Source organism: Podarcis erhardii (assembly GCF_964252035.2).
Source record: "Podarcis erhardii genome assembly, chromosome: 5".
Lineage (NCBI taxonomy): Eukaryota > Metazoa > Chordata > Lepidosauria > Squamata > Lacertidae > Podarcis > Podarcis erhardii.
Genome location: NC_138509.1, coordinates 75,292,805 through 75,364,893, shown reverse-complemented (window position 1 = coordinate 75,364,893; position 72,089 = coordinate 75,292,805). Strand labels below are relative to the sequence as shown.

The 72,089-nt window shown below is 41.6% G+C and overlaps 1 protein-coding gene across 2 annotated transcripts; it reads left to right on the top strand.

Annotated features, from left to right (window-relative positions):
- Nucleotides 1-50,269: 50,269 nt before the first annotated feature.
- On the top strand, nt 50,270-69,031 carry PLSCR5 (phospholipid scramblase family member 5). 2 transcript variants are annotated; one of them, XM_081864657.1, is made up of 10 exons: nt 50,270-50,298; nt 50,654-50,893; nt 55,916-55,947; nt 59,506-59,657; nt 63,189-63,231; nt 63,582-63,802; nt 64,767-64,928; nt 65,959-66,120; nt 68,728-68,810; nt 68,899-69,031. In XM_081864657.1, the coding sequence occupies exons 2-9, from the start codon at nt 50,691-50,693 to the stop codon at nt 68,764-68,766; spliced, it is 1,014 nt and encodes a 337-aa protein (XP_081720783.1). In that variant the 5' UTR covers nt 50,270-50,298; nt 50,654-50,690; the 3' UTR covers nt 68,767-68,810; nt 68,899-69,031. The 2 variants fall into 2 exon arrangements, with proteins under 2 accessions (XP_081720783.1, XP_081720784.1); XM_081864658.1 differs by lacking the exon at nt 50,270-50,298 and having other exon boundaries at nt 50,821-50,893; nt 55,881-55,947.
- Nucleotides 69,032-72,089: the final 3,058 nt, after the last annotated feature.

Sequence of the window (72,089 nt, the reverse complement as noted above, 5' to 3'; positions counted from 1 at the left end):
TCCCAGGAACCATCAGGCCAAATTTGGTTACATTATCATAAGAGGTGTCCAAATGCACAGTAGATGATAGGAGCCATAAAAATTAACTCTTAAGGCAGGGGTGCTTAATGCAGTCCCTAAGCAAATGCCCCTCCGCCAGCAAGAATGCACCGATTTTGGCAGCAGCGGCAAAAAGGGACGGCACTGAGGTAGCCAGAGCCCAGCACCAAAATGGGAGTGCAAATCACTTCTCCCCAGTTATCAGATCAATCATTGGATGAGTGAAAAGGGAACAATAACCACCCCCTTAGCTGGTTTACAGAGATCAAGTGAGGAGGGAAGCTGTGTAGCTGTGTGTGTCCTTTGTATGTGCGTGACACCATAAGATAGCCACCATAGCTGTCAAGTGTCCCTTATTCCAGGGCCATGTCCCGCTGCTGTCCCTTATTGATGGATGTCCCTTAAATGATGTCCCTTAAATTTCAAAGGAAGCAGCTCCTCTCCCTCCCTCCCTGCCGGCCAGGGAGGAGGGAGGCTCCAACTGTGTTGCTTGGCTGTGTTGCTCACCCAATAAGAAGTCTAAGAACGACTGGGGGGTGGAGCTTGCATTCCTTGTGCTGATCAAATCGGCCGTGTTGCCTGGGGACTCACCTTTGCTCAGCGCTTCCCAGCGGAGAGGCGACGGTGGTTTTCCTTGAGGCTTTGTTTGGCTGCTGGCTGGGCTTTCTGCCTTTGGCTCGGAAGGGCTCAGAAGTTGAACATACCTGTGCTGAGTGCTCGGATCGGAATCGGATGGATACGTCATCGACGGCCCACTCACCCTTGCCGGCGAAAACGTCTGTCTGGAGCAGGGGCACATGGTGGGGGGAAATGAAAGGAGATCTCGTGGCGATGGGGGGAGGCTGTGTGTGTGTGGCTAGTTAATGCAAGCTGAGGGAGTTTTTGAATGCTGGATGCCATTTTGTTGCACGTGCTGCTGCAAACTTTGCACTGCAAAGCCAGGCAGGGGAGCCATCTTAAGTTGAGGCTGCATAGGCCTTGTGGTGCATGTGATTCAGATTCTATTCAGTTGAACCTCTGGTTACAAAGTTGCTTGGACAGTGTTCTCGGAGCTACCAGCATGAGTTTGACCAGACTGCAAGAGGACAGGAAGACTGAAGTGCCTGGAACAGGTGAGGCTGCAGGTCCCTTATTTTGGCTGCTGGTCCCTTATTTTCAAATCTGTAAGTTGACAGCTATGATAGCCACACCCACTTGTGGCCACACCCACTGCTGGCATCACCCCACCACCACCACCAAGGGTTGGCCAAGGGTGAATCTGGCCCTCAGATCAAAAAGGTTTTGCCACCTCTGTGTTAAAGCTAATAAGAGTTGCACACCAATCCATCATAGCATTGATGGTGCTATGTGGGAGAGGGGAGTATTCTTACCTTTTAAAAAAATAAACCCTTAGATGCTGATTTCCATGTTTCTTTTAAAATATATCTATGATGCATGAAGGCTTATTGGCTGATGCCATGATTTCACATGTGGCTCTTTGGGGAAGAGGAATTCAAAGCACGATAGCCCTCCAATAATTCAGAGTGCCTGTGTATAGTTATCAGTATCGACAGAGCCCATAAGTTTCAATAACATCTAGGCTGGCATAACTGTGATAAGCACAAAAGTCCATTCATATTCTCTTTTGTAAAGTGTAACTTTTGGCTGTTTATATCACTTTTGACTTTTTTTTGTATTGACTTGCTGTTACATTATTTATCTTGCTCCTGGCATCTTATTTAACCATTGATTAGCTAATGTACCTTGTGTTTGAAGTCAGACAGGTGAGAGTCTGAAACGTAGCCAGCAGTGGTGGCTTTGAAATAAAGACACTCACCAGCAAGTAGCTCCTGAAAGACATTAAATATTTTACAACACAGTTGTTACTAACCAGCCACTGGTCTTCTCCAACCCTCAGAAGGAGCATAGAAGAGAACGCCATGGAATTAAAGCCTCATCCAAGCATCCGGGTTACTTCCTGATTGGCAGATGCTGTGATGTAAACATTACTACTACTACTACTACTACTAATAATAATAATAATAATAATAAAATAATTATTTTTTATGTATACCCCACCCACCTGGCTGGGTTTCCCCAGCCATTCTGGGTGGCTTCCAACAAAATTTTAAAATACAATAGTCTATTAAACATTCAAAGCTTCCCTAAACCGGGCTGCCTTCAGATGTCTTCTAATACAGTATGGGCACAGTTATCTAACCACTTTGTATCTCGTTCTGTACAGTGGTACCTCGGGTTAAGTACTTATTTTGTTCTGGAAGTCCGTTCTTAACCTGAAACTGTTCTTAACCTGAAGCACCACTTTAGCTAATGGGGCCTCCCGCTGCTGCTGCACTGCCACCAAACAATTTCTGTTCTCATCCTGAAGCAAAGTTCTTAACCTGAGGTACTATTTCTGGGTTAGCGGAGTCTGTAACCTGAAGCGTATGTAACCTGAGGTACCACTGTACTGTGGAAAATCTTTCCATGTCTATTTAATTACATCTACCACAGATAACCTTGAAAGCCTCCACAGATTTTTTTCACAGTCCAGAATATTGATAAGGGATGGTTTTCAGTGCAGCCATAGAGTGCAATATCCAAAAGCTGATACAAATATAGGATGTGCTGGTTGAAAGTTAACATGAACATTAGATTTAAAAATATATAACGTCCTCCTAGCATTGGAATCAGATAGTCTGGAAACTTTTTTTTCCTTTTCTTTTTTAAGGCCAGTGTGGTGTGGTGGCCAAAGTGTTGGATATTGGTGAGTTCAAATCCTCACTTAGGCCTGAAACTCAGTGGACACACCCTCCAAATGTCCCCATTTTCCAGGGACGGTCCTGATTTAGAGAAACCATCCAGGTTTCTGATTTGATCCCGGAATGTCCCACTTTTCCTTAGGATGTCCCTATTGGAGAAATGTTGGCGGGTATGGAGTTATCTGATCTCTAAAGGCAATCCTGTATAGGGAAGTTTTTAAATGTTTAATGTTTTATTATGTTCTTATATATATGTTGGAAGCTGCCCAGAGTGCCTGGGGCAACCCAGTAAGATGTGCGGGGTATAAATAGTAAAATTTTCCTGATGGGATGGAATGTCCCTATTTTTACTGGAGAAATGTTGGAGGGTATGCCATGTCATCTGTAAAAACTTTCTTTACAATAGTTTGCAGTGGCATAATGAAAAGCATTCAGCCCATGAGATGTGGTACTACAAACAAATGGTTCATCACATCAGTCATATGGCACTTTAAAAAATGTAACACTGTGGCCATACAAGTCTAAACCAGCTTTTACTATCTTAGAGCAGCATTTATAATAGAAAGAAAAAATTCCATGCATCTTCACTTGTTTTTGCACATGCCAGTCTGCAGAGTTATTTCTGTTTTGTTATGTTTTTGTATATGTTGGAAGCCGCCCAGAGTGGGTGGGGCAACCTGGTCAGATGGGTGGAGTATAAATAGTATAATAATAATAATAATAATAATAATAATAATAATAATAATGGAATAGGACATCCCTATTTTCATTGGAGAAATGTTGGAGGGTATAAGTGGATGACTTCTCGTAGCCTAGCCAACCTCATGGGTTGCACTGAGGATAAAATGGCAGTAGGGCAGAGAAAACAATTTCATTTTCCCTGAGCTAATTGGAGAAAGACAGAGAGAAAAATAGTAACAATAATAATTAAGTGTTCTGCAGGTTGGATGAGGGCAAATATTTGTTCTCTGCCGTTCCAGAGGGCAGGAGCAGGTTTAATACACTGAAGTTGCGTGAGAATAGATTTTGGTTAAACTTTAGGAGAAACTTAATAGAGCTGAGGACCGTAAGCAGAGGCTGGACATCAATCTGTTGCAAATGCTGTAGCTCTGGATTGCCAGCTCCAAGCAGGGAGTTAGATCAGATGGGCTACATAGCCCCTTCCATGCTATCTGATATTTCTGGGAAAGCCATGAAGGCAACAGCTCCCCTTCTCTCTGTCACACCTCATAATTAAGTCTCCTACTGCCTGTGAACATGGATGTTCCATACACCGTGACTAACAGCCATTGATAGTCTTTCCACCCATGAATGTGTTCAATGAAAGGTATGGTGACAGCCACCTCAGATAGCGGCTGTCACCATACCACGGAGCAGCGAATTCCCCAAAAAATGTAATTCTGCATTGTGCTAAATACTGATTGCTTTTGTCTGTTCTGATTTTTATTAATTAAAAAATTGTCCAGTAGCACCTTAGTGACCAACTAAGTTTATTCTGGGTATAAGCTTTCGTGTGAAACAGTGTTTCAGTGTATCTGAAGAAGTGTACATGTAAACGAAAGCTTATACCCAGAACAAACTTAGTTGGTCACTAAGGTGCTACTGGACAATCTTTTAATTTTTTTAATTTATTTTGACTGCGTCAGACCAACACGGCTTCCTACCTGAATCTGATTTTTATTGTCAATCTGTTTCATTTTTAGCTGATTATCACATATGCTTTTTTTTGGGGGGGGGGGGGAGGAATTCCCAAGAGCAGGTAAAGTGGACCTTAGTTCCCAGAATAAATAACTCAGCAATGCCATGCATTTGAGAAGCTTATATGGCTGAATCCGAGAGAGCTGCAGTATGCGTGTGTTCATTTTGTATTGTAATATGGATGCATAGCACCCTCTACTTTCTTTTGATCAAATAACACACCAAGGCTTGAGGCGAAGAAGAAGAAAGGGGGGGGGACCTGGATGCTGTTTCTTTGCAGATTTTTTTCACAGAAGCCAGAAGAAAGAATTTGTCTATAGGGTTCATTAACAGTTGGCCTCTGCTGGCAGTAACCCATGTTATATAGGCCACCATTGTGACATCCTCAAAAGAACTCCCTGGAGGAGGCAAAGTCTAGAAGGGGAATATCTACTCTGAAGTTTCCCACCTTCCCTGAACTATATCTGCAGAGCCACCCCAGGAGGGGAGAATGGAGCTTTGAAAAATAACACCTTTGTTATTCCAAGTGTTAGAGATGAAGCAGAGTTTTCAGATGGCCCCAAGGTCCCCCCCCCTTTCCCCCCCTTTTTGCACCCTTCACCAAACACAGATGGAAACTGGACTCTTTGAACTGCTTTGAAAATCTGTTACCATGCATTGCTGTGGGGCCTGTGAAGCAGCCATTGCTAACTTCTGTCTGCCTGCAATTTTTATGGCTATGTGATGACAAGGGATTAAATAGCTCATTTTAGACACAGACAGCTCCAAATGGGAGGGTGAGGGTAACAAAAACCAAACAATAATAAAAAAAAAACACCCAAGGCTGCATATTTACTTGGGAGCAAGTCTCAGTGAATCTGGTCGAATTTACTGCCAAGTAAATACATAAAAGATTGTGCTGTGGAATGCTTAATAACTCTAAGCTCAAGGCAAAGCAGTAAAAGATGCCAAAGTAATGCCTCAATTAATTCAATTAATTTCTAAATAATAATGATCTGGATAGTGTTAGGAAAGCTGTGTTCCATCACACACAGAGACAGAGAGAGAAAGAGAGAAGAAGAAGAAGAAGAAGAAGAAGAAGACGAAGAAGAAGAAGAAGAAGAAGAAGAAGAAGAAGAAGAAGAAGAAGAAGAAGAAGAAGAAGAAGGGGGGGGGGACAGGTGATCTTAGCTTGCTCCTGAATTTTTGCTATCCTTTATGCCATCTTTTTGTTCCCATTTTAAATTAGGTATATAGATCTTTTTGGCACAGTCTCTTGAGGGATCAGTGTAAGGGACTTACCACCAGGCATTTAAACACTCTTCCAGATTCTCATGGCAGGGAATTTGTGCTTGATCTGATCCAGCATCAGCAATGGGATAGGACAACCAATCATTGCATAAGAAGTAGTGTTGCAATTGGAGGGACAGGTGGACAGGTGGGATAGGTTGACTGTGCCGTCCTGATTTGCATCAGAGAACAAAGTGCTGCATCATCCAGCTGGATGGGGCAACACAAACAAGAGCAGAAGACGGAAGGGTAATAGCTCAGTGGTAGAGCCTCTGTTTTGCATGCAGAAGGTCCCCGGCTCAATCTTCAGCATCTCCAGGTAGGCCTGGGAGAGGTGCCTCTCTGAAATGCTGGATAGCCACTGCCAATCACTGTAAACCAGTGTTTACACTGGTGTCCTTAGGTTCCCCAGATGTTGTTGAACTACAATTTCCATCATCTCCAACCAGCTTAGCTAATAGTCAGAGTCATACCAACATCTGGGCACCTAAGATTGAAGAACACTGCTGAAGACAATATATGGCAGCTTCCTATGTTCCTAAAGTATAATGAAATGGCAGGACCATCTTGTATGGAAATTCCTCCTTTGGCTGGCATTCACCAGCTTTTAGAAGGATTCAGTGGGCTAGATGAGCACTCTGCTCTAGAATTGGCGTGGTCATTCATCATCTTTTCTGCATTGTCCCATCAAGTTTCATCCTGCATACCATCTAGATCAACGCACGTTCATATAGTTTTTGGTTTATTCCTGTCATGTGCCAGTCACCTTGTTTCACTCTTAGGGTTCTATGAAAGAGATTTGGTTGTGCTCAGCTTTATGGATCTAGCAAATGGAATGTGTACCTACCTACCACAAATACCTGAAGATCAAGGCATATTGTCCTCCCTGTCAGAGCCATACATCAGTGGAACAGATTGGAATTCCTTTCCTTGATGGTCTTCAGTGAAAGCTTAGAGGAATGCATCAATAGATTTTGTGATGGCAGTGCAACATCTGCTGCTAGGGAAATTGTACTGCTTTAAAAGAAGGAAACTATGCAGCCTGACAGGGATCCTCAGGACTGAAAAGTGGAAAATGGAATGGCAAGATGTTCTAGGAGGCACTGTGAAGTTTAGTGGCAGGATGGCTAAAGGGAGGTGGCACAACCCTATACATATACTTCCTAGATGCAGTGTTTGGAGAGGCCCTCAGTGTGTTATGATAAAGTTGTCAGACATTCCTGTGAAGAATTATAATGCAAAGAACATAATGTGCCAACTTGATGCACATATAAAATTTGCTTTTCTGCAGCCATCTTTAATTTATGGTAGATTTGTACCTGTCAAAACTAGAGTTATAATAAATTGTCTGATGCTCTGAGTGCTTAAAATATGCCACTGCATCAAGCAAAACATTTCTGTCTGAGATAGGGATGGAGGAAAAAATTGATTCAGTTTTCATTTAAACGTGAACCTTCCTAAACCACATTTTCCAAAGCAGTACACAAACTGAAACAAAGCCATGCTTTCCAAACTGACTTCTCAGAATTTTGCAATACCAATCCCTACCCAAGCAATGTGAGCAAAAATGGACACACACACACACACACACACACACACACACACACATATATATATATATTTGCTTTCGTAGATTTTCACGGGTACAGGAATGCAGGTTTTGGTGTCCTCGGGTGTCTTCCCGTGTAAAAGTTGGGGTGTCTAGGCGACGTTTCGACGAGGTCTCACTCGTCATCTTCAGGCTGGTGCTTTCGGCTTCTTGTTACTGGAACAGTACTCTGTTACTCTGTTCCAGTAACAAGAAGCCGAAAGCACCAGCCTGAAGATGACGAGTGAGACCTCGTCGAAACGTCGCCTAGACACCCCAACTTTTACACGGGAAGACACCCGAGGACACCAAAACCTGCATATATATATATATATATATATATATATATATATATATATATATGAATGAGAGATAACATACACAAATGTGTTATGCTTGGGAAAATTGCATTGCAAAAATATGTAAATTAAGCACCCAGTGACCTTCTATGGCTGACTGGCATTTGAAGCCTGGTCTCTCAGGTCTTAGTCCAACACTTTAACCACTACTCCACATTTTCTCTCTGCTGTTTCAAGGAGAGAAAGAGACTGCTCTCTACATGTTCCTGTTCATCAAAGCACATAATTAATTTATTAGATATTATATAGAGATCTAGCAGAATACTGGGTTTTCCTTAGAAGCCATTCCACTAGAGGGGGTAAGTGGAAATGTGTAGAACTGAACTTATGGTTGGAAAATTGAGAATCCGACAAGTTTGTCCATCCTAAGTCTAAGGTCACCTATGTTGGCAAGATCTGTTTCTACTTAAAGCTGCAATACATAGGAAAGTGGACATTTGCCAGCTACATATCCAACAGGCACCTCCAGTTTCTCAGCTCCTTAAAATCAATTACTATCCTAAGGAACATTTTCCCCCTTTGATGTTAACACACACACAGTAAAGCTGACTAAAATATAGAAAGTAAATGGCAACATCACTTATCATTACTTTTTCTCTCTTTTTACACTACTGTGGTACCTCAGGTTACAGAGGCTTCAGGTTACAGACTCCGCTAACCCAAAAATAGTACCTCGGGTTAAGAACTTTGCTTCAGGATGAGAACAGAAATTGCGCGGTGGCAGCGGGAGGCCCCATTAGCTAAAGTGGTACCTCAGGTTAAGAACAGTTTCAGGTTAAGAATGGACTTCCAGAATGAATTAAGTTCTTAACCCGAGGTACCACTGTAGTAATAAAAGAAAGACCTGGTGATATATCTTTTATTAGGCAATGTCATCCAATCTAGCTTTAGTCAAATAGACTAGGAAAGTTTTCAAATCATGAATCACAGAGAGGAAGACTTGCAAAATTCTAGGGTTGCACATATTTTGTTGTTGTTGTTTAGTCATTTAGTCGGGTCCAACTCTTTGTGACCCCATGAACCAGAGCACGCCAGGCACTCCTGTCTTCCACTGCCTCCCGCAGTTTGGTCAAACTCATGTTAGTAGCTTCAAGAACACTGTCCAACCATCTTGTCCTCTGTCGTCACCTTCTCCTTGTGCCCTCAATCTTTCCCAACATCAGGGTCTTTTCCAGTGAGTGCTCTCTTCTCATGAGGTGGCCAAAGTATTGGAGCCTCAGCTTCAGGGCCTGTCCTTCCAGTGAGGACTCAGGGCTGATTTCATTCAGAATGGATAGGTTTGATCTTCTTGCAGTCCATGGGACGCTCAAAAGTCTCCTCCAGCACCATAATTTAAAAGCATCAATTCTTCGGCGATCAGCCTTCTTTATGGTCCAGCTCTCACTTCCATACATCACTACTGGGAAGACCATAGATTTAACTATACAGACCTTTGTCGGCAAGGTGATGTCTCTGCTTTAGCTTTCAAGAACAATAGTATATTCCAAATATTGCTCTTCACTGTATCCCCAGCAAAGCAGTTTCTGGGACTCAAATTCCCCTTAAGGATCACCCAAAGTGTTACTTTCTCTTTGGCATCTCCCTGAACAGAACCATTTTCCAGGTCTCTGCTCTTCTTATCTGTGACTCCTTCAGGCTGCTCTGGACAACAGTCTCTATGATAGTTCTAAATGCCGGTTGATCACCCCATAACCTTCTGAAGCTCCTTGAGAGTGTAACAAACATAGAGACAGAGGTGAACCAGGTCACATTGGATTCTTAGACTTTCAAAACGTTTCAGCTAACGTACCACACCAAAGATCTTATGGATCTGGAATGTTACCATCTGTCTATCAGCTGGTCTTTGCCACCAGAAGGAGACTCCAGCAAGGCCTCTCTTTTTTGCCAGCCCGACAAGTTTCTTGTGGTATGAGAAGAAGAGCAAGGGTGGGATCCTTTAATTAATGCCTTTAATTTCTCTCTCTTGATATCCTGTATTTGATGCATCACAGACCTTAAAGGCAGGGAGGCACAATACCAAAATGGTCCCCCTGCCTCCATTTTATATGAGTAAGCTGTCTGGAATGAAACCTTGTCTATTAAACAGGTTTCTCTTTTGTCAGTTCCTAGAAGCAGGGCTCTTTGGGTAAGCAGCAGCAAACAGTTGGCCATATGAAGTCACACAGGTGCTTGGTTCATCTGATGTACTTGTCTGTTGTTAAAGAAGAAGCAGGAAATTCAAATACAATATAGCTGTCATTATAATAAATGCTGTGGTAAAACGCTATTGAGTAGCAGAGGACACTAGGTGTTATTATGGCCTATTGTTGCTATGAATAGAATCACCCAGACACCAATTAATGTCTTACTGCTATGATTATTGCTGGCTTATCTGCTCCGCTGATCATGCTTGCACCTTTTGAGTCCACATTTTGATTTTTAAAAGTTATAGACAAGAGATTACGTTTAGCTCAAATGGAAATTAATGTGAAGCTTAGGAAGCTAATTAAGTTTTTAAGCCACCGGGAATAACATTTAAAAAGAAAATTGAATTGCTTAGTTTGGAGGAAAATATTTAAGGAAGCATTTGTAGAATATGCATAAAAGATGTGGGATTTCCCCCCCTAATGGTCTCAGAAGTAAATAACACTCTGTTTATATTTTTCTATGTATGCCCATCATGCATACTTTTTTAGTATAATGTCTTGTACAAGGGAGATGCATTTCATAAGCAAAGCTTTAGGAAGAAAGCAAACAGCACTGCTCAGGTTATTTATACAGAACTGATGTGGTATGGGTGACTTGTAGCACAATCCTATACTGAGAAGTGAGTCATTTGCTGTTAAATGGGGTTTGATGGAGCCGCATGACCACTGGTGCCCCAGTGCTCACAATGGTCAGGGCAGAAGATCGGGGCAGGCACCCAGTGAAAAGGCCTAGATCACATGATGGCAGCAGGCTCACCACAGGATCTAGTAGATCCTTTACTAGCCCAGTGTCTTCTCTCCCTGCCCTCAACCCCCAGGTAAGTCCTTTGGGGAGGGTTATTACAAGCATGGGTAACATCAGCAGCCCCCCACCTGGTCTTTGGGTGTATGGATTGGGTCACCTTGTCAGTGGGTTTTCCTCAATGATAGCAGAGCTCCCCAATCATGGAGGCGATCAGAGCAGAGTATTTCTTTAAAAGCATTTCTAAGCTGCTTAATATTTTAAAACTTTCCAAATGCTGTATGCTGTGTACAGTATTACAGTATTAAAAACATCATCGGTTAAAACAAAAAGACAACCTAAAGTCAATAAAACAATATAAAACATACAAAAGCTTGCAAAATAGACATTTGGGGGATTCATACATGTAAATAAGGGTCCAATCTTATGAGCCTGGGAAAACTTGGGCAAAAGAGATGCATCTTTTGAAAACATCTGAAGCATCTGATGGTTGCTGCTCCATGTATGGCAGAGGGAAGGCAGGGCATTCCACAAAACAGGAGCAACAGCAAAAATAAAAATATGCCCACTTTGGGGTCACAAACACAATCTAAGTCATATTACAGGTGAACCTTCAGGTAACCTGGCCCTGATTTGTTCAGCACTTTATATCTTAACAAGAAGACCATGAACATCGGCAGCTGGTGTGATTCTCTCAGCACAGGTGTAATATACACCTGGCCAGGTGTTCCAGTCAACAACCTGGCCAGGTTTCTGTACCAGTGGTAGCTTCCAGACCAATCATCAGGGAGCTGCTTATAGAGCATATTACTGTAGTCTGGTTGATGCATATATCACAGTGGCTAAGATAAACCTAGGATGATAACCTAAGCTCCTTATCACAGAGGTCACCTGAGAATCCAGTGACAGATATCACAGAAAACCAAATGAAATGTTGTGTGAAATCCCATGCCATGTGATTCTTCCTTTCCTGGAGTAATCCATTCCTGAATTAATCCATCCCGTGTTTCTGATATAGAACATATGGGCAAATCCTGTGGTCACTGGATCAGTAATGAAGATATACTTCCAGTTACAGATAGGTAGCCGTGTTGGTCTGCCATGGTCAAAACAAAATAAAAAAATTCCTTCCAGTAGCACCTTAAAGACCAACTGAGTTAGTTCTAGGTATGAGCTTTCGTGTGCATGCACACTTCTTCAGATACCTGAAGAATATCTGAAGGATATCTGAATATCTGAATATATCTGAATATCTGAATATCTGAATATCTGAATATCTGAAGAATATCTGAATACCTGAAGGTATCCGAAGAAGTGTGCATGCACACGAAAGCTCATACCTAGAACTAACTCAGTTGGTCTTTAAGGTGCTACTGGAAGGAATTTTTTTATTTTGTTTTGAAGATATACTTTACAATATGTTTATTGTCAGAAAGGGTACCCAACAACCGCTGTATGTCCTGGGAGATGCAGTGCTATTTTTCTAGAAAAAGAGGTGCCGGAACTCACCATGAATGCCTTCCTTGTTCTCTTATAATGGCAATGATGCCCACCTGAGAGGTGCCAAAACTCAGTTCCAGAGAGTTCCAGCTGAAAGAAAGCCCTGGGGAGATGTTTTGCTGATTTCAATGAAACGCCGATTTTTGCCCATTGTCTCTAATAAGTGCCCTTTGGTGTGACTAAATGTGGAAGATAAGGGATAGAATTAAACCCTGCACTCTTCCAGTTGTTTTGTCTGTGAAAGCTTGCCCCATGGAAAGTTATCTTCTGTCCATAGGCGCCGACTCCATGGGGCCTGAGGGGGCCCGAGCCCCCTCAAAAATTCGTTTGGGGGGGCTCAGCCCCCCCAATAATTTAAGAAAATTATTAGTTATATTATGCTTTGTAAAATCACAAAATTATGTTGGTATTTTTTATTTTCCTTGTTTGACGATAGTTACCCTTTAAAATACATTCAGTAATGAGTTAAAACAAAGCCACTCCCGATCTCGACCCATCAACAATCTCGCGGGGCTGGCGTCAGCCCCGCGAGAAGCGGGGATTCCCCCTAGCTCATTAATATTCACCGCCCACGGCGGCAGCCAATCGGCTGCCACAAAGGGCGGGCCCTCACAGGTTCACTTAAGGTCGGGGCAGCCCGGGGCTCGCCCCTTTCGTTCCCCCAGCAGCAGCGGTTTGGAGGTCTTGGGCCCCCCCAATATTTTTTATAAGTCGGTATGGGCCCCCGCCCCCCAATATTTTTTATAAGTCGGCGCCCCTGCTTCTGTCCTCCCCCTGAACACTGTCTTGGGGGTTCCTCTGCTTGATCTCTCCCCCCCCCCCAGCCAATGTGGGGAGGACATGCAAGACGAAGCCCAATTAAATAAGCAGAAATCCTTGTGCAAGGCTTCCACTCACAGAACTGATTAGGTGAATCCCACCCATGATTCTTGTTCCAAAAATTAGATTTGTAACAATTAAGCTCTTTGTGATATTGCAATTAATCCCCAGTGTTACTTCTTAAATACATACCTCTTACGTGAGGAAGAAAAGCACTTAACTTGGAGCTATGATATAGAAATAATCTTTGTATATAGAAGCTGACAGGTTTGCTGGATTAGTGTTTATAGCGCTTATTGATATCCCGTGATAGCTTTCCATAGCTGAACAGAGTTTTAGATTGACTCTGGAGTATTAGTACTTGATGAAGGTAATCTGTTTTCTTGGCTGAGGCTCACAAACAAAGCTGTTAAATCCCCATTACAAATGGCTAAACTGGGACCCATTAAACTTCTTATAGCCCTCTCCTCGTTTCTATAGCCCCTGCAACATTTATAAAGGGCAATGTTAAAAATTTACAGAACCTTGTAATAATTCTTTAAGCGGAGGCTGTGTGTGTGTGTGTGCGCGCGCAGAATCTAATCTTTCTTCAAAGTGTAAGGACATTTCCCAAGGTTTAAAATAAAATAAAATGTTAAAAATCTGGATAAAAATAATGGTCTAACATGGTTTTAGATGTACAGTTAATTGCTTTCATTTTGTGCAAGTTGCTTTAAAAGTGTTGTAGTATATTAACTAAGTGTGAGAGATCTTAATTTAGATTTCAGTGCTGGTACAAATGTGTTTGTTATTATAATCCACTTCATTCAAGAGATTATTTCTTCTTCCCCTTTGTTTACACAAGGAAATCACTTTGGAAATTGTTGGGGCTGAATTTGTGATGGAAATGTCGATATAGGATGTATCCCTTTAATAAGGCATTCATGACACATATTATTTTAATGATTGTGCTGGCATCAGACTATAGGAACCAGATAGTTATTATTTTAATGAGAAAAGCCTTATAGGCCTAAAATAATTTGGGGTGGGGGTGGGGAGAAATCATTAAGGCTCTCTCATTATAGCATAACACTTTCCAAATGCTAATGACAGATTTCAACTCCCCCCCCCCCCCGGAGTGTTGCAAGGATGAAAAAAAAATAATGGTCCCAATGAGTGGTTGAGAAGTCATCAATGTTGTTACATTGCTGAAGCCAAGTAATGTGGATCTTAGAGATACTTTACAGTGGTAGTTTGCTGTATCAGCTCTGAGGATTAGGAGTGTTTCAGTAGTTTGGCTCCTTCTTACTGATTCAAGAAACTGGCACTGGGAGACTGCCTTACAGTTATGCCATGGAGTGCCACAGAGTTCCAAATTGTCTCCAGTACTATTTATCATTGGGAGTGGCCACTGGGCTATCTGGAGTGAGATGTCACCAATAAGAGAAGGGCACTTGATTATATTTCACTGTAACATATGAGTCCAATGAAGCTGTGCAGGTCCTAAACTGGTGCTTAGATGCAGTATTGGGCAGGATGAGGGCAAACTGAAAATGAAGCCTAGTTAGATGGAGGACTTACGGCTGAGTGATTCCAGGTCTGGGAATCAGGCAGGGTGCCTGTTCTGGATGGGGTTGCCCTCCCTCTGAAGGAGTTATGTAGTCTGTGAGTTCTCCTGGATTCATCATTCTTACTGGTGGTGTGTGTGAGAGAGAGGGTTTCAATCTTGTCACACCTAGTTTGGCCCTTAGCTGGTGACCTGAGTGAGTTGCTTATTTTTTCTAAGTTTAAAGGGTTGTGTCTGACTGGCAAAGCAACCCAGACTGCTTCTACACTGAGAAGAAGAAGAAGAGTTTGGATTTGATATCCCGCCTTTCACTCCCCTTCAGGAGTCTCAAAGCGGCTAACATTCTCCTTTCCCTTCCTCCCCCACAACAAACACTCTGTGAGGTGAGTGGGGCTGAGAGACTTCAAAGAAGTGTGACTGGCCCAAGGTCACCCAGCAGCTGCATGTGGAGGAGCGGAGACGCGAACCCGGTTCCCCCGATTACGAGACTACCGCTCTTAACCACTACACCACACTGGCTCTCCTAGAGGGGCAGGGTGGATTGAGTAGAGGTGTCCCTCCACCAGCCCTATCTTCCTCTGTTGGCCTCCCATTGGCCGCCACCTGATGACCAGTGCCACTGTCATTCCACTGAAGTTCCCCCTTCTGCCCAACAAATGTGTAGATGGGAAGAAGTTGATGCCATCAGGCTTCTGCAGCTAAGCTGGCCTGGGATTTGTTGGCTCCCAAGCTGGCCTCACTGCCATCCCATCATGGCAGCAGGTTCCATTCAGCCATGATCATTGTGCCAGTTCCATGACTACCTGAAGTCCAGTTTTTCCCCCAATGGCTCTTTTCTATGTCTACTTTGAATACAGCCCAAAGTGCTTTTTAAAGCATATTTAATGTCAATATCTAAATACTGAAGCACCAGTTTCATGCGCATGTCTGTCAATCTCTTTCCATTCATCATTCCACTAAGAGGTTTGACACTGAGGAATTGTTTAAAATGGGAACGTTTTGCAAAGCGGAGGTGACTAATTGTATTGCTACGAAATACAAGGTGGCTGTTCTTAGACTATAATACCTATTTGCATGAGAATTATGGCTGCCTTTGGCAGACTTGCTAAATATTACAGCTGAAATCTATTACTGGGAAGCACAATTTTCTGTAATTTAATTTACTAAGCTTAATGAACCTAGTAAATTTGTTCTCATGTCTTCCCAAGTTAATATGTTAAATTCAATTTATTTGGCAAAAAAGGGACAAATTTACTCTTAATTGAATTAATCTAGAAATGAAAATACATGTATTGTTATAGAAATCAGTGATTTATAATTCACAGATGTGGAAGTCCTTCATTGTTGGTTTAACGTCAACTTCAAGGTAGCTGCCTGAATTGGTTTGCTTCCTAGCACCTTTGAAAAGTTTGTTAAAAGGTGTGGTGCTATGTTTTAAGTGTTTCATGCTTTTATGAAATCTTGTAACCCAAATGACTAATGTGATCTTTCCTTCTGATGATGATGCATCACATTCTATTACACGGTACAAATTTAATACAACTCTATAGCACAGGGCTTTCTGTTTACTCTTAACAGGCTATTGATCTGCCTCCCCCTCCCCTCTTGAAAACTGTATCAAGTGCAATAACAGTCTTAAAACCTCATCCATGGAGCTCAAAAATAGAGTTTATGACTGTTTCAAATGGAAACAAATGAAGTAAGATTCTATGATTCTAACCCAGTTAAAAAGATCATAGGTTAGAGGTCTGGAAAAGTTTACCAGCTCCATCTGGTACGCAGGCTGAGACCCTATCTGCCCTCAGACTGTCTTGCCAGAGTGGCGTATGCTCTGGTTATCTCTCGCTTGGACTACTGCAATGCACTCTATGTGGGGCTACCTTTGCAGGTGACCAGGAAACTACAACTAATCCAGAATGCGGCAGCTAGACTGGTGATTGGGAGCGGCCGCCGAGACCATATAACACTGGTCTTGAAAGACCTACATTGGCTCCCTGTATGTTTCCGAGCACAATTCAAAGTGCTGGTGCTGACCTTTAAAGCCCTAAACAGCCTCGGTCCAGTATACCTGAAGGAGCATCTCCACCCCCATCGTTCTGCCCAGACACTGAGGTCCAGTGCCGAGGTCCTTCTGGCAGTTCCCTCTCTGCGAGAAGCCAGGTTACAGGGAACCAAGCAGAGGGGCTTCTCAGTAGTGGCACCCGCCCCGTGGAACGCCCTCCCCCCAGATGTCAAAGAGAACAACAACTACCAGACTTTTAGAAGACATCTGAAGGCAGCCCTCTTTAGGGAAGCTTTTAATGTTTGACGGACTATTGTATTTTAATATTTTGTTGGAAGCCGCCCAGAGTGGCTGGGGAAATCCAGCCAGATGGGCGGGGTATAAATAAATTATTATTATTATTATTATTATTATTATTATTATTATTATTATTATTAGAGAGCTAGTGCTGAATCAGGCTGATAGCCCATCTAGTCCATCATCCTGTTCTCCCAGTGGCCAACCAGATGCCCAGGGGATGCCTGCAAGCAGGACCTGGTTGCAACCAGCACTGGATTTAGGGTGGTGGAGGTCGTTCCTCCCAACAGGGCACTGAGCAGAGGGGGCACAAAATTACAAAGCCCCATAATTGAGAAATTCCATTTGGAAGTGCCAAATTTTGGCCTCACAAGGCTGCCATATTGCTAAATATGCAATATTGCAAAAGATTACTAAAGTCCTCTCCTGGTGCAGTAGCAATTTCCCCTCCTGTGGTTTCCAGGAACTAGTGTTGAGTGGAGGTAGAACATAGCCATCGATCAGCTTATCTTCCATGAATATATCTAATCCTTTTTTAAAGCTGTCCAAGTTGGTGGCTGTCACTGCCTCTTGTTAGGGCAAATTCAATAGTTTGACTGTGCACTGTGTAAAGAAAGCCTTTCTTTTGTCTGTCCTGAATCTTCAAACATTCAGCTTCATTGGATAAACATGAGTTTTAGTTCTATAAGAGAAGGAGAAAAACTATTCTCTATTCACTTCATCCATGGCATGCATAATTTTATACTCTTCTATCATGTCTCCTCTTAGTCACCTTTTATCTGAACTAAAAAGTCCCCAAGTGCTGCAGCCTTTCCTCCCAGGGGAGGTTTTCCATTCCCTTGATCATTCTGGTTGCCCTTTTTCTCAACACTTTCCAACATCATAATATTCTTTTTGAGGTGAAGCAGCAAAGGTCCGTATAGTAAAAACTATGGTTTTCCCAGTAGTGATGTATGGAAGTGAGAGCTGGACCATAAAGAAGGCTGATCGCTGAAGAATTGATGCTTTTGAATTATGGTGCTCGAGGAGGCTCTTGAGAGCCCCATGGACTGCAAGAAGATCAAACCAATCCATTCTTAAGGAAATCAGCCCTGAGTGCTCACTGGAAGGACAGATCCTGAAGCTGAGACTCCAATACTTTGGCCACCTCATGAGAAGACTCCCTGGAAAAGACCCTGATGTTGGGAAAGATGGAGGGCACAAGGAGAAGGGGACGACAGAGGATGAGATGGTTGGATAATGTTCTTGAAGCTACCAGCATGAGTTTGACCAAACTGCAGGAGGCAGTGGAAGACAGGAGTGCCTGGCGTGCTCTGGTCCATGGGGTCACGAAGAGTTGGACACGACTAAATGACTAAACAACAACAAGAAGAACAATACACAGTATTAAAAGCGAGGTCATGCCATAAATTTGTACCATGACATTATTACATTGGAAGTTTTATTGTCAATTCCTTTCCTAATGGTCCCTAGCATGGAATTTGCCATTTCCACAACTGACACACACTGGGTTGACATCATCATCAAGCTATCTACTACAGTCCTATGGTCTTGCTCCTGGTTAGTCTCTGCTCATTCAGATCCCCCAAGCATATATTTGAAATTAAGATGTTTTTGCCCCAACACTTACTACTTGTTTACATTGAATTGATTTTGCCATTTTGCCACCTGATCCACTCATCCTGTAGAGGCCCTTTTGAAGCTCTTCACAATCATTTTTGTTTTAATGACCCTAAACAGTTTAGTATCAGCAGCAGACCCTAATTCATAAATGAGATCAAGCAATAAATAAATAAATAAATAAATAAATAAATAAATAAATAAATAAATAAATAAATAAAGTGCTATACAGACATGCCCTTTGGAAAAAAAGGACACAACCTTCTCCCATGTCACACTATTTGTACATTTAGCACAGTTCCACAGTTCTGGCTCATCTGACTGCAGTAGAGGCTGACTAGGGAAATTGAAAGTGTTGATGCTGACCTTTAAAGCCCTAATTATAGGTAGGTAGCCGTGTTGGTCTGCCGTAGTTGAAGCAAAATAAAAAAATTCCTTCCAGTAGCACCTTAGAGACCAACTAAGTTTGTCATTGGTATGAGCTTTCATGTGCATGCACACTTTTTCGATACCATCTGCACACTTCTTCAGATACCATCTGGAGAAGTGTGTATGCACACGGAAGCTCATACCAATAACAAACTTAGTTGGTCTCTAAGGTGCTACTGGAAGAATTTTTTTTTATTTTGTTTTGACTTTAAAGCCCTAAACGGCTTCAGCTCTGTATACCTGAAGGAGCATCTCCACCCCCATGGTTCAGCCTTGATAATGAAGTCCAGCTCCAAGAGCCTTCTGACACTTCCCTCACTGCTAGAAATGAAATTACAGGGAACCAGGAAAAGGGCCTTCTCAGTAGTGGCACCCACCCTGTGAAGGCCCTCCCATCAGATGTCAATGAGATAAAGAACTACACAACTTTTAGAACACATCTAAAGGCAGCCCTGTAGAGGTAGGTTTTTAGTGTTTTATGTTTTGGTGTATTCCTTTATACTTTGCTGGAAGCCGCCCAAAGTGGCTGGGGCAACCCAGTCAGATGGGTGGGGTACAACAAATGTTGTTATGGTGGTGGTGGTGGTTGTTGTGGTTGTTTTACTGCAGTGGAGGCTGGTCCATTAGGTGGATTCCCCTTCCTTGGAGGTTTTTAAATAGAGGTTGAATGGCCACCTGTCATGTATGATCTAACTGAGGTTCTACATTGCAGAGTTTGGCGTAGATGACTCTTCCAACTCTACAATTTTACAATTCTAAGATTCCATAACAAATGGGGTAGTTCCCCACCAGTGTCAGCTAAACCAGCCCCTGCCTTCCCACATTCTTACTTACAACCAGAGCAGAGGGTGGCCCTGGCTGTAGCTTGCTCCTTCTTGGTCTCACTGTTGCCCTTGTAGACCTCAGCAGGGAGGTTGATGGAAACAAAGGTAGAAGTTAGCTCCGCCTGTTACTGGCTTTAGTGCAATCTGCTGTTGGTCTCCTTGTCTTCTGCCCTACCAGCTGCAATAGGCAACAGCTGTCACTGTCTGACTGCCAATGGCTCTTTTGGGTTTCAGGCAGGGAAGTCTATTTCCCTTCACCTGCTATCCGATTCTTTTCACTGGCGATTGATTCACAACCATTCTGTTTGCAAAAGCATGTTTTCTCCCACTGCTCAATGATCCATCCCCTTAGACTGCAATCCTCAATTTTTCCCCTCCAGACATGCCTCAACAATTTCACTGGAACTCATTTGAAGAGACTACAGGCATTCTAAACTGAGCCAAAGAAAACCGAATCCTTGGTTCTTGTCCTTAAATCTCACATTCCCTCCCATACACCCATCATTCCTATCCAGCTATCCTTCCAGAAGAGTAGCTCTAGATCAAATTATTTTAAGAGGTAATCCAGAACCAATAAAATGAAACGAAAATGTCAGCTGGCTGTGGGCTGCAGCTCTGAGCTATAATTTGAAACCAGGATGGGACTATTTAACCTGCATGTCAATATAGAAACAAGATCTGAATATTTGGCACAGAAATTTTGTGGAAGTCGTGCATTTAAAAGGCTATCAGCAGCAATTCTTGAGATTATTTAGGAAGACACCAGGAGTTTCCCTCTTGCCAGTGCACACCTAGATTTCATATATTTTCAGGACAACAGCAATCAGAAGGAAACATGCAATATGAAGGTCAACAATTTTAGTATTAAAATCATTTTATGTTTACTTGATGTGTACATAAATTTAAAGATACACTATGTACAAACAGAATGGCTGATTCCACCAAGGCACTCCAATATAATTATAGCTATCCACCCTTGGTGACTCTCTCTCTCTGTGTCTTAAAGCTATATCTGTGCCTAGTGATGCAGCAGCAATGTATTTCTACATGTGCCCGCAATTGATTGTAAAATGTTAAACCTAGCAAACATGAAGAAAGATACATTGCTAACATATTTAAAAACTGTATAAATAAAATCAAATGGACTGTAGGGGGAAGCAGTGTTTTTCTTTTATATTTTGGCAGTAATACCATCTATCTCACAGTACCAAAACCCTGTCTGCCTTTTCTGGATTGGAAACCAATATCTCTCAAAGGTTGTGTTTCAAAATAGTAAATTACTAGTAGGCAATTACAGAAAATCATCAATCACATTTATTGCAAACACCTCATAAAACATTAAAACCATTTATATGGCATTGGAAGCCAAAAATATTGCCACATAATGTACCAATACAGGTGCATTGGGAACAGCAAGCACCAAAGGATTGTTCTTTCTTTGAAAAGAGATAGGTGTTTCCCATGTGAGATTACTATGTATATTGTTATGTTATGTTATGTTATGTTATGTTTTATGTTATGTTATGTTATGTTATGTTGTTATGTTTTATGATTAACAGGACATAAGCTTGGTCAAGCCATAGCCTACTGGAATTGGCTATAAATTATTGAAGTTTAGTTTAGTTTTCCATGCCATACCATATCATATCATATCATACCATGGAAAAGTCCTAACAGAGCTATTGGAACAAAGCTATGATTAACTCTATGGATTTTCAGGGGCAAGCATAGGTTCAAAATGAGGGAAGGACCTAATAACCCTCTTTCTAACCTTCTGCCTATGCAGAATAGCAGTAATGGGCTGCTACAATCCAACTAAGATATCGGGGTGGGAGTAAGATACAGAGAGCTGTGCTAATCTTTCAAAGTTGTCAAACTCACTTCCAGCAACTCTCAGGCAGGCACCATTGCCATTCTAAGAGATTGAGGGAGGTGTTCATGGTGAGTTCCAGCACCTCTTTTTCTAGAAAAATAGCACAGGTCAAATAAAAGCCAAAGTTTAGCTTCCTGGAAGGATTATGTGCACATTATCCACGGGGCCTTCTTATTATGCACATTAAGCAGTGAACCTACATTCCCCTGAGCTTATACAAGTGAAGCTTGCAACACAGCCAGTCAGCATAAAAGCTAGAAACTAGAAAAAGAAGTCACAACCAAGAGTATTGTAGAAGACCCAGACTCCAGGGACAAAAGCTGAGTTTGAAAGCAAAAAACCACACCATTGCTAATAGAACCTTTGGTGAGATGAAATTAGTTTTGTTGCAACATCAATTTATTACTTATATCCCGCCCATCTGTCCTGGCCTCCGCAGCCACTCTGGGTGGCTCCCAACAGAATATTAGAAACACAATAAAACATCAAACATTAAAAACTTTCCTAAACAGGGCTGCCTACAGATGTCTTCTAGAAGTCAGATAGTTCTTTATTTCCTTGCAATCTGATGGCAGGATGTTCCACAGGGTGGGTGCTACTACTGAGAAGTAGGGCAATATATTAGATTCAGTTAGATGTGTTTCCCATGTTGTTTTCATATCCTGCTAGCTCTTACAGTTAACTGCTAAAAGTGTTTTAAAACCTCCTTCCCCCTCTCACAACAATATCATTACAGTAGTGTTTTCTGCTTTGTTAAACCATTAGTAAAAACAACAACATTTGTTGCTGGTTTAATCTTGTGCTGATGCCTTAGGGCTCATCCAGCTTCCATTTATCTCATACCTTTTAGGCATGGGTCTGAGCAGTTTCCCCTTGCGCAGAGAAAATTCGCTCTTTGTTGATAAATCAGAACAAACAGCAATCCACATTTGCTCTGATTGAATGCTAAAGAGTGATTTTCTCCAGGGGAGAGGGAGGTGGCAGGACATGAGAAAGTTTGGAGCAGCCCTTAGTTTTCACTCTGTTCCTCACTGCACTACTGGCGTCTCCAGTGCAGTGCATTGGCTGGGACAGTGACAAAATGAGAGAGGATCAAAGGCTGTTTTAGTTGAAACAATGAGTAAAAGTGAAGATGCTCACTTGATGGCAGGGGCAAGGTGAAGGCCACAGGATATGAAAACAATCAGGGATCTAAGTTAGCTAGTTAACCAGCCCGTTCTTTCACTCAGGGTGCAGGATATATACCCTGTGTCATCACAACAACAAAACAGCAGGCAAAGAAGAGCCTCCAGCAATATGTGATAGTGGAGGGATGGAATTTTCAGGCAGAGAGTTCTAGTGGCAGACTAAAGAAGTGTTAGATGACACAAGACCGTCCCTCATTTTGCCTTTAGAAATTGGAGGTTATCTTGTACAACAGGGATGTGGAAGCTGTAGCCCTCCAGACTCTGTTGGAATACAAATCCTATTATCCCTGAACATTGGCCATACTGCCTGAGGCTGATGAGAAATATAACGAAACATCTACAGGGCTTCAGCTTAAAATACAAGTCAAGCTAGCTTCCTGTGTTCAGGAAATTGTCCAGAGAAGGGGTTCAGTTGAATGTCTATTTTGATTGCCTGCCCCCCTTTCTAATTCCAGAAATGAGTGCAGCACATAAAATTAAAAAATGGTATCCCCCCCATAGCTTCCTTAGTTGTTTTCCAGTGATGACGATTGTATGACAAAAGAACTGGAAATGTAACCTAATTCTGCAACGTTGGGGTTTTTTTTGCATTCATTCAGTAATAATACTTCTATTTTTATTTTTAATAATAAAATAATTATTATTTTATTTATACCCCATCCATCTGGAAATATATTGTGTTCTGGCAATTTTTATCTTCAACTTGTGATATATCCCAATCCTTCAGATGTTGCCGTAAATAAAGGATCAAGTTCTGTTCTGTGTTGATATCAGTGCAGGTTGGGAGTAAAATCACTGATATCTATAATGAAATGGAATATAAGGTTCAGTTCAATTTTTCACCTCTGAATTCCTTTCAGATTGTTGTTTGAACACAATTATGTGAGAGAAAGGTAAAGTGGAACAGCACACTTTCAAATTATATGTTTTTTATCCGTTTGTATCTTAGTATTAAAAAGGGGGGATGCTAAAGTCTGAAGTTCTCTTTGTATTTTTATGCCTTTTTTCTTTTTTACTCTGGTAGCCCCAATTTCTCATCTTAGTTGAAAGTGCACCATTATAGTGCTATTTGGAAAAATGTCTCATTTGCACAGGCATTGTGGACTTTTTAATCATTGCAAAACTGCATTTGAAATTTTGTCCCATTTCTGTGAGTTGGCAAGGGCTGGTTCAAACCTTTGCGTATAACACTGGATTGCTTAGCAGGAAGCTAAGAAATAAATAGGATCGTGAATTCTGTTGCACAACATTGTTGATGTGCATCCCAGTCCTATTCATGCTTAGGCCATGACAGAAGTCCCACAATGTCCTGTAGGGGTTGGATTGCAGGAGATGTGCTTAGGATTGCAGCTTCACTTTCTCAAACTACTCTTCTCTTTTCTTCTCCAGGAGAGGACCCAAAACAATATATGTAGGAAATGCTTTAGTAGCATCACTTCATCATATAGAAACTTTATTAATAGTGGGGGGTTTTCTTTTGAACTTGGGCGTGTGCATAACCAGGTACAGTACAACACTAAAGACATCCAGGATGATGGAAATACAGACCATTGACTCATCTAGCCCAGTGTTTCCTGGCGAGAGAAACCTTTCTCAGTCCTACATGGAGATACCATATATTGAACCTGGGACCTTTTCCGTGTGCAGACATCTGCTGTACGGCCAAGCTCCAGGCATCCAACAAGAATCTAAACCATATCTTCTTCTTTTTTATAGAAAGTGGAATATCACTGATATTGGATAACTGCCCCCAAGCATCCACTCCCTATGACTTTTGGTACAAAAACTAATGGAAATTTTCTGAAAATCTTGCTTTCAATCCTATCTGCATAGAATTATTTTCTAATTCCCATCCCCTGATCTTGATGAAAAATTAGCTCTTTTTTACCAGGTTTGCTAAAAGACAAACAATTTTCACATATTATATTTGTTATAGTATTCATTATCATACATATAATTTTTTATGCATATACACCCCAGCACATAAGCAGATATATGCAACAATGTATAATTAATATATATTCTGCAGAAATACAGTACTGCAGAATATAAATGCACAGCTGAACCGTAAACAGGCCCTCAATGCAAGAGACATTCTAAAGCTCAGTCAGGTGAAAACTACCAAATTGTGTATATAAATCCATTTACAAGTGATTCTTCATCCCTAGCTATAGGCTTGTGTTAACCCCTGCAGGTGAGATCATGAAGGTAGTGATTCTGTACTGTAGGAGGCTATAACAACATGCCAGATGCCTGTCTGCATGTCTGCCTCTGTGTCCCTGAACTGCTTGGCCAACCATTGGCAGGAGAGAACTGCCAGAAGAAAGCTGAGAGGGATGGGAAGGCAATAAAAGTGCATTTGGGGGGAGGGAATCTGTGCATTTCAATTGGGTTGTTCCCCTGAGATGTTCCATTACTCTAGGAACAGCAGTAAGGAAAAGTCTGTCTCAATGCAGAGTTACAGGTTGTTGGGACATCGTGCAAGTTGGCCAACCATCCAGGCTAGTTGGGCCATTCTGCAGACATCACACATCGTTGATCAGCATCTCATTGGTGAGAACAGCAATTTTCTCAGCTACAGTGAAACACCCATGGCTTGCCCAACAGAAACAATTTTGTTCAGGCCTATTTGTCGGATTCCGGACATTAAACAGATGTCTTCTGCTTCCTCTTCACTTGTTTATTTCTTTAAGTGGATAGCTTGAGCTACCAATGGTTTTTGTTTACCAAATCTGTAATATTGGGACTCTCCATAATTTCTCTGGTTGGAAAAGAAGTCTTTTTTAAACAACAACAGTAACAACAACAACAAACAACAAAATGGTTTTATGGAGAGGATTCCAGCATGTTTTGCATGCTGTCTGACAGCAGCTGACCATCAGTACCTAAATCCACTAATCCTCTCTGTAATCATGCCTTGGCGTGCTGTGCAAACACTCAGAAATAATTTTCACAACCCACTTTGTATGGCTCGGAGCACGTATAGCAAAGGACTGCATGATACAAAATGACTAACAAAATGTTAGGCTATTTATATGTCAGAGCTGGTAACAACTGTCTTTAGCTAGGTTTTTTTTTCCTTCTCCTCCCTTCCGCCAGCCTCAGAGCAAAATGATGCAGACAATGAAATGCTGAAGAGGGAATGAATGGCATCCCATTGGAGAAATCTGTAGGGGTTTTTGACATTTGACTTTTCCACCATCATTTTTAAAGATTCTGCCTTCTATTTACTTGTCAGTGAGTGGGTTTAATTCTTAGGTTCTGCAAGGAGTTTTTCCATGTTAAGATATTGATATAACAAATTGCTGGGAGATTTTTTATTTAAAAAAGATTGATTGTTGGGCTTTCAGTGAGGAAAAAAACCCCGCGCCTTTCCTCATCACTACCCCAATCCCAGAAGACACCTGCTGAGAGACACATCTGACTGCCATATATGACTTCTAGCTAGCAATTTGCAGATCTTCTCAAAAGCGGATTCCCCCCACCCCATTCCCAATGAAAATTACATTAAGGGTTTAGTGGGATAACCTTGCATAAAACGGACTTGACTATCCACTGTCAAATGGTATATTAACATACTGATTGGCTGTTATTCCTGTCAGTCTTACTTCTGCAAAATTATGACAGGCCACACAGCAGGAAGCAAATGATCATTAATACCATATCCTCTGAGACACAATAAAATGCCTTTCACTTTCATACAAATAAAATACATGAAGCTTGTCAGGCAAGGTGATGGAAGGAGAAAGATGCTTTAAAAATGTATTTGGGATATGATCATTGATTTTGTCCAGAAATATGTAATCTTCCAAGCAGCAATCCTTAGCTTTTTCTACTAATATATATATTAAATACTGAGAATTGCTCTCTACTTTCAAAGTGCATCTTGACAGTATTTTTTTCCTTCTGCAGAGGGAAAAAGAGAAATATATCAGGATTAATGTCTTTCACCATAAATGCAACAAAATGTTGGCCGATCCATCAATTCAGGCTTCATTCTCAAGTACAACAAAAATGGGAAACCAAAAGTGAAACTGGAGACAATGCAAAAGCATAAAATAAAATGGAACAGACAAAAAAGGGAAACATCACAAACAGAAGAGGTAGCATATTTGGCTTTATAGTCACTGTTCTCTGATTTTTCCTGATGCTAAACACATTGGATTAACAAGTCTCTTTCTTGTCTACTCCACTTTTTTGTTTTGTTTCCATGTACATATTGTTTAAAATTCTTAGAAAGAAACCCCTAAATTAGTTTTCTATCACTGGTGCTGTTCAAAAAGAGTTAAATCCTCACAAAGGATATTGTACCTCCCCTCTTTCAGTGTGATAGTAATTACTCTATATCCATAGTTTTGTGTTTTTTCTCTGTTTCAGGGAATCCTTTCCACACCATCTAGCTTCCAGAGAATTGTTGTCAGAAATATAGACTATGGGTGACTGGTGAGGTAGAGCTGCTGAGAAGGAAGAGAGAATCAATGCATTTATCATATAGAAGTTTTGCATACCGAATCCTTATACAAGAAGTGTGTGTGTGTGTGTATGTGTGTGTGTGTGTGAGACACTCATGTGCAAAAAACCCCCAGAAGAGCTTTTCATTTCAGAAACAGCAAAGGAGAAAGATGATTAAAATGATGGAAGCAGCAAAAGGGACTCGACAGCTATAAAATATAGCCAGACAAACAAACGTTCTAACTGTGTCAACAAAAGGCATCTTGACGATGCAATCTTGCTGAAGCTTACTCAGAAGCAAGTCCCACTGTGTTTAATGTGACTTAGTTCCAAGTAAGTGTGCATAGTATTGTACCCTTAATACATTTAATAGCTCATCAGAAGAGGTTGTATCTCTGTGTTGGGAGCTGTTATAGTTAAAGAAGATTTTGGAGATAAAAACTAATGGCTATTAAACTGTCGGCAAGATGAAATTCTGAAATCATAGCCCTGTGAGGAAAGAACTCCATTGGTTCCAAGACACCACATAGGAAGTATTTATCATCCCCTTTATTTCCAAGGTACATACAGTGGTACCTCAGGTTACATACGCTTCAGGTTACATATGCTTCAGGTTACAGACTCCGCTAACCCAGAAATAGTGCTTCAGGTTAAGAACTTTGCTTCAGGATAAGAACAGAAATCGTGCTCTGGCGGTGCGGCGGCAGCAGGAGGCCCCATTAGCTAAAGTGGTGCTGTAGGTTAAGAACAGTTTCAGGTTAAGAACGGACCTCTGGAACGAATTAAGTACTTAACCTGAGGTACCACTGTATAGGAGTGTGGATGCTTATGTGGTCAAAAGAGTACCACCACTACACAAGAAAGAGGAATCAGCAAACTTGGGGAAAACTCCAAGGTTTGCAGAAGTACAAATATAATTTTGATTAAAAAATCCAAAATCAGGGGACAGGCTAAGCACAGCCCACTGAGAAATGATCGTTCTCAGAGTCCAATGATACTGTTGTCATAGGGATATAAGAATCTGACAATTTGAGCTTCCCATTTTTAAATTTTTATTATTTTATTATTTATTGACTTTATATACCACCCTATATCTGGAGGTCTCAGAGCAGTTCACAGAATAATTTTTTCCCCATTCTTAAGTCCAGTTCTCCATATTTCCATATCAGTTTCTGCTTAGTAAAAAAGAAAGTCCTTATGAAAATTAATCTGCATTTTAGTGTGAATTTCTCAAATCTTCACAATCTTCTACGCAACCTTGCCCAATCTACATCTTTTTGCAAAGTGACATTTTTGTATGTTTTTTTCCATTAATACATGCATTTACACACACACTTTAGCATAGTAAAAGTGAAGAAACGTGATGTGCCCCTTCATGAAGAAAATGCAATATGAAATTCATTTGGCCACCTCCATGTCAAAGTCATCATTTGTAGGTCATCCCAAACATGGCAAAATTGTGGATTGAGTGATGGTTCCTCTTGAACACAAGCTTATGGACAATGGGGAAAGATTCAGTGGTACAGTACATGCTTTACAGACTGATTCAACATTTTAAAAAAGCTAGTTTCTCCACACAGTCCCCATTCTTATGCATAGGAGTACATGGCAAAGTATTTTGTACATTTTCAGAACCGCAGTGGGATATTTTGGAGAAGCTGGAGCCATTGAAATCTTCACAGTGTGAATGTGTGCATCAACAGTGTGTGCAATACATTTTCTTTGCACTATGCTACTCATGGGGAGTAGACACCATGAAAGGGGGGGGGAACACCCCTAAAGTTTCTTTTCCTTTTAAACTACATGAGTTGGTCTGACTTGTAGATGGGTCTTTAAGAAACTCTGAAAACATGGCTTGTAAAAATATGTAGCTTGAACTGCAATAACCCATTAGGAAAATAGTGTTCTATTAGTCTGTTGAGCAACACTATATCCTGTTTTATGAGAAAGACAGAGACTTCTCATGAGAATGTTTGAAATGTCACGAGGTTCAGTGTTGAGTTGAGTGCAGGTGGTTCTACAAAGCATTCATTTGGAGGGATATGTGTTTATACAGTTGTTGCAGGGAAATGGAACTGATTGGCTGGACAACTACTAAAACAAGCAGGTCTGCTTTGATCTTCTTGCTTTCAATTCTTTCCGAAGATGGAAAAGATAGTTTTCATTGTTTATTCTTTTATTCTGCTTATTTTAATTTCTCATGCAACCACTTGCCTCTCCCCTTACTTTGCAGCCACAGAGACATTGCACTGTTAAGGAATAAAAAATTTCTTTGTAAATTTGCTGCTAGTCTACAGCTGTAATTGATCAGTAGAAGTCAGGGTGTGCTGACACCTGATTCTTCAGAGATGGTATTTTGTCTTAAAGACAGGAGAGTTTTTAGAATAACATCACTGGCAATGCATCCATATGTGTTTGCCAAATAATGCTAGTCATTGGAACCCTCAATGTTTTGGAACAGACAATAATATCCCATCAGCCTCTGTGGGTCACCTTGCATTAAAGAGAAGGAAGCCCCTGACCTTTCTTATTGTATTTGCATGAAACTATGATTCATGTGATGCTGAGATGTATATCTAAACAAATAGGTTTTGACTTGGGATTTGATACTAAATACATGTACTTGGAATGAATCCTGTGCATTAAAATTGGCAGGTAATACTTGTCTAAGCAAGTGGTTTTCAAACTTCCCAACTACGGGGTCATGATTTGTCTTCTAGGCATGAGTCTGGAAGTTTGTGCATTCAGCTCACACAGGGAGCTGGCCAAGTTTATGGGGCTTCACAATTGTTCTGTGCAAACTGAAGGGGAAACCTAAAGAAGACACAGAACACCTTCAGTGATGGTTGGTCATAATGGGAAAGCCTTTCTTCAGATAAGTTCATCCATGGTGATTGGTCTTCTCACTGGAGATTACCTGATAAGCTGGAAAACGTACCCAATTCCCGCAACTGTTCTTCATAAGACTTGGTTTCCAGACCCTTGATCATATTGATCGCCCTACTCTGCATGTGCTCAAACTTATCAATATACCTCCAGGTGTGGACTGACCAAGGCAGAATGGAGTGGTATTATTGGTTCCCTTGATTTGGACACCAGATGCATCCTAGAATAGTGTAAGCTTTCTTTGGCTGCTGCATCACACTGGTGACTCATGTTAAGCTTGTGGCCTACTAAGACGCCTAGATTATTTCTATATGTACTACTGGCAAGCCAGGTGTCCCCCATCTTTTATTAGTGTAGGTGGTTATTCCCACCCAAGTGCAGAACCTTACATTTGTCTCTATTTAAATTCATTTTGTTAGTTTGGGCCCAGTTCTCCAACTTGTTAAGGTCATCTTGAATCCCAATACTGTCTTCAGCAGCATTGGCTACCCCTCCCAGTTTAGTATCATCTGCAAATTTGATGAGCACCTCCTCAATACCCTCCTCCAATTTGTTTATAAAGATGTTGAACAACAACGGACCCAGGACAGAACCCTGTGGCACCCCACTTGTCACTTCTTCCTAGGATAACGAGGAACCGTTAGTGAGCGCTATTTGGGTTCAGTCAGTCAACCAGCTACAAATCCACCTAACAGTTATCTCATCCAACCCACATTTTACCAGCTTCTCCAGAAGAATATCATGACTTTGTCAAAAGCCTTTCTGAAATCAAAATACACTGTGCCCACAGCATTCCCCTGACCCACCAACCTTGGAACTCTATATAAAAAGAAGAAGAAAAACACATTTTCTGGCATGACTTGTTTTTGAGAAGCCCATGCTGGGTCTTTGTAACCACACCATCCTTTTCTAAGTGCTCACAGACTGACTACTTAATGATCTGCTCTATGACTTTTCATGCTATTGATTTCATGCTCACCAGTCAATAGGTACCCGGTTCTCCCTTGTCCCGCCTTTTTGATGATGGGGGCAATATTTGCTAATTTCCAGCCCACAAGGACCTCAGCTGTTTGCTTATAATTCTCAAATATTCTAGACAGAGGCTCTAAAATTACATCCACACACTCCCTAAGTACCCTTAGGTGCAGCTCCTCAGGCCCTGGAGATTTACCTCCTGGATGTTACAGTCACCATAGTCAGTCAGTCAGTCAAATTTATTGCTTATAACCAAAGGCTGCTGCAATCAGTCACCATAGTAAGCTTCACCACTGTTTGTTTACAGAAAGTTCTCCTAAAAAGAGTTGATCCTTAATGATACAGAGTCCTCCGGAAAATAGTTGAAGAACATAGGTGGAAGAAAACTGAGGACCTATACAGCTTATAAATATGCCATTATGCACAGATGGTAATACATTTTAGTTCCTTGCCTAAATATTGACCTTACTGTCTAACAGCCCTCTGGGAAAAGGCAAAAATGAGACAAAAGAAAAAGAAAGATTGGAGTCTCCAAATAGCTCAGCTTTTGGCCCCAGGGATCAAAACCAAATGGGGAGGGAGCCTAGGAGATTTATTCCTGTTTCTGAAATGGCCAGGTCTGAGGCTCACACATGCAATTCACTTGTGGCTATATCAGGTAAAAGTTAAGAAATATGTTCTGGGCTGAAGAGGAATGTTCAGCTGGATTGATAAAAGGAATGTGAACTAAGAAAAGCACATGAAAATTCCCCCTCCCTTAAAGAAGATTCTTTATATTCTAAACTGTGTAACCTTAAAAGTTTGGGAAATGTTATTAGTAGCAAACATAGCATAAGGGAGCAGACATTTCTAACATTGTTGTTGCTTTATTCATATACATGTTCACAATTTCCAGAAATGGGAAATAAAAATACTATTAAACCATAAAATCAAAAATGTCTTTTACTACATGGATAATGAGAAGTATGTGCTACTTCATTAACTTTCCCCTAGCTTTGAACTTTCAGGTGTGCATTTTCTATCTTAATATCTCTTCAAATAAATGTTATATGGCAAGAGAGGGAACGCCAGGGATGTGTGCTTGTGCAGTTGAAGTTCATGTTACTAAACAATGGTAAGAGAGCTTTAGGAGTTTTATAAAACTGATACCAAACTGGCTTTTTGTGGAATTTCTGATAATGCTAGCTGCAGAATCTGTGCTGAAACTATGTTGTACGGTTAATAAAATTCAGGTGCTGAACCAGACTGAAAACCATTAATGGCTGATACCCAACCACTCACAGAGATTGTTTTCTGTCTCCCCAAATGGGAGAGCTCTGCTGCACATCTCGAACTCCCCTACCTACAAGGATATTTGCATTCTCTTCAATAGGATAGCAGCTCCATATGCAGAAGGTGATGCGAACGCAAGGTTTTAAGAAAAGCCCTCCTGGATCAGATCAAAGGCCTATCTAGTTTAACATTCCATTCTCACAGTATCCAACCAGATGCCTATGGGAAGCCCACAAGCGGGACATGAGCACAATAGCACTGCTCATGATCCCCAACAACTGGTATTCAGAGACTGGAGATGCTATAGACATCACAACTAGCAGCTCCCATTCAGTGAGGATGTTTGCTCATTCCAGTGTTCCAGGTACCCATATGGCTGCACATGGTCTTGGGAAGGGAAGCCATGTTATGTACGCACAAGGTAAGCACATATGAGCAAAGGTGGGAACCAGAGTCTTGTCTTGAAAAGCATCATTTCCTCCTGTTCTGCTCCAGTTTGATCAGAAAATATGAACAACACTTAGGAAGCACTGCCTATTCATTTTATTCATTTATGCTTTACTCCATCCATCTTGAAGCTTTCTTTTATCTAATTCTTCTGCTGGCATCATGCAAATGATTAGTTGCATGCAAGAGGAACGAGTGCATCTGATTGCAGAAGAGACCCACGCTTCTCCATCTCTCAGAAAAATAGACTGAAACCCATGTAAATGAGGCATGCAGTTTATAATGAATCAGCCTGAACATCATGATCTATCTGTTCATGAGCATTTCATTAACTTTATGTACTATACAATAAAGAATTGTAACATGTCTACAATTAAAGCGTGAGTTTTCAGGGGGTTTTTTGGGAAATACAGCAAAAACAAAAAAACACCAATGTTGCCCCAGATACTAAATAAATAAATAATAAATAAATAAATTGACAAAAGCCCATCTCCTAGTTCCTTGCAAAGGTTTACAAATTAATAGGACTCTTGATAAATTAGTTTATTTTGATTAGATTCTGCCGTATATAAAACATACCAAAATGTTTTTTAAAATATCATTTGTTTCACTGAAGCACCAAACACATACACACACACACACACACACACGTCTCTGTAGCACAGATAGAACAGGGACTTTGATTTAAAGCTCCATAAATAATGAACAAATCTAGAGGAAAATATAGATTTATTTATTTTTTAAAAAAAGAAAGAACACTCAATGTACTGACACCCAGCAACTTAAATGAGAGTGGATAGGACTTGAAACAATACTTGACCCTGTAGATGCTGCTACTACGACAGTAAAGGTTGAATGAGTGAGAGCAGCCCACAGTAGGCTCAGAATAATTCTAGGGTTAAGGCTTTGTTCTGCTTTGTGCTCAGTGCTTATTAACAAAGAAGTGGATGGAAATTGAAGAGATAAAGAGTATATATTGTGAGGCACCATGAGGCATTATATAGGAGATGTCATTTCTGAAGCTATAATCACTATTTGTTTGCCTACCCTGTGGTTCATTTTGTATACCCCTATGTATTAAGGAAGCAAAAGGAGACACTCTGACACATGCACTGGCGTACGAAGTTATATTTGTAGAAGAGTCTTAATTGAGAGAAGGGGGGAAAATATGTGAATTGGGGAGAAGAATTTATTTTAAAGTCAAACTACAAACAGGTGGTCTGTACACTCAAACAAGGTTGTTGTTTGAATTTTAAAAGGTCTGATGAATTAATTGCTCAGGGTGGCTCATTAATGTATTGATCATTGATTCAAAAATAAGGTTTTCCATTGGAATAGCTCTTTGTGAAAGCATATTCAGCAAATATGCTGTTTTAGACAGCTTTTGATCTGCACATAACCTCATTCCAGAACCATCTGTGAACAGAGCCTGGGGTGTGGGTGGGTGGGGGGGGGAAAGAAAGAATATGACTGAAAATGAGGGTCATTTCCTTTACTGAAATGTGTATGGTACAGCCCTTTTAGATCTGGGAATGCCATGTGCATACCAGAGATTTCATACCTGTGAGAAATAACTGTATCAGGAGGATGGGCTGTAAGAAAGAATATGTGTGCATCATGTTCAGTGGGAATATCGCTATCCCAGCCCCCTCAGGAGTAGTCAAAAACATAATATTCCAGTTCAAGTTACTTTTGAAGTCAGTGGAGTTCCCAAAGCACTCTGGATGCTACTTGATAGTGACTGGGAATTGCATTCTATGAAAAAAATTCTGCACGTATCTAAAAGGTGTTGCTAGCTTGAGATACTACATAAGGACCTACGAAGAATGCTGCTAGATCAGACATCATCATCCTTATCAACAACGCCATCATATATTACTTATTCCTCCCCCCCCCCATCTGAATGGGTTGACCCAGATACTCTGGGCATAATAACAGCACAGTAAAACATCAGACATTAAAAACTTCCCAATACAGGGCTGCTTTCAATCAAGTTCAGCATTCAGTTATCATAGTGACCAGCCAGATGGCAACTGGAAGCCACAAGCAGAACATAAGAACAAGAACCTTTGCCCTCTCAAGATACCCAACAACTGGTATTCCGAGGCATACTGCCTCTGAGAGCCAGTGTGGTGTAGTGGTTAAGAGTGGTAGACTCGTAATCTGGGGAACTGGGTTCGCGTCTCCGCTCCTCCACATGCAGCTGCTGGGTGACTTTGGGCTAGTCACACTTCTCTGAAGTCTCTCAGCCTCACTCACCTCACAGAGTGTTTGTTGTGGGGGAGGAAGGGAAAGGAGAATGTTAGCCGCTTTGAGACTCCTTCAGGTAGTGATAAAGCGGGATATCAAATCCAAACTCTTCTTCTTCTTCTGATATCAAAGGAACTATATAACCATTGTGACTAGTAGCCAGATTTCCTTATTGTCTTATCCCCCTGTAAAGCCATCTAGTGTTCATGGTTTATATCTGATGTATCTTCAGCAGCTGCTTGAAACTTGGTTTCCTCCACAATGGATCCATGTCTATAGAATTCCCTCTCTTAAGGACCCTGGCAAGTGCCTGCCCACCCTTCCCTAGGGATGGCAGGTTAAACAGTGCAATCCTACACATGTCTTCTCAAAAGTAAATTGCATTGAGTTCAGAGGGACTGTGGGAGGGTCTAAAGCATTTTGTCTTCTCTAGTCAGGACCAAGGACAATGAGCACCATTAAAGTTGGAAGGCAATGCACAAATACGGTAGGCATTGTTGTGGGGAGAAATATATGCAACTCCATAGGGGAAGAGTGGAATAAATGTGTTTTCAGTAGAACACATGTGTTCATAAGTGTGCACACAAACACACACAGTGCTCAGGAAAGTTAAAATGTGATTGCAAATGCACCTTTTCCATCAACTGATTTAGAAACAGAAAGTGCATTTAAAATTGCATTTCTTTCTTTCACACATGCACACCAGCAGCAGGAGAGAGGCTCAAAAGTGTTTTAAGTGGCACGTGTGAAATCTGTCTAAAACAGGAGCATCTACAATAGTACTTTCTTAAAATGTCTGCCATTATATGGGATGCCAGGAGACCACCCCCTGCTGCTCCCTATACAAATGAATGGGAAACCCAAAGATAAATTACCACCCACAGCGCATGATAGCGGACATTGTAAGCAGCTGTCACGGCAACTCTATAATTATGCATGTATTCTTCCAATATTATACAATTAGATGGCCCCATCTCTCTTTCTTCCAGTTGATAATGTTTTCGTAGGTGTCAAGAGCACTGAACTATCTACTTGTTCACTCACTTATGGATTAGTGGAATACACCCAGTGTCCTGCTGGATCCTACCACTGCTAACAAAAAGGCTATTTGATGAGGGGAGGGGAGGGTGTTCACTCTCCCTTTACCAATGTCAAACAACAATTTAGAGAATGGCATTCCCTTACTAATTCATCTCTTTGAACATGTTTTATGTTCATTCTAGGGTGCAAATAATAGAGTCCAACAAAGACAGCCCCTTACTTTTGGGCCCTCACCACAAGCTGCTTGTTTATAATATAGTATAATATAATGTAATGTAATATAATAATATAAAATAAATATCATGTTTTCCATTGAAAGCGAGGCAACAAACTGACTGTTCCATGGTTAGTCTTTGAGTCTGGTATAGTCAAGATTCGAGAAATGGAATTATCATAAACTACATTTTAGACAGCCAAATTTCAACTTTATCACAAAGGGGGCAGGCACAAGTATGAATAACCACAGAAGAATAGCAGTGAACTATCATCTTGTGCTGACATTTCCTTGCCAAAAAGAGTCATGCAAACTCAGCCCAGCTCTGTTGGTGGGAATAAATAGGCTCAAAAGATATATAAGAAAGTTAGCTCCTTGATGAATGTGAAGTGAAACTAACATGGAAGATACCAGTAAGCATATTCACTAGCTACACAATAGAAACTTGACTATTCCCCATACTCTGTGTTCGCACAGAGATCATCTGGGAGAAGACCAAGAGCTTGTCCATACCAAAGATTACTGCTGATTCAAAATAGCATGGGGTGTAGATTCAAGATGATCTATGAGCAGATACGTACTTTAGCACTAATCTGAAGCAGGAAATTTCTTTACAATTCAAGCACACAGAGAAAAATAGCCACTTGTGCATGCTCAAAGGGGATTAATAAAATGGAAGTCTGGTATTGGGCAGAAACATTAAAAAAGATGTGTGTAAGCAGGTAAGCAAAAACCTACATGCACTCCCATTTTGCGCTGCAACAGAAGGAGTGGAATTAACTAATGAGAAGGTGTTGGCAAACACGCAAAGTGCAAACAGACAAGGAAACATTCGTAGGGAGGGTCAACAGTGGATTGGGTCATATTCAAATGTGCATGTATGGGGACTACTGCAGCCAAATATGAACCGCAAAACAAAACTGGATTCTCAGCGAGTATACAGAACGGATGAGCTCTATGGACCAGAAAATCAAATCTAAATATAATCAATGGTGCTTTTTGTGAGCATGCTCTGAACGTTTTCCTTGGCCATATTGGACTTTGGAAGCCTTGAAAATAAGATTCAGTCACTACAATGGGTGTGTGTGAGAGAAATGCATTATTAAAAAAAACACTATGGCCTCTTAATGCACCATATGGTTTAAGATGGCATATATACAATTAGATCTGGCAACCACAGTATACTTTATATGTGTTGTGCTTTGACTCTTTTAAGTCAATCAAATTTATATGTCCTGCAAATCTATATGTCCTAGCATCCTGTCTACCTTAGCATAGTTAAGTTAAAATGCTCCATTGTTCCAGTTGATCTCTGACGATATGATTTCTGGGCTTTAACCAAAGGATTAGCATAGTCTACTCAACATGGTTATGTCAGAAAAATGCAGGCCCTTACAGGTCCTTCCACCCTGTTAATTCTCCTCCAACACAGCAGACATGATATCTTAAAGCAACCACTTGGTGGCATCATTTTGCTTAGGGAATGGAAACCACAGCTGTATTTGACTGTAGAAATTCTAAAATTTCAAGACAAATGATAAGCTTAGACATATTTGTATCTCAGGGCATTCCAGAACAGGATACTGTTTTGTGCCTTACTCACGTCTAGGTTTCCGCTCTTCCCCTCGTTTTTCTCCCATGTGCTCTGCCAATAAACAGTCTTGCCTTTCTTTAAAACTAAAATAAATAAATAAATAAAAATTGCAATATTTTGTATTCCTATATTGTCTGAGAAAGCAGGGCTGCGGGTTGACTGGAGATAAAAGTGGGCAGGGCTTCTGTACCTTTAAAAAGTCAATAGACAAGGGATGGGGAGCACACAGTCGCACTGGTTGGAGCTCTGCCACCAGCCTGGTACTCCAGCCAGTACACCCTGCTCCACTCCAAAACCATCCAGGTAAGATGCCGAGAGAGGAGCTCTGCCCTGTCACATGCAACACTACAGTGGAGCCTAGAGCATTAAAATCGAGAATTCCGATGCAGCACTTTTAAGTACTGGGCCAATAGGATGTCTCTGTTTTCATCAGAGAAATGTCAGAGGGTATGCAAATGCAAAGTGTTATAGCTTGGGACCATTTCATTTAAGGTATCACCTTACGTTACATGGGTGCATCTGATAGTTTCAGACTGTGGAACTGGCACGTTTACAATGTTCGTTGTGCACTTGCAAGTAATTGATCCATGCGTGTGGCAGCACCTGCTGTCTGAGATGCCCTGCCCATTCATATTAGACAGGTGCCCGCAATTCATTGTTTTTGGTAACTGTGAAAAACGTATTTGTATAGAAAAGCCTTCCCAGACATATAATTTATTAATCTAGTTATTACTGTATTTTTTCGTGTATACGACGATGCTTTTTGCTAACAAAAATAGCAAAAATTGGGTGTTGCCTTATACAGTGGTACCTCGGGTTACATACGCTTCAGGTTACATATGCTTCAGGTTACACACTCCGCTAACCCAGAAATAGTGCTTCAGGTTAATAACTTTGCTTCAGGATAAGAACAGAAATTGGGCTCTGGCGGCGCGGCGGCAGCAGGAGGCCCCATTAGCTAAAGTGGTGCTTCAGGTTAAGAACAGTTTCAGGTTAAGAACAGACCTCCGGAATGAATTAAGTACTTAACCTGAGGTACCACTGTACACAGATAGTGAATGCAGAGGGGGACATGCAATTAATTGCAGCAGTAAGCAGGAGATTGGTGGCCTGTGATTGGTGGCTGTGGCAAGGCCTGCTGGTGATTGGCTGTGGCTGTGGCAGTTCGGAAGGCAATTGGCGGCTGTGGTGAGGCGGGCAGGCAATTGGCAGCTGAAGCAAGTGGGCGGGTGGGCTGTTGGTGGAGGCGAGTGGGCAGACAATTGGCTATGGCAAACGATTGGCAGTGGCGGGCAGGTAGGTGAGCAATTGGCAGAAGTGACCTCCCCCACCCCCCAAAAAGCCAAACAACTTAATTTCTTAATTTGGCATTAAAAAATTAGGGGTCATCTTATACATGGGGGCATCTTATACACTGAAAAATACGGTACGTTTGTTTTAAAATGGCTGTTTTTATCTGCATCTTGATCAATTTTATTTGTCAACTTGTTTTCACAGGTTAGCTATGAATTGTATTGTCGATATTTTTTAGTTATAGATATTACATATTGTTGATGCAAATTGCTTACAGGTTTTTAAGCACTATCTAAATTTTGTTAAATAAAAGTAAATAAATATTAGTGCAGTGTTTTGCAAGCCCTCAGCTTAATTAACAGTTTCTTGCCTTAAGGAGATGCTCTCTGCCAACAATGCCTTTCCCATCCATGTCAGTGCAATGAGAAGCTTAAAAGGAAGATGATGTGCAGAATCAGGGCTTTTTCCCTCATCTGGAACTCACTGAAACTCAGTTCCAGCATCTCTCAGGTGGGTGCCATTGCCATTCTAAGAGAACGAAGTCAGTGTTCATAGTGAATTCCGGCCCCTCTTTTTCTAGAAAACAGCACTGTGCAGTATTATTCTCTTCCTCTCACAAAATATCACAATATTTTAAGCGGTTGCTGCAGTGATTGTAAACTGCCTTGATATCTTGTTTGATATCAGTGACGTATAAGGTTGGGGGAGAAATGTGAAGCCAGATTTATCAAATTTGCACTTTCCAGAACAATATGCCAAAACACAACCATCCTTCAAAATAACACAAAAATGCATACTCTTGGGGAAAATGTGTACATTAGTCAACACTGCATATAGAAATGTGTTAATTTGGAGAATTTTTTCCTTAAAAATAAAGTAATAATTACTGCAAAATATGAAGAACTGAAATTAAGAATGGAAAAAGGAGAAACTGAGGGAACCCAAACTAGCTGATATGTAAGTGTATGAACTAAATTAAATCAAATAAGTCATCACATCCTTGTATATAGGTGCAGGAGCCTCAAAATACAAAAACAAAACTGTGCTGCCTTTCATTCTCCTTTTACATCAATGGAGGGAGCAATACCATCCTATTGGTCTGCCATAGACCGCGCAGAGTGCCTACGGAGCTCCAGATCTGAGGAGGAGGAAAATGTCACATTAATATATTTGCATACCACCTAGGATTTCAAAGTTGCAAAAAAGCAGTTTCCATAGATATAATGCCAGAGTTCTGAGATGAGTTGCGTGGTCAATGGGAGCCCTGAAGCTTATTTGCTTTTCCATAATCTAGAAAGCTTCTTCAAAATCATGCCATTAGCTTTCTGAGGGTATTGCACAGCAGAACTAATAATGTAAAAAAAAAAAGTTCATGTAGTTAAACATGCTATTGATATTTTTGTTTCCCAGGAGGCCTCCTTGTCTAGTAGCCATAATCATCTTCATTGTAAAACTGTATGGATTCGGCATTTCACTTAGAAGGAAATAAAATGGCACATAAATACCAAGGATGTTTCCCTAATGCTTTTGTAAATGCCTAGATTTAATAACCATTTACCAAATGCTAGAGCCTAAACAATCTATTGTTCTTTGGAATCTATATTTATGTCTGAATTATCCAAGTAAATCCAAACGTTATGACTGCTTTTGAATTGGATTGACAGGTGGTAGAATTTGGGCCATTCTTTGGTAAAAATGGGAGCTGCTCTGTTTTCTGATCATCACCTCTAAAAGTTAGCAGTCCTCTGCCAACCGCTTTATATGCAAAATGAGCTCATTGAGAAGCAAGGAAGAGATTTCTGCATATCCAAGGGAACCCTAAGGTATGCAGAGGTATATTTCTTTCTTTTAGAAATAATAATAATAAGCACACATGGAATTCTTTTTTTCTTTTTTTCCTTTTTCCTTTTTGGAGTTTTATTTATTTATTAACATTCTTATGTTACATCGGTAAATATTATCATATTACATCACAAGGCTTATAATAATATAATTTATATTATAAATAATATAATAAATTATATATTATAAATTATAAAAATTATAAATTATAAATTATATATTATAAATTATATAATAATAATAATATATTATAAATATATTATTACAAGGCTTATAATAATATAATTTTCAGCATGTATACAAAGTTTATATACAAAGTTTATATACCTAAAGAAAAGGACAAAAACTATTCCAAAATCATATATGTACCAACACTTTGGACTTCCTGCCTATCACATTGTATATTCCTTTTTTACAAATGAATGTACTCTTATTATTGTATATTTCTTTACATTTTATCTAATACATTCCTATATCTTATTTCTCAACGTCACACGAGCACACATGGAATTCAATTTTTCACAAAAAGGAAGGTGTTAGAGAGGACTTTGACGTTATGGCTGCACTCAACCACCTGATCTTTTTTGCATTGCTTAAGATACTATTAAAGATGTCATCAATTTCACACCATGTTTTCCCTGCGGAGTGTGTGTGTGTGTGTGTCGTGAGGATGAGGCAGAAAGGAAACTGATCATGACTGGCTATTAAGGAAGGATGCAGTGAGAAGGACACCGGTATGACTGGAGTCTGGCTGCCAGCGAGTGAGATTCTCCCACTCTCCCCCCTGGCTTGGAAGCCAGTGGAGAAATCTCACTCACTGGACATTCCCAGGCAACTTGTTTATTGAGCATGCATCCGTGGAGGCTGGTTCATACAACCCTTGTCGTCCTCAGCCAGCCCCCGTCTGCCTGCCTTCTTAAAAAGGTAAAGGTAAAGGACCCCTGGCAGTTAAGTCCAGTCACAGACAACTCTGGGGTTGTGGCGCTCATCTTGCTTTACAGGCTGAGGGAGCTGGAGTTAGTCCACAGACAGTTTTTTCAGGTCATGTGGCCAACGTGACTAAGCCACTTCTGGCGCAGTGGAACACTGAAACCAAAGCAGCGCACGGAAAAACCGTTTACTTTCCCACTAGAGCGGTATCTATTTATCTACTTGCACTTTTGGCGTGCTTTCAAACTGCTAGGTTGGCAGGAGCTGGGACCGAACAATGAAAGCTCACCCCGTTCCATTGCGGGGAATCGAACTGCCGACCTTCTGATCAGCAAGCCCAAGAGGCTCAGTGGTTTAGACCACAGCACCACCCGCATCCCTTACTTACAAGCAAGTCCAGGAGGTGGCCCTGGCTGTGAGTCTCTGTGTTGCAACTTGTAGAATTCAGAAGGGAGGAGGAAGATGGGGACAAAACAAGAATTTGTTGGCTTTGCCTGTCATTGGCTCTGGCGCCACCTACTGCTGCTCTGCCTGCTTTCCAATAGGCACAAGCCATCGCTGATGTTCATCCTGAACTCTGGAAATGGCATCAACTATTTAATGAACAATAATATTTGTTTGCGGGGACGTTAGTGCTACTCCATGCTTTCCAGTGCATGTCCCCATCACTTTCCTTATTGCAAATAGCCCGATCTTTGGGGAGAACTGAGTTTGTTGCACAGGAGATCCAAATCAACAACAGTTGAATTACCCACATTTGCAGGTATGTGATTGAATCCCACCCAAAATAGCAAAAGTCTAGAAGTGCCCACTGGCAGCACTCCTTTCCCATATTATTTGTGAATGGATTTATTCCGGAAGCAAGGAGCATGGAAATGAACCCTAAATTTGTAATATATGTCCGTTTGCATTTCTTAGTACAGAAAGTATTGATCTGATGTGTAGAGATCTTTCCTATTCTAATTAATTCAATAGGGTTCTGGAAGCTTCTCTGTGTGAAAGAAACAAGCAAAAGGTTCGTGATATTTGGGTTATTCCTTCAGAGAAGTTGAGTACAGCTGGCTTAAGCTTCTCTTTCTGTCAAGGTCATGCTGACTATAAAAGGAAGGCCAGAAGGAGCCTGGGTTTCTATTTCTTTTCATTCTGGTGTGGTGTTCTGTACATAATGTGCTTAGTGTTAAGGTTTAGAATTATTATAAGTTATTGTAAGTTTAAGTTAAGTCTGCTGCAACTGGATTACTTATGGACAGTGCCAATCCTGAATGTACAGTGGCTAAGTACTTAATTCGTTCCGGAGGTCCGTTCTTAACCTGAAACTGTTCTTAACCTAAAGCACCACTTTAGCTAATGGGGCCTCCCGCTGCCACTGCGAGGCTGGAGCATGATTTCTGTTCTCATCCTGAAGCAAAGTTCTTAACCCGAAGTACTATTTCTGGGTTAGTGGAGTCTGTAACCTGAAGCGTATGTAACCCAAGGTACCACTGTATTGGATTTGTGACCATTATGCTCATTTGCCTTCAGCAGCAGTAAAGCTATGCTGGATGAAATACAATTGCCTCTGGGAATCCTGCAACATGTTTCAGTTTTTATTCTGCTAACTATACATTGGAATCTGCTCTGGATCAATACTGAGTAGAATTCTACGACAATATATTCCATTATAGTTCCAGAAAAGGCTTTTACACCAGCTGAGTTATTGTGTTAACAGTTAGGGGGAAAGTCATGGCAATGGAATAAACTGCCATGCGAATGCAGCCTTGTGTTGCTAGTGTGACATGGCAGCATGTGAAGGTTTTCTCTCTCGATGATGAATATAAAATTTGATCACGATTAAATGTGGAGGATGGAAACGTGGCACAGAGGCTGGATGAGGCCAGCCTTGGATGGTGCTTTTGGCTCACTTATAATTGATGGCATTGTTAGCAGATGGGCAGTGTAGAATTCCACTGAGCGCTGCTGTGAGAAATACAACATGCCAGATGAAGGCGAGGGAGAAAGTATTCTGCAGGTGCCGTGGTGCACAAAGGCAATTCTTTTCCTCAGGGTTTGCTTTCCAGCCTCGGCAACTTAATACACAGCACAGGTGCTGCAGCTACATATACCAGCACAGCAGGTATATGTGAACATAGGAAGCTGCCTTAAACTGAGTCAGGCCTTGGTCTGTCCAGCTCAGTACTTGTCTACACTGACTGACAGTAGTTCTATGAGGTTTCAGGCAGGACTCCCAGCTCAGCCCTCACTGGAGATGACAGGGCTGGAACGTAGAACCTTCTGCATGTAAAGCTTGTAGCTCGATTGAGGGACTAGATTGGATTTTCTAAACTCTGGCTCTCCGGATTGACTCCAGCTCACATCATCTCCAATCATTGGTCATGGTTTCGGAGGCAGATGGGAGTTGGAATCTAACAACATTGCAGGGTCACAGATTAGCTGCTCCTGGAATAGATAGACAGGTTTTGACCTATCTAGACTTCTCTTAATGAGAGCTTCCCCTAAACCAGTGGTTCTCAGCCTTGTGCCCCCAGATGTTTTTGGCCTACAACTCCCATGATCCCTAGCTCACAGGACCAGTGGTCAGGGATGATGGGAGTTGTAGGCCCAAAACATCTGGGGACCCAAGGCTGAGAAAGGCTGCCCTAAACAGACTTCTGCTTTCATGAGAGAATGGCATGAGAGAGAGTAGAGGTGCCTGCAGGGAGAAAGAATAATCAGCAATAAATTGCCTTTCCCACTTCCGCTAGAAGGATCCTCTTCTGTACCTCAGTCCATGCATGGAAGAACCCTTGTTTGCAGATGCCGAGTTAGGATCCAAGCTTTACAAATCAGGTTGATGGCAGAAGAACTTAGGAGAACGACATTTCCCATAGTCTCCTGCACTTCATTACTCTCTGAGGAAGTCAGACAGGGCAATAGAGACTGGAGTGGAGGGATCTTCAAAGCTTCTTTCTTCCGGTGGGTAGCAGGAACAGTTCTTGTGGGTGGGAGGGGGGAAAGATGCCAAAGGCAGGACGCATGGTCTAAAATGAGAAGCATGTCACATTCCAGAGACAGCAAGCAGAGGTTTGAAGAACCAGAGGCAGATCACACTGTCTATGGCTGGATCTAGACACATCAAAGAAGTGATTCAATTAAACACCCTGTAAACTTCATACAGGGAAGCTACAATTCCCAGCATGTTTCACAAACTACAGTTCCCAGGATCCTTTGGGGGAAGCCATGTGCTTTAAATTGCATACCCATGTTAGAGCATCAGACTAACAGCATAGTTGCCAATGTTTTCCTTTTTTTAAGGGAAATTTCCTTATGCCGAATAGGATTCCTTGCAAGAAAAGGGAAAAGTTGACAGCTATGACTAACAGGCACTTTGGGGGAACAAGTACAGCTACTTGCATCAGTGGATCAATGACATGGAAGAAAGAAGATGGTGGAAATGAATAGCCAACTAACACTACAATTTAAAATGGGGTGAAGAAGCTTTGACCCTCCAGATGTCACTGAACTACAACCTCAGCAAATGTGATTATGGGTGCTGATTTTAAACAATATCTGGAGGGTTAAAGCTTTCCCACATCTATTTAAATACGTCCCCCCAAATGGGATTCCCTTTCAACCCATACCTAACACACAGACACAGACTCAAATTCAGAGAATTATTCAGAACAGTCTTCAGCACCACACTAATTTAAATGCCCCCTCCCAGAGATGCAACTTTTTCCCCATTTGGCAACTTAACCAGTTTTTCTCTTTCCAGTGGAGATTTCTTTCTGTGGAGATTATGCTCTTGGCCTGCCTATCAATGGCACTTGGATGAATTTTCTGCTGAAAACATCTCCGGCCTTCGGCAGCCCCATTGACGGCCCACCAAACTGGGGAGGTGTTTTCATTGCACTCTGCGGAGACTTTGTTGGTAAAGCCTGATAAATAATCAGGGGCAGAATCATAGGAGAAGCTGCTGTGTTTCAGCTTGGATGTTTGAAAATTACCGATCGCATTTGAAAATATCGCTGAGTACAGCAAGTATTCCCTGTGGGTTACACATGGGGAAAAGAAAAACTGGATGCATTCAAAGATAAATTAAGGAGATAGGCTTGCCTCTTGTGCATTGCACAGTATTTAATGGGCAAGCCTGCTCTGTGCATTTTTTTAAAAAAAATGTTCTGGGATTTGTCCGGTAATTTATCAATTGCTTACTGACCACTGAATTTACCAGGTATCATCAGACGTAGAGAACATGCTGTGCAGGGAATGCATCTGCTTCATCCAAACCTGCTATTCATTCTAATGGAATGTTAATGGGAAACAGCCACTTGAGTTGATCAGTGCAAAAGGTTTTTTTAACAACCTTCTTTTTGGTTATCTATGTTAATAGCAAGGAAAACAATATGAAGAATGAACTGATTTGATGCCTAGCAGAAATAACGACTGCTGGGGGGGACAGAATAATGTCTGTATCCATGAGCAAGATATTCAAAAGGAATTAAGTACACACAAAAAACTTACATGAATTTTTAAAAAGATTACTCGGCAGCTATACTGAATAGCGTCTCTAAACATTGCTATTAAATGTAGAAAATAAATTGGATTGAGACCCTTACTTCCTTTTATTATTATTTTTTTAGGAGATGAAATGCTTTATTACAATTAAACTCATCTGAAACTTATTATTCTTTCAGTATGCTAATTAATAGAGTAAAAGCATGGATTTCTTAATTAAAATACGATACCTCAGGGAAACTGAAATTAATTTTGATGTCCTAATAGAGTTACCATTATGTGATTAAATCTTCCCCAATACTTTATGTTTCTGGGTTGTTGTTTCTTTCTTTTTCTTTTCTTTTTAAAGAGAGAGTAAATGTTTTTATTTAGTTTGCATTTGTAATAGATTTGTGGAATGACACCACTGCAATCTGTGCAAATGTGATGAGTCAGGAGAATTGCAAGAAAGGAAATCTGGATAAGTCAGGGACCATAATCCACTCTTGGCAGATTCTTGTCCCGTTGTTGCTTCATCTCCATGCTCCATATAGTGCCAATGTTTTAAGGAGCTTTCCCACTCAAGGATACTGGTTGAATAGATATAATCAATGCTATTTTTCTAGAAAAAGGGGTGCCAGAACTCACCATGAATGGCTCACTTGTTCTCTAAGAATGGCAATGGTGCCCACCTGAGAGGAGCTGGAAATGAAGAAGAAGAAGAAGAGTTTGGATTTGATATCCTGCTTTATCACTACCCTAAGGAGTCTCAAAGTGGCTAACATTCTCCTTTCCCTTCCTCCCCCACAACAAACACTCTGTGAGGTGAGTGGGGCTGAGATATTTCAGAGAAGCGTGACAGGCCCAAGGTCACCCAGCAGCTGCATGTGGAGGAATGGAGACGTGAACCCGGTTCCCCAGATTATGAATCTACAGCTCTTAACCACTACACCATGAGTTACGGTGAGTTCCATCTTAAAAAAACAACACCCTGGATATAACAGTTCTGACAGGTCTTGAGGTGGAAACAGCTCGTGGAAAGCTGTCAGGCTCTTTGCCCACCATTTGCCAGACTGTTTCCCCACTAGCCCAGTAAACTCTACTTTGACTAGCAGCAGCTCTCCAGAATCTGTCAGGTGGTGCCACAATATTAAAAACTGCTTAAAAACCACAAAAAAGCAAGGTGGTTCCTAATAACGTACACTCCAGGTATCCACAGCAAAGAGGTGCATCTTCAGCGTTCACCAGAAGCTGTGGAGAGGGATTTCCACAGCGTAGGGGCTGCCACAGAGAATGCCCTCTCCTGGGCCACCAACCCCAAGGCTTTGAGGGTGGGGGAACTATCAAGGGGAGGCCTCTCTGCCCATCTCAGCACCCAAGAGGGTCTGCAGAAAAGGAAACAGTATTTCAGATATTTGGGGCCTGGATTGTTTAAGGCTCTCATGTGAGCGCCTTGAATTGGGCCTGGAAATGAACTGGCAACCAGTGCAGTTTTTTTAAAAAAATAAAATAAAATAGTGGCTATATGAGAATATGAGGACTAGTCGCCGGAAACCACAAGAGGAGAGAGTGCAGTTGTGCTCAGGTCTTGCCTGTGGGCTTCCCAAAGTGTAATGGCTTGGCTCTCCCACAGAAGCGAGACACCGGCAGTAATTATCTCAGGTTTATTGCTCAAACACATAAATCACTCCAGAGCTCCTTCACTCCGTGTCTGACTCCAAGTTAGCAGTTGCTGAGTCTAAACTCCACCCCTTCCTCTTCTTTCAACAGAGGAAAAAACCCTTTTGCTTCTGCTCTTTTCCCCTCCTCTCACTGACCTTTTCGCGCCTTCGAGTTTTTGGGCTGGCTCTTCCCAGCCTCTCCCCTTCTATCTCTGAGCTATCTTCTGCTTGCTCTCTGAATTTTTCTGAAGCTATGCCACTCGGCTTCCCCTCCTCCCTCTCACATTCCAGTTCACATTCCAGTGTCCTTATCTCCCTTGTCTTGCTTAGATTCCCAGCCTCTGTCAGCTCCGGAACGAAGCTGACACAAAGGTATTTGGGTGGCCAGTGTGAGTAAAGGATGCTGGACTAGATGGACCCTTGTTCTGACCCAACAGGTTTTTCGTATGTTCTTATGATAACTAGGTTTCTTAGGCTCCTGGAATGTCCTCATCCACCAAGGCTGGTCATTGGCTCCCCCTAGACAGCACAGAAAGCAAGTGGGTGTCCTCTTCCAACTAAAACTTGCTTGAGGTAATAAGGCCTTCCTGAGATCTGGCAGGCACCTGCATCCTTTGGTTCTGGCTGCCATCTTGCTCCTTAATTCTGCTTCCTGGTTTGTCATCTGGTCCTGACTCTTGCTCGTCATCCCTGACTTGTGGCTCACTTCCTCCTCCTAGATTCTCCTCAGTTGGCAACTTAGTGGATTCTGAATATAAAGGAGAAGTTGCTACAACACAACAGAGGGCTTTCTTGTGGTCAGTGCTAATCTGCTGTGCTGGTAGAATAGTGCTGGTGTTTAACTGGATGAAGGGGGAAAGTGAGGAGATTTCACCCCTCCCATTCCAAGAATCTGCTGATGTTCTCTGCTGATTTTCCAGAGAGGAGGGGGAGGTTTCTGCTCTCTACTTATTCCGCTCCAGCCTCACATCAAAGAGAGAGTTACAGATAGGTAGCCGTGTTGGTCTGCCATAGTCAAAACAAAACAAATTCCTTCCAGTAGCACCTTAAAGACCAACTAAGTCAGTTCTTGGTATGAGCTTTCGTGTGCATGCACACTTCTTCAGATATCTGAAGAAGTGTGCATGCACACGAAAGCTCATACCAAGAACTGACTTAGTTGGTCTTTAAGGTGCTACTGGAAAGAATTTGTTTTGTTTTGATCAAAGAGAGAGAGAGAGAGAGAGAGACTGAGTGTTAGAGAGAGACTGTGTGTGATCTCTGTAGATAAGGTTGCTGCTAAGAGCAGCTGCAGACACTCAGTGCAGTTCAGCATTTTCGTTTAGACCTCATTTAGCTCTGTATATAGTTTGTATTATAGTTGTAGATAGAATAAAGAAGATATTCTACAGAGCTGCTCTCCGAGTCGTTTATGCTCTGCTATACTCTGCTGTGCGACGACTGTCTTCTTGTGGAAGTGACTCTGGTGCTCACAACTCTAAGCTGTGAGTCCACAGCACTTTGACCTGTTCCTGTGCAGAAGGTGGTCTCTGCAAGTGCTACCCCGCTCGCCTAGCCCAGTCGGGGCTGAAGTGGATGAGTCCAGTTGGTGGCACTGGCTCAGGGGTGACGCTGACAGAAAAGGCCCTTTTCAATTCTGCAAGAATTGGACGCAAGGTGGGCACCTGGTTTGGCAGGGACCCCATCAGAGTGCCCCCCTTCCTCCCCTTACCTTACTATCCTCAGGCATGCACAGCAGCAGCAAAAAAGACTCGTCTAGACAACCAGTGCTACCCATGTCACCCACCATTTTAATACTCCCACAATGCCTATGGAGTCGCTTCGGAGTGACACTAGTTTAGGGCCCCAAAGGAAAGTAAAAAAGTGTGTATCAACCACACGACTACATGAAGGAAAAGTCTATCAATGGTTACTAGCCACAATGACTATGTCCTTCCTTCAGCATCAGAGGTGGCATCCCTCTGAATGCAAGTTGCTGAGAATAACAAGTGAGGAGAGTGTCAGATCCTGTTTGCAGGCATCCCATAGGCATCTGGTTTGCCACTGTGAGAACAGGATTCTGGGGGAAATGGGTCTTTGGCCTTCTTGTGTTCACAGCTGCCCAGCCTCCAGGGAAAGTATTGCTGACAAGCTCAGGTGACCTAGGTTTGTGACCTCACTCAGGGCTTGAGTCATTGACCATTCCATTCCTGATCATTCCAACCCCTGGCGCCAGGTCTGATTTGCTGGGTATTTTGTGTGGAATAAAAGTAAATGGACAATTGATAAATTGCCCTGGAAACTTTAGAAGCTCTGACAAAGCCATTTTCAGATTGCAACCCTCCCAGGCCATTACAGAAGATAGAAAACAAAGCTTGCAAAAAGTTTCCCTTATCTAAAACTCATTACTATAGGATATAGGATTTAAACATTTGCTCTCGCTCTCTCTTTTTCCTGCCTTGCCATTTGAAATCTATGGTTAAATTATTGTCATGACCTAGTTCTTCATTTCAGTTAATTGCTAACATAAATAGTGAATTAGCTACTGAGAAAATTTGCAATAAACTGTTAATTGTTATTTTAAAGATTTTCTGCTTTATGTTTTGCAAAAACTCCTGATTTCAGTGCCGAAGAAGAGCAAGGCAGACTTTTTCTCCCCGTGATGAACTACCCAGGACTTGCTGCACAAGCAGTGTGTGTGACTTGTGTAGTTGAAATGCAGCTGATGGAGAGTCAGCATAGCAGTGCCGCATCTTTAGCTATTACTGGGCTAACTGCAGTATCTCTGCAAACAGGCTCACATCAGTGGAGTTACTGTGTGGGTACCAGCTGTAGCAAGACACATCAGACAAACCAAAATTCAAGGTGAGTCACAAAAGCAAATGTCACGTTTTTGTACATTGATGTTTTTGACAGAAAGACGAGGATTAGATGCAGAGGGAGGGAAGGTTGTTTAAGATCTCTAGGAATAAAAGAAAGGAGCTTCCAACTTGCATGTTGATTCTTAGATTCAGTTCGTACTCTGCATTTTCAGCAGCAGAGAAGCCTTTAAAATGAGATGACTATAATGCGGCATATGGCTAGGTGATGCCTCTTGAGCTGATCTTATATCTTTATTTGCTTGACTCAAATATTAGTGGATGCATTCCTTCTTCCCCGTGTCCTGGAAAGCCAGAGAGTTGTGTTTCCAGATAGTGGTTGGTCTCACTGATGTTCACATCTGCATGCCCAAAACATTCATGATCAGGCCTTGTGAAGCAGGGTAAGTGGAGTGTTGGCTGCTAGGCCTGCAGATCGATATGAATGGAAGCTGGGGATTGGAGCATTTCTTGCTGATATGACTTAGGAATTGATGGCACTCTAAAGCAGAGTTAAAACAAAACAAATTCCTTCCAGTAGCACCTTAAAGACCAACTAAGTCAGTTCTTGGTATGAGCTTTCGTGTGCATGCACACTTCTTCAGATACGAAAAAAAGCAGAGTTGTTAGGGCGAAGGAAGAACTGAGGAGGTCCTCTCCCAAGCATAAGACTATACATTTTCTAAACAGATACTCCTCTCAGTTTTCAGTTTTTCCTTTGGCATTGGCAAGGCAAATTGTGAACTGACAGCAAAGCTTTGTTAACTGGTCTGAACAAACCCCAGTTTGCCAAGTTTGGACATGGCAGCAAACTATGGGTGGAATGAAATGTCAGACTAATACAGTTGTCCCACCAATGCAAGTGTTTCTGCTTGCCAGATGGAACAACCTCCCTTCTCCTCCCTATGCATGCCATTCTGGAGTTCTCCCAGCCCTCCAGAGCAGTACTGTGGGGGTGCAGGGGACACATGAGGAGACAAAGCACCACAGCACTAGCAAGAATCCTTGCACTAACCCCATGTGTTAGCTGAATCTGGCCCTATGATTCTTACAAAACAGAAATGGTAAGCTAAAAAAAGCTTCCATTAGGAGGATGGGTGGTGTGGCTTCCCCAAAATGGCCTCATGGGCCAAATTGGGAGGCCTAGCAGGCCAAGTTTAGCCTGTGGGCCAGAGGTTCCCCATCCATGGTCCAGGCCAACAGCATTTCCTCTTGCCAACATTCATGCCTGTGGCAGAGAGGTTCATCCAGAAGCCCTGCATCCCAGGCACCAAGGAGCAAACTCCTCCCATCAGTTCACTAAGATCTGAGGCATTGTTCCCATCTGTGAAGTTTGTGTCATTTTTGACCTGCCCTCTCTCTAGAGGTAGCTGTTGCCCTTGAAAGCTGCATCAGTATTGTCATCACACAGAGCTTCTTGGATTGTTTTTGCCTTAGATATTTTCCCCAGCATATCATCTTCATGATTTACAAAATAACTAAGTGCACTGTTCTGTTATATTCCACAGATTTCAGAGGGACACTGTTATTTGAATGGTCCAGACCATTTAAATTAATCAAATAACAAAATAACTGATCCGTCTGTAATCAGTTTCATGAACAATGGCAAGTCATTGGCCACTAGTTCTAGCTTACTAAATATGATAATATTTGGCATGACTATAAAAGTAAATTATGGGGAAACTGGCATTATTGTCAATAAAAATAATTATCTTCCACAAAAGAAAATTCAAGTAGGTTTTGAGGGGGGCTTTTTAAATAGAAGAAATATTGTAATTTTATACCAAGTCATATTTTCTTGCAGAATATTATGATTTAAAGTATTTTCCCCTGTTTATTATTGTTAATAATTATCAAAGGATATAATAATAATAATAACAACAATAATAATAATAATAGTCAAACTGCAACACACACACACCAGCAATGTTTGGCTTGTCATTCATCAAAATCAATGCAATTAACTACTAGGGTAACAAAGTGTATAGAAATTAGTTATATTATTTTGTGTGTGCAAGTACAAATTGACCAAACTGCCCTTACTGTAAGAAGAGAATTTGCTTTAGCGGATAAACATCCTGTGCACATTGTTCCAGTATGGAGGACTATGTGCTATGTATTAATCTCATGCTGTTTCTACTGTTTATAAGGAGCATGGGGGAAAACCAGCAGGAGATAAAAAGAGATGTGGCATTCTTTAATGACCATGAGAAAGACCTGAGGAAAAGGAAAAGGTTCTTACACAGGACAGCCAAGGATTTCCAGTCTGGTAAATCCAAAGGCCTATCTGATTCACCAAAGTCTTATTTAGCCAAATATTTTGTCTCCAATGCTACCAATCCTGATTGCTCTGGAAAGTCCACAAGCAAGGCATGATGGCAATAGCCTTTTCTTGTTCCAAACATGTCTTTCTTTGAACACAGCCATTCCATTTAACTACCATGCCAGATAGCCCTTGTCTGTTCTGTCCTCTGTGATGCTGGCTACTTTTGTGTTTAGAAAGGATATTAATCTCATAGCCATAATAACCTTTCTCCCCAAGTGAATTCCATAAATGAATTGTGTATCCTGTGCAGAACTATGTGGGAACATACCCAGAAAACTGCCTTGCAGAAAATAAGCACATTTTGTAGGAAAGAATGAGCATCCGGTGCTTCAAATTTTGCTTACTAAAATAATGCAAAAATATGCAAAAGCTAAATTCTTATTACTCATTTCCATGCTGGCTTTCATTTTTTCATTATTTTTTTGCTGGAAAAAAAGAAACCAAGTTTCCAAATAATCAAATGAACATTAGCCACGAATGATAACAAATCATATTGACACTTCAAGAGCAAATCACTCCATTAGTAAAACATGTTTGAACTGCAAATTTTGTAGATATAAGTATTCTGTGTCAGTGCTGAATGGTTTGATAGCTGAAAGGCCTTAGCAACAAAGCTTACCAAACTTACTGATGTTCCTTGAATTATAATAATGAAACTAAGGTCGGATTTTGAACTGAGTGTTTTTGTTAAGCCTATACAAGTTCATATACAACTTCTTGTTTGATGAAGCCACTTTATCAAAGTCACCATGGTTTTATTCCATGGATGGCATTGCGTTGTGCAGGAAGTGAAGTTCTGGGGCATTTTCCTCATTTGAGAATTTTCTTCATAAAGAACTTCCATTTTAAAAAAAGAACTCTTGCTTTATACAACTTCCTTAACTCAGCTGCATAACTACAATGATACCATCTGAGATATGCTGATATCCTTCCTAATCTGCAGTATACATTCTAGCTCTCTTACTCCAATAAATCATAGAATTGTAGAGTTGAAAGGGACCCCAAGGGTAATCCAGTCCAGCCCCTTGCAATGTAGGAATCACAACTAAATAATCACTGACAGATGGCCATCTGATAAATGCCATTTACCTTCCCACCAGAGTGGTACCTATTTATTTACTTGCACTGGCATGCTTTCGAACTGCTAGGTTGGCAGGAGCTGGGACAGAGCAATGGGAGCTCACCCCATCATGGGGATTCAAGGACTCTGTTGCTGACCCACGTCAACCCATTCCAAGATGTTTCAATATCATTTAACTGAAGCCTTAGTAACAGAAGATTAGCTAGAAACTTTCAGCCTTTCTGTTGGATTGCAACCTCCATCACCCTTGACCATTGGCCATGCTGGCTGAGACAGAGCTGTACAATCATGGAGCAGACTCCCTTGGTAAGTGGTGAACTCTCTTTCATTTGAGGCTTTTCTGTGCACTCTGGTTTCTGTCACAGTGTTCCGTTCCATATTTTTGCACAGTACGTCCTGAGATCAAGGAGCAAGTTTTAATCTATATTGTGACACAACTGGGTGCCATTTTGAATCATGATGGTAGCATGAACATTTCAAAACTGCACTGATTTTGTTTATTTGTTTCTTACTTAGAATGGTGAATAATAATAAAAAAAGGAATGTGCCACCCTGTTATCCTAAGCTAGCGGGCATCTTGTGCCAATGAGTTCAGTAGGTTAAATAAATTACGCACTGGACTGGGGAAAAGATGAATTCCATACTATTTTATGAATAAACAGGAAGAGGGGAGAGCAATATGAGCTTGCCATATCATCTGCAATGGGACTTCAGTTTAAATATAATGACCTTGAGAGGGAACTAAAGGTACAAAGAGATATGAGGATAGATAACTATGAATGATAATTACTGTGGCTTTCAGTCTGCCAGGTATTACATGACAGCCTTTTCCTGCGTTGCCCTTTTTGTGGTCACTTAACAGTTGTGAATCATGCCTGTGTGATTCACACAGATACGATACAATCTCCATGGCAACTTGGTCACTTGAGTTAGAAATACGAGCTGGCACAACTCAAGGTTACTTTCTCCCAATGCTTTTAGAGCTACCATTAGCTTTTTGATTTGGTCTCTATTGTGAAGCCAGATCTCCATACTTAAATGCCATTTCCATAGCAGTTTCTTGAATTCCAGTGTGCAGGGCATTTTACCTTGGAAAACAATTTCATTCCGTAAAGGATGACAGGAGGATGAAACCTCCCATCTTGCACATATGTGCCACATGCTTCTGTTCTATTGAAAACATTGTGTTTAGCTTTGGGTAGACATCAAGTCACCAACCATGCTTCTTTTGCTGATGCTCCTTCTGGAGCTAGACTACTGAGAGCTAAAAACAAACAACACACGGAATCAAAAGGTTGGTTTGAATTCCAGGCGAATAAAAGCACAGAATCGGCCAATTTAATTTCTTTATGTGCTCTGTTTATTTTTCTTGCTCCTGTGTGTGCGCGTTTGTGTGTGTGTGTGTGTGTGTATCTTGATTGCAAGCATCGTCTCCCCCTGTTGTCCATACCCATAAAATGCAGTGATCAGAAATACGAGAAAGGCAATGTGTTTCTTTGCCGTTCTTTTGTAACCTGACATGAAGTAGACAGGCACCTTCTGAAGTTTGTGCATGCTGTGCTTTCCCCCCTCCCTTGCTGCAACAAGAAAAGCCTTTTCTTTTAACCTGGCTTCCTTTGAAGAAGTGAATCAGGCAGCTTCATGGCCTCTCAAGGTAAGTGATTATATATAACCCATAAAGGGATGTTTACTTAAAAAGGGGGGGAATAAAAAAGAAACCCACCCCTAATGGTATATAGCAATCAGCCATCTGATTAAATGGGAAAGTGACAACTCCAAGGAGTGGTAATTTCTGCTCTGACTATGCTGCAACTGAGGCGGAATAAAATCGAATGTCAGCTATAATATATAAACTTCAGCGTGCATTTCTTCACAGATGTGCGGTGTTGGTTGTATCCTTACACCGGCACCTGTCTGCTTTTGCATACATGCTATTTATTAAACAATAGGAAACATAGAAAGGTCATGCTTCCATTCAAAGTTTCACATCCTTCAAGCACACTTCACCAGAGAATTATTGCGTCAGCAAGTACTGATCATTTGGAACATGGTTGACAAAATCCCCACTAACAAGCATCTGAAGGACAATTGAGTGCAATCAGACTGAAGGGGCTAGTTCGTGCCATGTCTTCCCTTTAGTTTGAGACAGCTAACTCCTCATTAAAGGTGAAAATTGCCAGCAACTGGAAATCCTTTCAAACCGTTTCCCTTTAAAAAGGATAAAAATGAAATGTTATACTTAAAAATGAAGTCAAATTCTTCTCTCACATCTACCAGCCCATCTCTTCAAATAGCACAGGTGTTAAAAAATTTGGCAAGAGGGTTCTCTGGAAGTACTAACAAGATCACACGCCAAAAAATTATACATGAAATGCTATTTTAATGTGGATAGTTTTAATTTCTGGGTAATTTTTATGGCACTTCTTGGCATATGCAATTAAGTAGATTGTGTGGATGGGGTGTGTGGATGTAGGTACTTTCTGATGCAGTAAAGAAGGTCAGTTGTCCCATCTGTAAAATGGGAGGGGGGAATGCATTGTTATTGTGAAGACAACAGGAAAACACTGTGCAAAATGTAATGTTCTGTTTAAATGCTATGGAGTAGAATGGTGTTTAATGGAGTTAGCAAAATGATTTGGAGCAAAGTATCCCAAAAGAAAAGGAACATAAAGCATAAATCTACATCTAATCAGCAGCCAGTGGTTTAAAATATTGCAATTTATATGCTTTATCTACAGCATAGATAAGTGTGTGGAAAACTACTGGAATAGGGATCCCTTCATGTACCACCTTTGCAGATGCACAAAATAATGTATACCACTCCTCAAATTGCCTTAGATTTCCATGAATATTTAGTGCACCTGCTGCTTGATTTTCTCTAGCTTAAGTCTGAGTGACAGGGCAGACTTCACTTTCCCCCACCAGCCCCTTCTTTAAAAATGACACCTGTACTTGGCCAATAAAACTTCACGGCATTTCAGGAAACACAAGTTTGGCCAACGACAGGATTCTGTGAGGTAAAATGATGCAGGAGAGCATATGAAATATTTATGTCCCGGTTATGCATTTTTCAAAAGCCAGATAGAAATTCAAAGGGATTCCTCCTTCTTCCTGGGGTCTCGAGCTTTTGAAGGAAAGCTGTGGCTGCAATGATAAATTAAGATCAAAATACAATTACACGATGAAACAGGCATGCTCACAATGGAAAATAACGCAAAGGGGCCTCTTCTAAACCCACAACAGCCGAAAACTGTAACTTGGTGGTTTATGTCCAAATTGTAAAAGACACATCATTGTCACACAAGGTTTCTTCAGATGGGCTACCTTCCGTCTCTAAAAAGCGAGGTGAGCATGATCAGAGAAGGCAGAGATGAAGCATCCTCTGACATGAAAGGAGATAGAAGAGAGTTGGTCAAGCCGTGAAAATAGAATGAAGCAGGACTGGCAAAGATAAAGATCCTTTACAGGCTATGCAGGTTGTATTCGGCACCATCTGCACTATACAATTAAAACAGTATCATACCACTTTGATGACTCCCCCCAAAGAATTCTGGGAACTGTAGCATGTTCCCAGAGTTGTTAGGAAACCCCTATTTCCTCCAAGAGCTACAATCCTCATAGTGGTTTAACAGTAAACGCCAGACCCACCCAGTGTCCCTATTTTCCATGGGCAATCCCAGATTCAGAGAAGCTGTCCTGGTTTTTGATTTGACCCTTGAATGTCCCGCTTTTCCTCAGGACATCCCTATTTTCATGGGAGAAATGTTAGAAGGTATGGAGTTATCCAACCCTCGAGCCAAAGGCAGTGGCGTAGCTAGCTGCTCAGGTGTCCGGGGCAGTGTGCTTGCCCTGCAGCCGGGGGCGGAGCAAGCTGCCCATGGGGGCAGGGCAAGCCAAGGCTGAGTGGAGCCTCTATGCAGCCTCCCCCTCAGCTGTAGGGCAGCTGAGGCGGTGGGCAGACGCAAGCCCCGCGCTGCTTGAAAAATCAGTGCGGAGCTTGCAGGCAGTCCGTCTGCCTCCTCCCCCTCAGGAGAGACATGTGGCTCAGGCACGCTGCAGGCCCTGCGGTGTGCCGCCCAGTACCCCCCGTCTCACCTAGCTACACCTCTGGATTAGGCAGATTCATGGAGGAGACAGCTGTCAAAGGCTACTAGCCTTAAAGGCTGTGCTCTGCCTGCAAAGTTGGAGACAGCAATGCTCCTGGTTTCTGGAAATCACTCAAGAGGAGAGTGCTTCTGCAGTGGCATAGGAAGGGGCATGCAGTGGGTGCGGGAGTTATTTTTTCAAAACACATATTTTTGGCATTTTGTCACTCTCCTCAGTGATTACACCCGGGGCAGCCTGCACCCACCGCACCCCCCTTCCCACGCCACTGGTTGAAGGCAGCCCTGTATAAGGAATTTTTAAAACGTTTAATGCTTTAATGCTCTAATGTTATGTTTTTTATATATGTTGGAAGCTGCCCAGAGTGGGTGGCACAAGCCAGTCAGATGGGTGGAGTATAAATAGAATGATGATGATAATGGAATAGGACATCCCTATTTTCATTGGAGAAATGCTGGATGGTATGCAATGCCTTTTCCCAGGGAACACTGGGATTCCCGGGATTCTTTGCCTGCCTTTGACTAGTAGGGCAGAAGGCAGAGAGGCCAAAGGCAGATGGAGCAAGAGCAAATGACAGGCAGAGTCAAATAATTTTTGGTTTTGTCCCCATCCTCTTCCTTGCTAAGTTCAACGAGGGCAACAGTAAGACTAAGGAGAAGGAAGTTGACTGCTGGTAGTACTGTACATCCTGGAGTGGATGTAAGTAAGAAGGCAGGCAGTTGGGGGTTGGCTGAGGTTTGCAGAGCTGTGCCCCTTTCACCCTAATGGACCAGTCTGCATGATTGACCATGCTCCCTGCTTCAGACTTTTCAGCAACAAAGCTACAGTGCAGCGTGAGGTGAACTGAATAATAATAATAATAATAATAATAATAATAATTTATTATTTGTACCCCGCCCATCTGGCTGGGTTTCCCCAGCCACTCTGGGCGGCTTCCATAAAAACCAGAAATACACTAAAATATCACAGATTAAAAGATGTCACAGAGGGCGTGTGACCAGCGGATGTGAGTCTCACATGATGGAGGTGGAATGTCTCAATCAGGCTGCTGTTATTGACCAAACTAGGACCTATTTTTATTAAAAACTTTTATAATGTTTTCATGCAGCTATTTCAGGCCAAATTCAGAAACCAATGCAAGATCCTCTTCCCGGTTCTCCAGAGCCTCCAGCTCAAACAAAGACTTCAGAAACTACCGCTGTCTGGAAACAAGCCCAGCCTCCTGCCAGTTTGCCTCCTGGTCTGGAATACCTCAGCCAGGTCCTGTTCCACTTCCAACTACTGTAACTGTAAAATTATATATTAGATGTGTTTGAAGGGCCCCCTTTTAGATTTACTTCCACCTTTCCAAAATGATCTGTTGTGCCTTTATCTTTTTGTGCTTCTGTAAAATGCAGTAACAGATTATAATAATTTTCACTTTGGGATTCCCTGAGATGATCTGTCTTCCCTTGAATTTACTCCACATTTCACTCCAGATCTGCTCAAAACATTTTTTTTCTCTCCTCAGAAGCATAGCAATTCCAGATGGTGCATTTTCCCCCCTTTGGGGTAGTTATGAATTACCTTTGCAAGTGCCTCAGGGATGCCACACATCAACACAGCATGAGCACTGTGTTGGCCAGTGTTGCTTCCTCCACTGGGGATGGAGTGGTGTTTTTGCTATTGGACAATTCCATCCTCTGCTTGACCTTTCCTCTACAGTAGGTAACTAAACACTCGCTCTCATTTCTTGGTTTGATGAAGTGTCGTAGGTAGGTTGCGCAGATGCATGCAAAATTTTTGTTTTATTTCTTTTCTGAAATACGACTTTTTCTAGAGTTGCCAAACCAGGGACAGAGGAACTGTGGCTCTCCAGATTCCCATCTGCTGAAGCCAGCACAACCAGTGGTCAGGTATGATGGGAAATAAGAACTGATGGGAATTATCCATCAATGTCTGGAGGGGCACAGATTCCCTATCCCTCTCCCCACCTCACAAACACCCCAAGACCTGGATTGCTCTTGAAGCTTGTCTGCAAGCCTTCTGCAATCCACCTGCAGACTTTTGAGGTATAGATTGTGCCCTGCTTTTTCTCTCTCCCCAATTTTGCTGAACAGCTAGTCTGATGAAGAACTCTGAATAAATTGAAAGCTCTTGGTTGATCTAATAAAGATATTACTATCCTGTAGATTTTGGGTTTCGCCCCTCCCATAATGAACCAACACCACTACCTACATTTGTGTCTTTTTGCTTGTTGTTTTGAGTTGAGCAAATGTTTAGGGAACCATCTTTCTTAGGTATTTTGCTGTTGTCTAGCTAGTCTTGCAAAGGACCCACTTATTCCATCTGATATTCTGCTGCAGGCTCAGATTTGTAGAATGAAAGAAGTCAGCTTTGAGGTTTTCTGAAAAGCAAAACTTTTGATTTCTAGCTGGACCCTAACTCTGGTGAAATCAAATCTAAATTACAGAGCCTTAGAACTCCTGTCACACCATCACTGTACTTAGATCTGAGGCTTCTTGCCTGGAAATATCATATGTGATCAAACACTTCCAAATACTCCATGAAAATTGTTAATAGAAAGCCTGTTCGACAACAAGGGCAAGAGCTGCTTCAGAGAGCAAATTTTTAGAATTGCAATTGGAGGTTGCCCCAATTTTTCTCCTGCCTTTTCTGTATCATAAAACGGGGTGAACCTAGAGACAACAAAAGGCACAAACTTGCATCTTGTCAAAAGTGCTTGTGCCAAGGGCATTACTGGAAAATGAATTGCTATTCTTTGTAACCATGTGTTTGATTCTGATGTGGTTCTGATGTGGACATACAGTGGTACCTCGGGTTAAGAACTTAATTCGTTCCAGAGGTCCGTTCTTAACCTAAAACTGCTCCCGCTGCTGCCACATGATTTCTGTTCTCATCCTGAAGCAAAGTGCTTAACCCAAGGTACTATTTCTGGGTTAGCAGAGTCTGTAACCTGAAGTGACTGTAACCCGGAGCATATGTAACCCGAGGTACCACTGTACATCAAATTCCTTACTTTTGTGGTATTGTTTTTTCAATGTTCATATGTCCCATATGTGGTTAGAATGGGATAGAATTGAGTTCCCTGCTTCTCAGACTGCACTGAGGAATAACTTCAGGTCTTAAGGCAGGAGTAGGGAACATGCTTCAGCCTGAAGACCACATTCCCTTCTGGGCAACATTACTGGAGTCAAGTGCCAATGGTGGGCGGGGTGAGAGGCAAAAGTATATTTCAATTAGACAAGGAATGTAAATTTTCAAAGCACTTTTTAAAGGAACAGCTTGCTGGATCATCCCAGTGGCCCATCTAATCCAACACCCTACTCTCACAATGACCAGCCAGATTCCTGTGGAAAGCCCGCAAGCAGGACAAAAGCATACGTTCTAACTTTTTCCAGTGTGAAACCAGGACTTGCGTCTTCTGGGACGTGCTCCAGGGCGAGTCATGTAGACATGCGCCTCGCTCCTGCCCTGAAAAACTGCTTTTGGGGGTGCAAGAACTTGCACAGTACCCACAAATGCCCATTTGTGTTTTGGGCGCCACACAAGATCGTGGTTCCAACAAAGCACTTTTAAAAGGGTGAGAGTGTCGCGCAAGAGAGTGTGAGATCATGGCACCCAAGACAGCCGCTAAGATCCTCGGATGTCTCATTTTTCCCCAGGGGATTTGGGAAATATGCATAAGTGGAAGAGCACTCTGCCCACCTGCTATTTCCAGAAGGTGGCATCCAGGGCTGCCGCTGGCAGAGGAGGCAGAACATAGGCATCATGGACAATAGCCTTGTCCTTCCTGAATTTATATAATCCTTTTAAAAAAGCCATTCAAGATGGCAGCCATCACTGCCACTTTTGGGGAGCAAATTCCATTGCACATGAAGAAGTGCTTTGTTTTATCTGTCCAGAATGTTTCAACATTCAGCTTCATAGGATGCCCACGAGTTGTAGTGTTATGAGGGAAGGAGAAAAACTCTACCCACTATCTCCATGAGAGGCATAGGATGCCCTGCTTCCATGTGAACGTGCCTGGACTTTAGGATTGGCCTCAGGGGTGCTGCTCCAGGTCAGTTCGCACCAGTTGCAGCCTCTCTGTGCTCCATAGCTGTGGTGCATTCTCCATGCCATGTATAATTTTACAAACTTCTATCATGTCCCCTCTTACTCTCCTTTCATCTAAACTAAGAATATCCCAATTGACCATCCTTTCCTGGTAGGGGAGTTATTCCATTTCCTTGATCATATTAGCATTTATTTGTTTAATAAAAAAAAATGTGTACAGTAGGCCAGTTTACACACACACACACACACACACACACACACACACACACACACAAACCTCTATTCTCTACCCCGGCTTGAGCAAACTGTAATATTACCCTAAAAGCACTTTCAGCCCAAATTTAAAAGCAGAAACCCGACATGACGGATATTGAGTTTAGCAACACTGCTGCCATATGTAGATTTTATTATGGTTTTACACTGCTGATGTATGTACTGGTTATACTCATTTGCTTTTGTTGTGACTGTTTAAGTTTTGCTTGTCTTTTAATTTTGTTGGGGTTTTTTAAATTAAATACATAAAGGTATTAACAGCCCAGGGGACATACTGTAGTTTAATTGGGTGCTGTATAAATGCCAGATACAAATAAATACTATACTATACTGCATCTAGTATTTTATGCAACACACTATTATTTATTAGTGTTTGATGATGTTGAGTATGAAAATCTCCAGATATTTTCAATGTTCCACAATTCTCATGTTTTCTTATTTATTTTCATTTCTGAACAGCTGGACCAGATCATTATTCACCAGCAAGTGGAGCTTCTCCAAGGTACTGCACATTCCAGCTCAGCCCTTGTTAGAGATGCCAGATCCATTTACTTCTAACCCATATCACTTTTGCTTATGTTGACCCATCCACCTGGTCCCTCATTTTTGCACCAAGATACAATGTCTATTTCTACCTCTATAAAAACCGCATGTAACAATATTTTTGAAGACATTCTCTCTCAAAACAACACACCTTATAAAACATATTTTCTGTTGTTTTTTTAAAAAATAAAAATAAAAATCTAATCCAGAAGGAATTAGCCTTGGATCAAATTCAAATGAATCAAAACGGTCATCAAAAATATCTCTTTTTTAGGCTAAATGCATTTCTACCTGTTTGGCTTTATTTAGTTATACTTGGGACAGAGACCTGCAGCAAGTATGAGATTAAAAACCACCTGGGACAAAGAGTTTACTTTGCAGTGGAAGAAAATGGTTGCTTTGATCGTAACTTCTGCTCACCGCTGAGGTCTTTTACCATAAGGATTACAGACAACACAGGTCAAGAGGTGATCACAGTGAACAGACCTTTAAGGTGTAATAGCTGCTGCTTTCCATGTTACCTGCAAAAGGTTGGTTAATCCTAGTAGCAACCCCTTTTATCAGTTTGCACGTTTCCTTTACATCTGTATGCGCATTCTGATGGCGACGGTTTAGAACTGCGCCTGAGTGTGCATTCATCTGAAAGACGGAATGTGCTTCAGAATAAGCACCCCATTTATTCCCTTTATATTGCATTTGCCCTTCTTTGAAGGAATCCTGCAGAAGGGGGATCGTGCACAGGGAATGGGTGCATGAGATTGTGCTTTTACTGAGTGTGCTTTTTTCTTCCTCCATGGTCTTTCAGACTGAGAAGGGGCAGCCTCACTTACAGTTTCCGGGTTCCTTTGGTGTTGGTGACAGGATTCATGTCCAAACTAGGCATAGCTTCAATTGCATAGCTAGGAAGCACACCAATATTTATTCCTTCCTTTAATTATGGGCATTGGGAGGGGTGATTTGCATTGGGACCAGAGCAGGGGGCTGGGAGAGCTAACCCAGGGGTAGCCATCCCCGGAATAGCCAGATATTGCTGGACTAAGCTCCCACAATCCCTGAGTATTGGCCATGCTGGCAGAGGCTTATGGGAGTTGTAGTCCAACAACATCTATAGGGCACCATATTGGTTGCCCCTGCTCTAATAATAATAATAATTTATTATTTGTACCCCGCCCATCTGGCTGGGCCTCCCCAGCCACTCTGGGCGGCCTCCACAGAAACCAAAAATACAGTAAAATATCACAGATTAAAAACTTCCCTGAACAGGGCTGCCTTAAGATGTCTTCTGAATGTCAGGTAGTTATTTATCGCTTTGACATCTGATGGGAGGGCGTTCCACAGGGCGGGCGCCACTACCGAGAAGGCCCTCTGCCTGGTTCCCTGTAGCTTTGCTTCTCGCAATGAGGGAACCCATCAAATGTCATTTTCTTAAAACCTTCAGCAATTATCTTCGAAAGCCACTGGTTAGATTAACTTCTTATTTTCACTGTCCAATAGTTAGAAGTTCAGTCTCCTCCTGGGACTACAGTTGGCTACGTGGTGCAGAAATGGGACCCTCTCCTGCCCAAGTTCACTATCAGGAATGAAAGCAATGAAGATGTGTTGAAGATAATTGGCCCTTGTGCAACATGCGGTTGTTTTGGAGATGTTGACTTTGAGGTACTTTTGATAACATTGTGATTTGTGTGTTTTCTGTTCGCAAAATACGGGGAGAGGTGGAATGAATTAAAATGACAGCCCTCACTAAACCAATTTATTCGTCTTATGTGCTGCATTTTCAGAGGGAGGGGGAAATGTCCACATCAAAATAATGTAATTTATTTATTTAATGATTTTCTAGTCCACCTTTTAGGACTATAAAAGCAGTTCACAAAAGTCAGTAAGACTTCAGTCCTGTGCCTGAGCCCCACTGAACTCTGAACGTGCTGTAAGACACATATTTCAAAAAAGCATTAAAAATAAGACCAGTAAATTAAGAACTAAAGCAGCAGCAATTAAAATCATGAAAGCTATCAATCAAGTGCCAAGCAGAACAAAAACACGTTTAAAATCTGCTATAAAGCTATCTATGAGGTTTGCTTTTTTTAATGTTCACATTTTCAAAATATTTAAACTAAGCTGACTGCAGTTTGCAGCCTCTGAATGTCACTTAAATTATTGGCTTGTGCTTCACTCCCTTATATGCCTTGTTTTCTACTGCTTCCATAAGCAGCTCTTGCAGGAGGGGATGTATGGGGGGTGGTTGTGGTGACAACTGCATAAGGGTTCCATGGTATTCACACCACAAATGCATTACATGATCAGTGCCATCAGCTCTGTCAATAAAAAAGAATTTCTCTCTCTCTCTCTCTCACTAGAATCAATGTATTTATTGTATTAAATGGCTATGTCAGTTTCAGCCCAGATTAAAATGTGGTTTGTATTACTTGATAAGGTTTCATTGGAGATAAAATACCTATATTGAATTTAAGCCAGCTGGCGATTAAACACTAGACATTTAACTGAACTCTCCTTTTCTGATGTTCAGTTATACGCAGCTTCTCATTTCTGAAATTCATTTGCTCTCTTAAATAGCTCCAATGTCATAGTTAACCACCACTTAATCCCACTCACCCACACTTCCAAATATTTGAGGAATGTTCTCCATGCATTCCTTTCAGTTCTCATATGTTCTTTTCCTTTCCTGCAGGTAAAATCTCTAAACGGAATGTCAACTATTGGCAAGATTTCCAAGTATTGGTCTGGATTTGTCAATAACATCTTTACCAATACAGCCAACTTTGGTATTCAGGTTCCTGTAGACCTTGACGTAAAAATCAAGGCTGTAATGATTGGTGCTTGTTTCCTCCTAGTAAGTATACCAGCAAAGGCAAAGCCCTCTCTTTCCTCAGTCCAAACCTTCTTTCCTTAAATGCCTACATTTTAGAAGCAGTCCTGTGAGACTGGGCTGAACGGATAGTTGAATCTTGCACCATGCCACATTTGTTTATGATTCATCATATTCTCTACCCACACAGACAATTCTGTGTATGGCACACAACTGCATTGAAAAACAATTATTTTAATCCTATAGCCCACTGCTCCTCCCAGAGGAGCCCAGAGCAGCAAAATGCAACACATTTATTTAGATACTAAATGCATTAAAAACATCTAAAACCAGTCAAGTATCTTCCTAGCTAATCATTTCAAGGTTGCTGGGAACAGTATCTGTTAGCTATCAAAGTCTGGTTGAACAGGAATGCTCTTAAATCCCCCCGAATGCTAGTAATGGAGACAGAGACACCTCACCAAGGAGGGCATTTCATAAATGGGGAGCCAACACCAAAAAGACCTTGTCATGAGTCAGTGCTCTCTGGGTAGTTCCCACAAGTGGCACCACCACACACCCGGAACCTACTGAAAGCCTAAGGCGACACTCACCGGCTCTTAGTATGTCGTATAATTTGCCAAGGATTTTCATTATCTTAAATTCAGACCTTACCTCATTCTGGATAGTGTTGGGTAGTCATAGTATCTTTTGATCTAAAGAATCGTATGAGGCAGAAGCAGCTTGCTGAAAGAGGCAGAGCATCATTTGCCCTGCACCAACGCAGGTGGCACTGTGGGTTAAACAACAGAGCCTAGAGCTTGCCGATCGGAAGGTTAGCAGTTCGAATCCCCGCGATGGGGTGAACTCCCGTTGTTCGGTCTCTGCTCCTGCCAACCTAGCAGTTCGAAACCACATCAAAGTACAAGTGGATAAATACAAGTAGATAAATAAATTCCGCTCCGGCGGGAAGGTAAATGATGTTTCCGTGCACTGCTCTGGTTCACCAGAAGCGGCTTAGTCATGCTGGCCACATGACCCGGAAGCTGTACGCAGGCTCCCTCGGCCAGTAAGCGAGATAAGTGCCGCAACTCCAGAGTCGGCCACGACTGGACCTAATGGTCAGGGGTCCCTTTACCTTTAACCTCCTCCTTGCCTTTGCTCTTCCTTCTGATAAGCAACTGCAGCCCACCTGCTTAGAAGCTAGCATAGTGGCTCCAGACCATTTATTAGGCAACTTCTGATGAGAACTTGCAGTCCATTGGAGTTAGTTCTCACATGCATGTTTGTACAGGTTTGCCCTAAATGCGAACCCATCATACATGAACTCACAAGTGCCCAATCAGTGCTTGAGCTGGCAGTGGGACCATGCTAGGTAGCCATGCCTCCATGTTCCACCCCATGCTGACCCGACTTCCATTTCCATGTATTGACACAGACATCTGCCAAGGGGAGTCTTCCTGTATGTACAGGAAGGCTTCCCCTTTGTGGACATCCTGTGTTCCAATTTGGGAGGAAGGGTATAAACACATCCAACAATAAGCAAAAGCACCAGCAATATAAACCACGCTTTAATCTCAAAACCAGCATAAAATGGATGTTGGATTCAACATAGGGATAAACAGTTGCATCAGTGTGAAAATTCCCCCTTGCTCAACAGAAACCATCCCCCCCCTCTTCTCCCCCTACACAGCCCTTAATTCTGTTTTGGGGTAATTCCCCCAACCCTCTAGAACAGATTTGGGGGCATGTGTGTGGGGAGGAGAGGGAAAATTCAACTAAAATGTTGTTGAGGTTCACCCAATTTATTTATCTGACAAAATTTATAGGCTGCTTAATAAATAAATCTCTAAGCAAGTTACATAAAATGTAGATATAGGCCAGCGAACTACTCTCATGTATACTCCATGAAACATTAAAAGCCTTAGATAAAAGACATGCTTTTAAAACACTGCTTTAAAAAAAGGTAAAGGACCCTTGGATGGTTAAGTCCAGTCAAAGGCGACTATGGGGTTGTGGTGCTCGTCTTGCTTTAGGCTGAGGGAGCCGGCGTTTGTCCACAGACAGCTTTCTGGTGCAAAAGAACACTGTGATAGAAGCCATAGCATACAGAAATGTCATTTACCTTCCCGCCACAGCGGTACCTATTTATCTACTTGCATTGGCGTGCTTTTGAACTGCTAGGCTGGCAGGAACTGGGACAGAGCAACGGGAGCTCACCCTGTCATGGGGATTCAAACTGCTGACCTTCTGATCAGCAAACACAAGAGGCTAAGTGGTTTGTCCAATTGCTTTCATTGACCACTCCTGAAACAAGCCCCCTGAACTAGATCTTAAGGTACAGGGAGGACCATATGAGTGCAGATGGTACCAAACCATTCAGTGCTTTAAAGGTAAAAGCTAACTAGCATGTTATAAAAATTGTAAAGGTGCCTAATGATTCAGTTGTTAGCCTAACCCTTTAGTCCGACAAGGCAAGAAATAAAATTATCTTCATACTTTAAAGCCGTCTGATTTCTTCTGATGCAAAACTGCCTTTCCTCAGAAGAACTGCTTTAAAAAGGCTTTAATGAAACCCTACAAGTCAGCCTTTTGATATTAATTGTTGCCTTTTTGTATCTTCCTCATCATTCACAGTTTATTTATTTGTAGGACTTAATGTTCTTTGAGAACTCCTTGGATGGATTGTAACAAGGAAGATGATAGGAACAATAAAATATGCAAACTACAGTTCAGTAAGTAAGAACGAAACATAAATTGGTCGCCTTTGCTTTGAAGACTTATACATAAGACACTTTCTAATTCTTTTTCATTTTCTTCCAGCAGTGCCTTGAGCTCTGGATATTACTTTTGAACTGTACAATCCTATGTTTTGTTTGGGGGGATTTTTTGTAAGAAGAAAAAAAGCGGGGGAGGCAATGACCAATGTTTATTAAACTATAAGTTACATAAATAATTATTTTCTCATTTTTATTGTGTAGATGATTGCTAAATATACAGTTTACAGAGAGAGAAAGAGGGTGCACACACTCAACATTGCTTTGGAGTATTGCAGTTCTCTTTGGACTCGTTTGATGTCTTTGCGTCAGAAAGCATGAAAGATTAGAACTAAGACTTGCAGTGCCACTGATGAAAAGTCTTTACTTACAGAGCCCTTTGAAGTTTGGCAAATGCTGGCCCCAGCTATTAGCTGAAAAGCAAAAAGCAAAAGAACGAGGTTTATTATTATATCCCAAGAAGCTTTCAGATTTAGAGTTCAATTAATAGTAACTAACACAGACATCATCCACTGGGGAAGCTAAAGAGAGATGTCTGAAGGGACGCTTGTGGGTGATGGTGTTAATTGTTCAGATTTAAGAGGTACTTAAACAACATAGTTAAAATTTATGGGCTCACTGATGGCAATTGTCTGTTTCCTGCAACAGGTGATGTATCAGAACATACCAAGCCAAATCCTTTGAAATGCATATGGCCGTGATTGATTTTAAAGCTGGGAGCCTGAAATAAGCTTCCACTTGCATTCATGGGCTACCTGCACGTGATATTTATGGCTGGATTAGGCCCTCTGAAGTTAGGGGGGAAGCTCTTCCCTCATTATGAAAGAGGTTAGCTATGGTTAATGGCTAGCTGGGCTTTACAGATTTTCTTCCAGTGACTATGGCAAAGGCATTAAAGTTTTGCTAAAGGAAAATAAGGAGATTGTAGAAAAGCTGAGTGATAATAATATAACAATAACCATCAGTGCTTTTTTCCTTTTAAAAAATGTTTAGGGGTACTCTCATTAAACGCTCACTTTCATCTAAGACTCAGGAAACACCGTGACAGGAAATGAGGCTGCCATTGGGGGTAGCAACAGAACTGACAATTCACTGTGCTAGAGAAGAAATTTTTATTTTTTTAGTTTCTTCTCCCATTAGATTCACAAAATGTTTAGGTGTATGCGTACCGGTGCATCTCCCCCCCCCCCAAAAAAAGCACTGATGATAATAATAATTTATTATTTATGCCCCGCCCATCTGGTTGGGTGAATTCCTTCCATTGTGGGAGATGCAGGCTAGATTCCTCGGCATGAACCTCCTCAGAAAGGGAGTTTGAAGAACAGAGATATATAGTGATAACAAGTGATCAAATTCTAAACTGTATTATGTAGACAGCAGACCTCTGAATTACCAGTAAGTGGACAGTGATGGTGCGAGAGGGATTTTGCCCTCACATCCTTCTTGTGCGCTCCCCGTAGGCATTTATTTCCTTTCTGAAAATACATGCAGAGGTTAAAACGGAAACAAAAATGCCTGGGTAAGGGGGGGGGGAATGCCTGGCTCCAGGAAGATTGAACCCCAGGTGATCTGAGGGGAGGTCTTCTATATATGAGGCTCGAGTACTTTTAAAAACAACAACAACCCTCTCCCTTGTGATTGAATTAGGGATGGGCAAATTGGTCAGTTATGGTTTCTCTCAGTCTCTCATTTTTCCAATCTTGTTCAGTTCCCCACATTTCTGCATCAGTTTGATTTTTCTTTAAAAAAAAAAAAATTGCTCCTGAAAATCATTTCAGTGAAAATTTATCCTCATATGACATACATCCACAGATACATATATATTGGCAGGGAACTTCCCTAATACACACATTTTTGCACATCTCTAATGTAATGTATTTTGTATGGTATTTTCAATGGTATGTGCATTTTTATGTATACTTTTGTATATATATGCATTTCTGGATGCATTACTTGACTGGCGAAGTACATTACAAAATTCACATCTGTACGAATTTCAAAGGCTGAATTTCACTTCCCATTTTTTTTCACAAAGGCGAACTACACCAAATTTCTCCCCCAACCCTAGACTAAATAGCACACTGCTGATAAAGAGACTACCCAGATAAAGGCCTCAGAAGATTTTAAATATGTATAAAAAATATCGGACATGGTTTGCATGCCAAGTAATTCTTGTCCCATCACCTCAAAAACTAAAGTGCGGCTAGAAACAGTATGACTGACATTTTCAACAAAATTCAGGGGAAAAGCCTTAAAATAGTCAAGGCGTTTATTTATTTAACAATGACTTCTGAAAACATGACAGAGAATTGTCCTTGCAAATAAACACACAGAAACAACCCAAAGGTTCAAAGCTATAACCATATGTTTATCTAACAGTGTGGTATGCATTTCTGAGCATGACCACCAGGCGGCAGCTTACCTTCATGACTGCAATATTGTCTATGTCTGTACACTTGGATCTCTGCTAGCAGCGTTAAGAAACAGCAGCAAAAACCCAGTGTCAACCTAAATTTGGTACTTATTAATATGGGGTCCCGAATTCATACAAAGCTGGCGGGAAAATGTGAAATTGTTTTGTCGCTGCTTTATACTGAAAATTTGGCACAGGTTTTGGAGTGTCTTGCTCGTTCATCAGTTATCATTGTGTATACCTGACCTTTGCGCAATTCCACTGTTTGCTGAAGAAAAGGAGATCCAGCCAACAATTAGCTGAGTGACCCTAACCTTTTCCTAAGGCAGTGCTTAGGCACAGAACATTTGCTACAATAGCTGATGAAAGTCCTTCTCCAGAGCCAACTAGTTGCACGTACTTCTGCAACACAGCTACAGTCACAAAGAAGAGGAGAGCAGGACAGAAAGGTAGAGAAAGGGGAGAACCAACAAATGAACAAATAGAGCTGTGATAGCTTATGACTGCTATAGATCAGGGATGGGGGAACCTGTGGCCCCCTAGATGTTGCTGGACTTCAATTCCCATCAGCCTCAGACAGTATGGCCAAGGGTCAGGGTGAGAGGAGCCAGAGTCCAGCCCCTTTTTCAGGACTTATGCCAGCTTAAGATGCAGAATGAGGGAGGTATGCCAGTGTAGCCTGGCTTAACCAGGAACCTCCCAGTTCAGCCACAAAGTGCACTGTGTGTGTACGTGGTATGTACTGTAGCTGGCGGCTTTTCCTCTGAAGATGGCTAAACGATTCATCCCTCCATGGACACTATGGAAATATGGACCGGGTAACT

Coding starts and splice junctions, on each gene's coding strand:
- PLSCR5 (XM_081864657.1), top strand. CDS start 50,691: ATGAACTACCCAGGACTTGCTGCACAAGCAGTGTGTGTGACTTGTGTA. Junction 59,658..63,188: donor GTCTGGAATACCTCAGCCAG/GTCCTGTTCCAC, acceptor ATTTCTGAACAG/CTGGACCAGATCATTATTCA. Junction 64,929..65,958: donor TTGGAGATGTTGACTTTGAG/GTACTTTTGATA, acceptor CCTTTCCTGCAG/GTAAAATCTCTAAACGGAAT.